Source organism: Alosa pseudoharengus, unplaced genomic scaffold (assembly GCF_046254945.1).
Source record: "Alosa pseudoharengus isolate Yale_2024_CS ecotype anadromous, Long Island Sound unplaced genomic scaffold, YU_APseudo_1.1 YU_APseudo_1.1_scf_9, whole genome shotgun sequence".
NCBI lineage: Eukaryota > Metazoa > Chordata > Actinopteri > Clupeiformes > Clupeidae > Alosa > Alosa pseudoharengus.
Genome location: NW_027468881.1, coordinates 21,948,764 through 22,020,852, shown reverse-complemented (window position 1 = coordinate 22,020,852; position 72,089 = coordinate 21,948,764). Strand labels below are relative to the sequence as shown.

The 72,089-nt window shown below is 42.9% G+C and overlaps 2 protein-coding genes across 3 annotated transcripts in view; one reads left to right on the top strand and one right to left on the bottom strand.

Annotated features, from left to right (window-relative positions):
* Positions 1–37,113: 37,113 nt before the first annotated feature.
* LOC143114754 (solute carrier family 2, facilitated glucose transporter member 1-like) lies at positions 37,114–52,326 on the bottom strand. Its single transcript, XM_076276496.1, has 10 exons — positions 52,079–52,326; positions 46,416–46,511; positions 44,302–44,462; positions 43,336–43,576; positions 42,838–43,000; positions 42,180–42,367; positions 39,970–40,074; positions 38,948–39,049; positions 38,221–38,424; positions 37,114–37,387 (listed from the first exon to the last, which is right to left on the bottom strand). The coding sequence occupies exons 1-10, from the start codon at positions 52,091–52,093 to the stop codon at positions 37,193–37,195; spliced, it is 1,470 nt and encodes a 489-aa protein (XP_076132611.1). The 5' UTR covers positions 52,094–52,326; the 3' UTR covers positions 37,114–37,192.
* A 17,241-nt stretch (positions 52,327–69,567) lies between these two features.
* Positions 69,568–72,089, top strand: part of phc2a (polyhomeotic homolog 2a (Drosophila)) — a 43,672-nt gene continuing 41,150 nt past the window's right edge. Inside the window, exon 1 of one of the 2 annotated variants that reach the window (XM_076275922.1) lies at positions 69,568–69,640. The gene's annotated coding sequence lies outside the window, so the exon portion shown is untranslated. The remainder of the gene's footprint in view (positions 69,641–72,089) is intronic. The other variant, XM_076275923.1, reaches the window with a different exon arrangement.

Here is a 72,089-nt window from a genome sequence, read left to right as displayed (position 1 = left end):
TGTGAGGGTAAGATAATAACAAAGCAGCAGCAGACAGCAATTCTGCAAAAGAAAAGTAAAAGAGCCTAGAGACACCGCAGACCGCAGTGAAACGGACGCTGGAGTCTTCTTACTGTCTCCACTGAGCACCGGGGAACAGACACTGGAGGTTTCTTACTGTCTCCACTGAGCACCGGGGAACAGACACTGGAGGTTTCTTACTGTCTCCACTGAGCACCGGGGAACAGACACTGGAGGTTTCTTACTGTCTCCACTGAGCACCGGGGAACAGACACTGGAGGTTTCCTACTGTCTCCACTGAGCACCGGGGAACAGACACTGGAGGTTTCCTACTGTCTCCACTGAGCACCGGGGAACAGACACTGGAGGTTTCTTACTGTCTCCACTCAGCACCGGGAAAGCACTTAGGAATTATGTTGCAGTAAGTCAGCTGGTAAAACTAGAAGGGGGAAGTTGCACTTTTGCTTCCCTCTTCCTGTCAATCAGCTGAAGAAACAAGAGTTATCTTCAACCTTCCTCTCTAGGGAGATTGGCAGGAGGCTGCACCAATCAAATCAGGGACATGATCTCATGGGGCGCGGACTGGCAGAGATCCTTGTCCTCTGGCCGTCCCATTTACTGGCCCAGCTCTGCCCAAGTCACTCAGGCTGTCAAGGAGGGGGGCTCTGTGATTGGCCGCCATCCAGACAAAGCCTTTGAGTCAAATCAAAGCTACAAGTAGACTTCCTTCCCCTCTTTCCCCCTCTCATCTCTTTCCTCTCTCTCTCTCTCTCTCTCTCTCTCTCTCTCTCTCTCTCTCTCTCTCTTTTACTCTCTCTCTCTCTCTCTCTCCCCTCTTCTTTGTGTGTTATCAGTGAGAGATATCAGCCAGGCGTCCAGCCGGATAATGAGTTCTCAGATAACTCTCAGATTCCACATTCTCTTATCGCTGTTCCATCTGCTCCTCATCTCAACAGCACTGCCAAGGTCAGGGGGAAAAGGAATGAACCGGTGTCAGGGCAAACACATTTGCACAATAGAATTGTGATAGTGAAGTCGTGTGATACAGAGGACAGCTATCAGACTGTACGTACCACTGAAAGAGCTTATCGTTCAACGACTAGGGCACACTGTCCAGTAGCCCTGGCAACAGATTTGTTGTGCTGTTTGGTATAGTGTGGCCAAGTGTGTGGGGCGTAATAAAACCCACGTCTGCAGGACACAGGATCTTTCATATGCAAAGGGCCCCTCGTTTCTTCTTTATGCATTTGGTGATGTATTGCCAATCAGCGACGCGTGTGGAGAGGCAAGCCTCACTCAGCACAGTGTTCCGTTTCACCGGCAGGAAATTTCCTCTTCAGGAATAAATTACCACTGGGCCCCGCCACAGAGAGAGAGAGACAGAGAGAGAGAGAGAGAGTGAGAGTGAGAGAGAGAGAGAGAGAGAGTGAGAGAGAGAAACTAATTAAATGTGCAGTTTTGTTTGCAAAGCTTTTGCCAAAGCTCCAGCCACTGTGATTCATCATGCTATAGTGTTATAACCCAATACTGATTTGCACTGTGTGAATGCTCATTGTTCAACCCTGACAGACTTGCACATATCAATCAATCAATGAGCAAACTTCTCACTTGTCCAATTCACCGACGGACACTCTGGACTTTACGCAGCTCCTCCAAGTAAATTCCAGCCGAGTCCAGCGAGACAAACTAATGAGGGTGCTGATGTACGGACGCATTTTTTTCCAGAACATTCTATTCATTGGCGAAATGTCACGCTTGGTTAGGCTGCCCATTAGAAGACCGAGAGGCACAACGCATTCCACGGCCAATCACAGATCCTTCCCCCGAGCAAAAAAAAAAAACTGCCGACACAAAGACACAGTTGTTTATGCCCTGTTTTTTCTACATTATAAAAAAGTGTGCTGCTCAACTCTGCCCTGTTTGCTATGGCTCTTTGGCAAAACAGGGTTAATTATACAAAAATATTTGTGCTCTATCATGAGATAAACACATTGCCTGTGACTGCAGTGTATGTATGTAAAGGGCCTGATTGAACCATGAGGCTTTCATTGAGTTATATTTAGTTAAGATAAGGTGGCGGAGGTAGGTGGGTGGATAAAATGGCTGGTAAAGGAGTGGGGTGAGTGTGTGTGTGTGGAGGGTGTAAATATGTGTGTGTGTGTGTGTGTGTGTGTGTTTGGGGTTGAGGCCCTGAAAATGTGAGGTAAATATGGTCAGAAAGATGTGTATCTGACCAGTCATTTTAATGTCATCCCCCGCGCGCAGAGCCAGAAGGAGGACAGTGGCAGACACCCAAACAGCCAGACAGCCGGCAAGGGCAACTACAAGCCCAATCCTCTCTATCAAACTGAGCTTCACACACTCATGGCCCCCACCCCGACGCCTCTGAAGCAAGCCACCCATGCGGCTTCAAAGGAGGCTGCCAGTACTGAGGGCTCAAGACTGTTAGCACCCAAGTGATGTTAACTTTTCAACTGGGGGTGAAGGGGTAGGCTACTGAGGATGTGTTTGTGTGTGTGTGTGTGTGTGTGTGTGTGTGTGTGTGTGTGTGTGTGTGTGTGTGTGTGTGTGTGTGTGTGTGTGTGTGTGCGTGCATGCATGCGTGCGCGGCTTCACAATCACAACCTGTTATACACAATGCTCCGTCTTCTTTCACGTCGAAAGTGTAGGTATATATCGGTTTTCAACAAAGAGTGAATAGTAAGGACCTTGGCATGCACAATGCCATGACAAAGTACTAAGTTTTTGCACTTTGGTTAAAGTGTAGAAAGTAATGTTCACTCAAAATGTCTTATTTTCCATATTTTTTGTAATGCTTTTAAATAATATGTGAGACATGAATCACAGTCAATCACTGAGGCTACTGAGGTGTGTGCGTGCGTGTGTGTGTGTGTTTGTGTGTGTGTGTGTGTATGCGTGTGTGTGTGTGTGTGTGTGTGCGTGCGCGCGTGTGTGTGTGTATGTGTGTGTGTGTGTGTGTGTGTGTATGTGTGTGTGTGTGTCCATTCCACTCCTGTCAATTTCTCCATGCCTCAGTCCCATGGGAGGGAGGCTACAGCACCTCAGACACACACAGTGTCTTTTCATGGAACCCTTTTCCAGAAGGTGGCCATCACACATTACAGAGCAAGAGAGAGAGAGAGAAAGAGAGAAAGAGAGAGAAAAAGAGCTAGTCCTAGAACAGGCCCAGCGTTCAGGGAGGCAGGAAGGAGGTTGCTCTCTCTCCTACACACACAAACACGCACACTGACTCAGAGTCACGAACCATACACCAGAGAAAGAGAGGGGGAGAGAGAGAAGGAAGGAGAGAGAGAAAGAGAGAAGACAGGAAAGAGAGAAAAAAGAGAGGGAGGTAGAGAGAGAAAGAGAGAAGACGGGAGAGAGAGAGGGAGGTAAAGAGAGACAGTGAGGCAGTCACTTATTTGCAAGCACTCACCCAGAGATGTACTCCCACAAACCAACGCACTGCATCAAAGTCACACAGTAGGCCATAAAAGAGTTATATTCATGTGTACATGCACTGATGATTACACACGAATACACACACACACACACACAAACATGACCACACTCACATATATCAACAGTGATGGCAGAATACAGCCATGCATACTATTAACACAGTCTTGCATGTGTAGGCTTGTATGAAAAGAATTAGCAGAAGACACAATAAACAGCTTATTACTGTATATCTGAACTAACTGCTGGCCATCATCAAAGGATCAATGTAAATACACTTACCCCAGTCTATAGACGAGGTGCCAAATGAATGACTTTATCAGTGAGCACACAATCAAGATCAAGTTTTTTTCTCTCTCTGTACTCAACGCGCCGTGTTGAATTCCTTCGGATCAATGCCACTACTGGCCTGGCAGTTTATGGGCAGCCGTGATAGGAAGTGGCCTCCTCGGCCATCGATCGGTGTGCCAGTGCAGGCCAGATCTATTCTGCTCTAATGGATCCTCAGCAGTGCTACACCCCACCACACACACCAACACACACACACACACACACACACACACACACACACACACACACACACACACACACACACACACCAACACACACACACACCAACACACACATACATAGATACATAGACACGACACACACAAAAACAGAAATACACACACACATATACGACACACAAACACACTTGTACACCGTCCCTCATCTAATGGATCCTCGGCAGTGCTACACACACACACACACACTTGTACACCATCCCCCATCAACCCCTGGTCAGTAATGGCCAGGTCCTTTGGGCACTGGAGGCTGCCTGCACATGTCTCCACACAATCAATACACAACCTGCCACCATAAAGATACGAGTGGATACTGACTACTGAGACACTATATGTGTGTGTGTCTGTGTGTGCAAACACTCGCTAACACACAAACCCCAAACACACATAGGCACACAGGGCCAACAGCCCGCAGCAGTAACACATTGGCTGTGACGTTGGCCTATTTCTTGCTCTTTCTTCACAAATAATAAGGTGAGAGACATAGTGCTTTTTGGTGTGGACAACAGATGAGTGTGTGTGTGTGTTCTTTTCATGATGTCCACAGTGTGTGACAGACTTGCCCAGCTCTCTCCACTGAGGCCTGGATGGCGGAACAGCACCAAAGGCTATCTGAGGCAACAGTGACCCCTGCTGCGCATCACGACTCTATTTCAGAGAGGTCTCTGCTTCTCTGCCCAGCCGTCACAACACCCCAACCCGCCCACCCTTGCCTTCACTGCAGTCAAAAATCCTCAGATCTAAGAAGAACTTGTGTAGAATTTGGAGATGTGTATGTGTGTGTGTGTGTGTGTGTGTGTGTGTGTGTGTGTGTGTGTGTTTGAGGATGGGAGGCACTTAAGGACTCCCACTTTTTATCCCACAAAGGCGCGTCTTTCTCCTCCTCCTCGGGCTTGATTAAGTCAGCTCCGATTTTTACTCGGGCCCGCGAGTCTGAGTATGACTGGATTACCTCACATACACTCGCCCTCACTTTCCCTTTCTCTTTTTTTCTCTCTCCCTCTTTCTCTCGCTTGGCAGCTGAGACGCCTCCTGTTCTAACACTTCTGCTTTCCTCAGCCCACCACTCCTCCCCATTCTTCCACCTCCTCGCATCTACACTCCTTCCTCCTCCCCTCCTCTCCGTCTCCTCTCCTTTCACCTACTCTCCTCCCCGTCTCCTCTCCTTTCACCTAGGCAGGAAGAGGAGTCGGGAGCAGAGTGGAGAGGAGGAACAGAGAGGAGAGGAGTAGAGGAGAGGAAGAGAGAGAGTGAAGCAGTGAGGAGTGTAAGAGGAGGAAATGGGGCAGTGGAGACGACAGTGAGGGAGAGAGGGGGTGTTAGTGGCTCAGACGGCATGGATTCTCTCTCTCTTCTTTCTTTCCTCTCATTCTCATTCTCCTTCTCTCAGTCTCTGACATTCTGTCTGTCCCTCTCTCTTGCTCTCTCTTCCCGTCTCTCTCTCTCACACACACACACACACACACACACACACACACACACACACACACACACAAACACATCTCTATAAAGCAGCCCAGCAGCACCGGTCTCATTCGGACTTGTCGCCTGCCTCTGTTTCCAGGGCTCCCCTTCACACAGGGACACCCTTGGGGTGATAAAGATGCTTTTTCAGAGTGTGTGTGTGTCGGAGAAAGTGTGTGTGTGAGTGTGTGTGTCGGAGAGTGTGTGTGCGTGTCAGAGTGTGTGTGAGTGTGTGTGGGTGTCACTGAGGCACCGGCACTTGCTCACAGCCTACATGCACATTACACATCAGGGGCCCGGCCACCCCACCACACACAGCCTGATGGACTCCACACATCCACACTCCTCCAGCATCTCCAGAGTGTCCCAGGGAAAATGTCATGGCCGGCCATGGCTTACTTATTTATAGATACTGACAGACTCCCGCATGTCCAAACATGTAAGCCTCAGTGGGTCGTTCGTTATGGTCAGAATAGGGATCAGCGGGCTATTGGTTGAGGACAGATCTAAATGCGTGCATGCGTGGTGGTGATGGTGATGGTGGTTGGGGACGGTGGGTTCTGCAAGATGCTATGAGTATGAATAAAATGCCTTAGAGGAGGTTTGTCAGGGAGATAATATTCTGCTCTGGCTTAAGGAAGGAAGAAGGATGGAGGGAAGAGACATAGGGAGAGGGGGGATGAGAGAGACAGAGGAAGAGAGAGAGAAGTGAGAGACAGAGGGAGAGAGAGAGATACAAAAGGATAGATTTGATTTTCGTAGTGTAACAACAGTGTTTTTTAAACTGCTGATTGCGTTATTGTATTCAGCACTGTTATTTTCTACTGCAGTTCACGGCTGTGTTCACTGTCATTACAATACTTTATCAACATGTTGTGGTTCACAAACCGCAACACCAATCACAGCAAGTGACTGCATTTAAAGAGTAAGAAAGAGACAGAGAATAAATATAAGATTAAAGGTACAGTCGGTGATTGTACGCGATTTCAAGCCCATAACATTTTTTGTTACATTCAGCAATCATCTCCTCACAACCCGCGAGCTGCCCATTCCGTGAGTACACTGTAAAAAACCCAGTCTCTGTAGGCAGCCCAGGCTCTGAAAACTGGAAACAAAAAGTGGGGGCAGCCTGTCCCCCAAATTAAAAATTAAAGCCTGTGTGGAGAGTTTCTCTGGGAGTAATGAAGGGAGGGGGGAGCTACCTGGGGTGTTTTGTTTGGTCCTTGGTTAAAGTATAGTGTGTTGCTTTGGAAAACAGCGTCTGCTAACACACTTAAATATAAACATCAACATAAACAAACACAACTTCCTGCGCAATCACTGACTGCGCCTTTAAACCCTTAAAGGAGTACCGGAATGTTGAGAAATGAACGTTCTAAAGAATATCTGGGTTCATTGAATTCAACATAGAATTTTAGAACCTTCAATTGTTGCGGAACTTAGAATGTTCAAAAACCTACACCTTTAAGGGTTAAAGAAGAGACTGAAAAGTGAGTGAAAACGAGCTTGGCCATCTTCAGCTGTCATGCGTGAGCAACATCACCCTACTACATGACAAGCAAATGACAACAGGAAAAAAACGAGAGGCTCATCTGTCTCGAGACACATGCAGTGACAAGGCGACAGAGAAGTGAAGGCCCTGTGGGTGAGATTTCTGCGCTCTACGGAGGAGACAAGCAGACCGTGAGTAGGAGGCCACTTTAGCTCTCGACATGCTGGGAACATAAAAACCAATGCATCATGGGTAACATTCAAGGTGTGAAATAACACCACAACTGTGATCTGGTTGTGCTCGGATAGCAGGTGAAAACTAGAGCGGATCAGCTAATATACGCAATGCAGAACAGAAAAACACAATGCATCTCTAAAATACATTCAGATCGGACTCAACCCCATGTGTATTAGTACTCAGTCTCACACAAATAATAATGAAGCAACAGTTGAATATATTTATATCTGGCTCAATAACCATAACTACATAGTTAATACTGTAACAATAACAATATCTATAACACTGGTGTGTACATTTACTGTACATCAGGGTCAATAACATAAGTACATAGATAATGCTCAGTCCCACTATACTAATGATATTTATGTAGAACTGGTGTCTATCTACATTCAGATCTGTCTCAAGAACATAAGTACATAGATAACACCCGGGCAGTCACACAGTAATTATGATGACATAGTTGGGGCTGGTGTCTCCTGGGAGAGTCCAGTGGTGACACACGCCATAGCACTTGTTCTCCTGTAGCACATCGGCAGGAGCATACGTCTCATAATGAGCTACAGCTAAAGGTCATGCTCTCAGGGGACACCATGCTAATCAGACACACACACACAAAGATATACAGACACACACACACACACACAGATATACACACACAGGGACACACACACACACACACATACAGACATACACACACACACGCACGCGTGCGCGCACACACACACACACACACACACACCATCTACTCTCTGCAGGGCTGGGTCTAGCCTGACAACACATTGTGTAATTCTGATACAAGGTCTTCTCACTAATCTGTTTGTCCAGCTGCGGGCCTCACTCTTGAGGGGTTCAACACGGCGTAACTATGGAGCCAACAGTGGCTCGTCGCACTCAAACCATCCATATTTTGTGCTTTTGTCTCTGGACTTTGAAGAATGCACATTTCCTATCTGAGGAAACGGATGTTCGAAACTGGCTTGCAAGGCCAAGGCCATAGTGACCACTATTCAAACTATGCCGTCTCATTACATTGAGGTACTGTTGATAAAACAAATAGCAACATGTCTAGTCGAACAGACTAAATTATATATCTAATTAAAATTCCAACCTGACAGCTAAATAAGACATCCAATGTATTGTTAAAGACATTACTATAATATCATGTTAATTACTTGTTGATGATACATAGTTTTTAATGACAACATCCTTGCCATTCCTACATTTCTTTTCTAGGTGTTTTTGGTTTTGAACTAATTGTAAATGTAATAATTATTAAAAAAAATACAATTATGTACCGATAATAAATGTTCCATACATTAAAGGTAAAAATCCAGTTTGACTGATTTTTTTACACACCACCTGTATTTCACCTGCCTTCTTTGAGTCCTCTGAGGTTGTTTTCTTTAAACAGTCTGGGGTAAAATGGGATTGTTACATTAATTTCTCTCTTATTGCACTTATATTGCCATAATATCTTTGGCATAACTTTCCTGTAGATACAATTACACAATCCATCAGAAGCTAAATTTAGCCACTGAAAGTACAGCCCTCTCTTCTCCAAGCTAAGCTAATGAGACACTTGTCTTCAATTAGACTCACACCAAACCTTTATTCACAGAGAAAGTAAATCTACCGGGAATTGACCTAAATAGTAGGCCTTCAATTGGCACTGACATTATGAATAAGCTGTTGAAGAGGCTTGCTACAGCCAGCAATACTGTGATTAACTATTAAAAAAGAGTACTTAAATCACACAAAAACATGGAAAACTGCTTTCAATAAAAATACAATGGCACCACACATACCACAAAGACAACATTTTTCATAAGCTGAGAAGCAAAGGTGACTAATAAGTGTAGTTTGTTAGCTTTAGAACTGTGGACAGCTTGAGAGTATGGCTAAATTACTAGCCGATGTCATAAAACAGGACTAGCAGGCCATAGCCTATAATGGATAGGAGCTGTGCGGTCCACATGAGCACAAACCATCTCTGTGGATTAGTGTTGTCACGATACCAAAATTATGACTTCGATACGATACCTGCCATAAATATCACGATGCTCGATACTAAAACGATACTACGGCGAAATCCTAAGATATCTGGAGAAGAAAGGACTCATACCTCCTCCAAGTGTATTGAGTCATTTGTGTTGAATTTGGTGCACTTTTGTAGTGTGTAGGTCAATTCTGGGTTCTAAACTTCCTACATAATTATTATTTTTTTATAGTCAGTAAAATAGTAGGCCTACTTTGTGTGATTAAGTCCTTTATTGTTTGTTATAGTTCATTTACATTGTGTTGTGTCAATAAAGTAGCTTTAAATAGCCAAACTAGGCTAGATCAAGGTCAGTGTTAAAATTACTGCATGCAAATCACTGAATGCTATGCAGAGGGGCCTAATCTTTAGGCCATCTGATGTACAGTATAGGCTACCCTAGGCCTTCCCGTGTTCATGGGATTTCTTTGACAGTTGCAAAGGGGAAAATGTGAGGATAGTCTTCTTTGTGCCCAGTGTACAAGTACGACGTTCCAACCACTCAGGTCTTCGTCAGATAGGCCTACACCATTACCTGTTGCAATATATCTGTGTGCATTCCTACATTACGTCTATTTCTTTGATAACATGATTTGCTACCACGTACTGTAACAATAAGCCGCTATTATTATTAGGACTCAACACGCTTTGGTGGTGTTATGCTGTGGGCTTTAATTAGCGCATTTCGGGTAGCCTATCCTACATCTGGGCAATAATTATTGAACAAATTGCAGTCTACATGCCATGACAAATATTACCAGTAGTAGGCTGCTACTGACCGAACATGAAATAGATCGTTTACAAGTTATGGTAATGTTATTCTGGCGTGAACATTGCGCTTTCATCGCGTTAGCACCCTTGATTACAGCTCGTTATGTCTCGTCAAAATGATTACAGCTCTGTCTCGTCAAAATTCATTGATGAAGGAAGGTTATTCGCTTTATCCCAGAGAACCATACTCGTTTCACTTAGGCTAGACTAAAACATAAGAGAAGAACTTGGCACTAACCATGTAGTCGTGTTTTCTATAGCATATTCGTTAACCTGTCGTTCTTTGAACTCTTTAAAAATGTTGGGATATATCTGCGAGGTGTTTAGCCAAGTTCCATGCGTAGCCTACTGCTTTTAAATGACTTTGTGTACCTGATGGCTTGCCTTCACGCGATGTATCCGAAATAGAAATAGCACACCTTTTGTTTTATCCACAAGGCCTAGAACTGTCGGCAAAGAACTATGTTGACGTTGGCTGCGCACTCACTCACTCAGAGCTGCCTGCTTGACACGCCCACTTGCCTAGATGCGTGCAAGGAGCAGTGGGAGCAGCAGTTGACACAGACACAGAACGTTATTATTTTAATAAAGTATCGATTCTAAAAACGTCTGAAATCATATCGTTTTTTGCGTGAAGGCATCGCGATACCTTTTTAGTATCGATACACCGTGCAACACTACTGTGGATGAATATAACAGTAATGCTTTCCCCTGAGTCACTTTCTGCGAAGAATACAGTAAACAACGACCATTTCTATAGGCATCCTTTAAGAACATTATACTCTGTAAGGTAAGACTATACAAACTTGAGGAGAACATGCACTTCACAACTGTTTGGCTGTACTGATCTTCAGCATCATGGTAACAACATACAGTCCCCTGATAGTTATTTATCAAGGCTGGAGAGTGCTTCTCAGAAACGCTATTTCATCTCTTCAGCAGCAACGAGACCCTTCTCTGAAGATGAGGCAACAGCGATCCTCTGAGGGGGTCTGTGTGGAGCGGAATCTCCTAAATTGTTTTCTTATCCGATAGGCCCCAGCAGCGGCACCCTTGAGCCCAGTAGCTGCAGCATCCTAGATGCATCTGCTGAAACTCACTGCAGGGACCCGTTGGGATAATAGCTTCCTCCACACTGCAAGCTGGAGGAAGGAGATGGGGAATCTCACAGGAAATTCAGGGTGGTGAATTGCTTCAATAACTCACCAGTGGAAACAAAGATGGAGGATCCTGATCTGTTTGGAAACCACTACAGACTTGGGCTACACATCTTGGGCACCCTGTTTTATTTTTAGATTTTTTTTATTTGATTTGTAGATAAAAAAGGGAGACTTTTTATTACATTTATAGTTATACCACTGCTTGGCTGAATTTCCTATTGAGATGCACATTTTAGAAGGTCAATTATTTTTAGCAGACGCTTTTATCCAAAACAGCAAGGACATGGACAACATCAGGAATCAAACCTGGGTCACCATGGCATGAATATAATGACTTTACATCACTACACCAATACAATAGAGTTACAGCATTAGCATTAGCATTAGCGTACCTTATACGGTATACAACCCATCGTACACAGGGGTGTTGTCACTTTTAAAGAGGATATTTGTATAGTAATACTGCAGAAATGATTCAGCGATAACAACCCATAGGTTTAAGGGGTTTGTGTAGCTGTGGGTGTGTCTGTGTACATGTTCCTCTGAAACAGACTGCTCTCTCCACCACCTCTCCTTCCCTCCCTCTCTCTCCCTCCCTTTCTCTCTCCCTCACACCCAGCCATGGAAACCCAATCAAAGCAAGCGCTCCTTGTTTTCCTGTCAGTTCCTGTGGGAAATGGCCTCGTTAGTGTTGATTCCACAAGATGCCCAGATGTTTTAGGAAAATCCTTATCTCGACTGAGACGCAAGCCTTCATCATGAAAAACACTCTCATTCTCCCTGCCATTTCAGCACACTAATGGGAGATTTTTTTTGGGGGGGGAGTTTGGATTTTCCATTTTGTTGTTCACTCTATCTATCTCTCTATCTATTATCTATCTATCTATCTATCTATCTATCTATCTATCTATCTATAATAGCAGGCAGACAACAAACAACAAGGTGAACCAGCTGCATAACATTTCGGGCATGATACTACCTCTGTGCTCCCATCATAGCAACTGACATCCAGACTACCAGTTACTGTCTCCACTAGTGTCTAGCCTGTGCGGTGGTTTGGTTTTTCCATTTTGTTGTTCACTCTATCTATAACAGCAGGCAGACAACTGAAGACATCGAATGAATGCCATACAAGGTGAACCAGCTGCGAATAACATACAGTAAAATAGCAGCTAAGTGAAGTTGGCCTCATGCAATGAGCACCAAGAAGAGGAATATTATGGGGCTGATTTGAGGCAGAAAATTAGTTCACTTGGGTCTCAGCGCACTCTACAAGCAGCTAATTTACAAAAGTTCCTAGCGACAAACCCGTAATGAAGGTTCCGGCAGAGAATGAGAATCCACTTTGCTGGAGATGTAGCAGATCCGCACGTAGCCGTACACAGAGCCTTATAGATAGAGAGTTGTGACCATGGGTGTTAAAAATTCGTTACGGTCACGTGGTTCATGTAAACTTCAAAAAGTTCCCGGAAGTGATTGACAATGGATTAGAATGCATTAAATAGGCTACAATGATAGACAGAGCCACGATTTGGGGTAATTGACAGTCAATAAATGCATTGATATACAATATTTATGACACAGTGTAATTATTGAGTAAACTATGTAGTTATCCTACCATTACAACAATATTAAATTAAATTCCAGACCTTATATCGTAGCCTGCTAAATAAGGTGACCTTTTTTTCGCCCTTTTACGTATGTGCCACTTAATATTAATTTCTGTACAAAACCAAGACGGGAGATTCTTTAGAAAACGCAAGTGCACCCACCCTATACATGGATTTCTATACAACGTCACGAAAACATGCGTGCGCAACTAAGAGGCAGAAAGCACCATAGAACAGCATAGAGCAATGCTCTCCATGAAAAAGAATAAAATTAGTTTTTGTGCTGAAAACTGCACCAATTCGAAATCACGATGGTTAGAGAATGTTAAATATGTTCAATATCCCTAACGAAATGCATGTCTTCGGCAAAAATGACAAAATACGATGTTATATTAATAATGCAAATGAACGGCAAACTTTGAAATATAGTCTGAAATGAGATGTTATTATCATTGAGACAACAGGGGTATACAAAAAAATCTGATTGTAGCTTACAGCAGCCGACTATTTAGGTTAAGTTTATTACGTTGTGGACGGCCACAAAGCGTCTTCTGCCCCACCGCTGCGCGCGCATCTAGTTTTGTTGGTAAACGGGAAACCCGTGTATAAGTGTATCTAAATTATCGTTATATAAAACAATTACCTTGTACAGTGACTCGAAAAGCTGTAAACAGTGTTTTTGAGACTGTGTGTAGCCTACAAAAGCGCATAGAGCTCCAGTGAAATTTTGATTTTGCAACTAGAAACTGTAACACAGCTAGTCTAACATTAACTTGTTTGAACAAGATGATTTTCACTTATAACAAGATAAAAATTCGATTGTACCGTTTTCAGTCACACAACTCGTAGCCTGGAAGTGAGCAGGGCATTTCAATTTCGCCGCTACAAAACGCTATTTTTATACCTCTTCTACAGTTCCAAACAACATAACACTTACGTGGTAGTGAGTAGAGTGTCCCTAAAGCCAAACCGAAGTATCCCGAGGTCTTTATGTGGTCGAATAGAGAGTCCAGAATGAATCAATTTTCCCAGCAATAAGACTCCTACAGCAAAGATGGCAACATTTCCGGAAAGGTACTGGCTTGATGAAATTCATTCTGGACTCTCTATTCGACCACATAAAGACCTCGGGATACTTCGGTTGTTTGGAACTGTAGAAGAGGTATAAAAATAGCGTTTTGTAGCGGCAAAATTGAAATGCCCTGCTCACTTCCAGGCTACGAGTTGTGTGACTGAAAACGGTACAATCGAACTTTCTCAAAACACATCCGAATGACATGATTTTGATGTCAACTCAACGTATGTACCCCCAATCATCCGTAAATCGATCTAAAGTGCATTTTACTCCAAAAAATTCCTTTAAATTAAGGGAATATATGCTTATTTTTCTATTATTTGCTTATAACAAGACATTTTTACACTTGATTTAAGTTTTTTTTACCTTGTTATAAGTGAAAATCATCTTGTTCTATTGGCAAATCTTGCCAGATAATTTAGCTTATTGTAAGTAGTATTTCCACAAAACAAGAAACTTTCACTTGCAGGATTTGCCAATAGAACAAGAAGATTTTTACATATAACAAGTCATTGTTATAAGCAAATAATAGAAAAATACATATATTCCCTTGATTTAAGGTTATTTATTACTTAGATTCTAAAATTCTGGGATTTTTTACAGTGTATAACCCTAATAATAGAGTGGGGGAAGGACAGAAGGAGAGAAAAGAAGAAGAGGCCAAGAGGATTAAATATGATAGAATGAAAGATAGTGAGAGTCAACACTTTATCAAAGAAAAGAGACAGTTTGCTAAAAAAAACAATCACAACATAAAATGCAAAGAGGAAAATATTGCAATGAAGAAAAGATAGAACATCAAAAAGATTTAGAGAGAGCAGGTAAGAAAGACAGAGAAAGAGAGAACTTGTGATAAAGCGAGACAGATAGAGAGCCAGGTGAGACATTACTTAGAGAGTGAGAGAGAAAAAGCAGGCAAGAGAGAGAGAGAATTTGGCCCACCAGGGCAGGCTGTCCATCAGTATCCCCGTGATGGCTGCCAGTTGGCTTTGGCAGCAGGCGCGCTGTACGAGTCACCTTAATGAATCGCACTCAGACAGCTTGCTTTTCTGTGGGAGCTGAGGACTGCAGTTTAACGGGGAGGTATCAGTCAGCCCCATACAGCTGTCACACAGGAACTGCAATTAGTTTAATCCGTTTCTCACAGCGCCACTTTTCAGCAGGGATACAACTTTGTGTGTTGAGGGCCAGTTAAGACCCTGTTAAAAGTACTGTTGCACTTTAAACACTCTGCACTTAAACGAAGTGCAATCAGGTCTGTGTGTGTTTGTGAGTTTTTGTTTTGTTGTTGTTTTTGTTGTGTAATTTCTATTTGTGTGCATGAGTGTGATCTGTAAGTTAATTGGTGCTTTCATTTGCTAGCTAACGGACCGTTTTAAATGTGCATGGGTGCTTATTGCACAGTGTGACACCAAATTGACCTTTTAAATAATAAATGGCATTAGACACTTTCCTGTAAGACGGTGTTTTGTTTACCACAAGATGGTTTATTAAACATCATAGAGCTTAATGAAGTTGTCTGCATTATGCAGATGTAATTAACTCTGGGCTAAATGTCATCTTCAGTGCCCCCCCCCCCCCTCTTCTGCAGTTTCCACACACGCCACCATTACCTCCACCACCCCACCTGCTGAGCACTGAGTCCAGGGGATGATTCACACGTCCAGGCTAATTTGATGAGATGGAACCTTCGCAGAAGCAGATGTCTGCTCCCATGCTGAGCATCTACCAGCCCATCCACCCACCTACACACACATGCTCTCTCTCTCTCAGCGTGATGGGGCTGGTCGCGTGTTCAGTACTCATGTTTCCATATAATGGACAGGCGCAATTAACTCAAACAATTGAGGGAATGTCATTCTCTCTCTCTTTTCTCTTTTTCTCTCTCTCGCTCGGTCTTTTATCTTTCCCCCTCTCTCTTTCCCCCTCTCTTTATCTATCTCTTTCTCTCTCTCTCTCAACTTCACCCTATTCCCAGAACCCCACATCACAAAATGATTACTCACACTGTCAGCTGCCCCATATAAACGTTCAGGGGGATTCCACCATGGCTTTCCGGGTGCTGATGACTGAAATGCCAAATGAATAGAAATGCCAAAAAACAGATAATTGTAAAAGGTGCTTCGGTCCGTAAAATCGACTGCTAAGGGAGTCTATTATCAATGTTTAAAACACCTCTCTTTTCTTCAACAGCAAAGACTTTTACTTCTTTTGTTGGAAAATGTATACCACAACTGTGCTCGCGCGCGCACACACACACACACACACAAACACACACAAACATACACACATATACATACACACCACACACAAAAAGAGAAGAATGCTAAAGCGGACATAATAGCTCTGGCTCCTCTTTAAAACATTGATAGGCTAGGTAAAAAATAGATCTTCCTTCAGATTGCCTTCACTCATTCCCTGGTCAAAATTGAACAAACAAACTGCTGTGCCCCCCCCCCCCCCCATCACCACCACACAAATCACTATTTAAATGATGTATGTGTGAGCTTCTCTGACTGCAGGCCTATATTTAACATGAGCGGACTGCAGGCCTATATTTAACATGAGCGGGCCGGGCACAGGTTCACAGGGTTTGTTTTGTTCTCGTTCGGTTACTGACTAATGGCTCTCTGCGGCCATCCCCTAACATTAAAAAATAAATAAATAAATAAACAGCGCATATGGATGACTAACAATGAGCCCGACGCTAAAGTTTAAATAGGGGCTCTTCAGGCAAAAATTGTGCTCATACATCATAACCAAAAGTCATTTTTATTATGCATTGGGTAACAGTCTGCCTGCCACTCTTGTGAAGACAGTTGACATTTGGCCAGCTGCCTGTCAAAAACTCTGTTGGAGTGCTGGCACTGTGAGCTGCAGTTAATAAAAACAGCATGTTATTATTCATAATATTTAGTCAGACCTTAACCTCTGATAATATATTTTCAAACTCAGGGAGAAAAGATTGGAAAACACCATTTAGGCATGCAAATTTGTTGCTGTAATTTGAACGACAATGAGAGTGTGTATCCATCTTACAGTAAATCAATTGTGTAGGACAATAGCACTGCAGCACTGATCCACTGAAACAAAATTGAATCAATCTGAATGTGAAATATTCCTGGTGACACAAACCTGTAGTTATCTGACCAACTCTTTCACAGCATTTTGAAAAATGTGTATCAAGTGTTACGACGATATTACCTCTCAACTCACAAAGTGTATGTGTCATGCAAAACAGCTGTTACAGTTGCTGTTTGTATGTCTTTACCTACAGTATGTATGTGTGTGTGTGTGTGTGTGTGTGTGTGTGTGTGTGTGTGTGTGTGTGTGTGTGTGTGTGAGTGTGTGTGTGTGTGTGTGTGTGTTTGTGCTGTTCCATATTCTGTTCCATATCAGCTGTGATAGGCAGTCTTGCTGTGTGGCGTAGGAAATGTTTTATGTACCCTTGTGTGTGTCAAAGCTGTATCATCTCTGAAAATATTTAAATTATTTCTGTAAAAGAGAAAAATTTGATTGGTTGAAATAAAGAATTTAAATATGTGTGTAATGCTGCCTAGTGAGGTCCTGTTGTCCAAAATACTCAATTCCTTTTCACTATTGTGTACTGCATCTTAGATACGCTAACATTCTGCTTGGCCTTCATTCTGACTGCGCCACATTTGATCTTTCAAATACACCAACTCAGCAGGCTACCTGGTCGGAGTCAATGCCACAGCACAATCTGACTGACTAGGCAGCTCGGAGAGGTTGCCTCGATCTTCTGTCCCATGTACTTGAACTTCTGCTATGAACTCCTGCCTGCTATTGACGTGGAGCTGATTAGTGAGTAGCCTGCAACAAAGTCCTATCAATCACAGGCATTGGTTCTGTCGCCAGCCTGACACCAAGCGCAAGATCCCCAGTTATTGCTTCACCTTTTGTCTGTGGAATGTATACGGCATTCATCAAGTTTCAAAGGGCCATCTCTGATGTTAAAATATAGAGCGCCATTTTGGGTTTTTCTCTTTATTCTTTAATCAGCCTAACAATACATCTGAAATGCTTGCTTCAAAGGCACAGATAACAACTTCAATGTCATGTCGCTTCAGGGTGATGAAAAATCCTGGGGGCTCTAATTTCACACTGGCAAATGTGGAATGATACAACTCAGCCAACGCCTGGAATAATTGCGTTGTGCTGAGTGTCACATCCCCCGTCAAGTGCAAAGGGCATTTTTAAATGAAATCAGAAAGATTTACAAATTAATTTCACAGAGTTCCCCCTTTTTTAAAGCAGTCCAAATAAACTGCTGTCACGCAGGGAAGAAAAGTATTCCTGAATCCTTCAGCCCAGGATGCTTTTTACGGAGTGCAATGGCTAACAGCATGCCAAGGCAATTTCAAAAAGCCTGCGGGCACTTCTTGGACGTGAGGCAACAGACAGTGCTGGTTAGAACAACAGGGCATCCAGCCCATAGTCCTTTAGGCAATTTAATTTCTCACACTGTCAACCTTTTTAAAAACTGTTGGTTTCAAAAGTTATTCAGCTTGTAACTCTGAAGGAGGCCAAAGGAGGACAAATAACGTTTTCTGCAGCCTCCTTAGACTGGTTGCTATGCGTGTGAACGTGTTCAAAAAGACACAGAAGCTGAGGCAGTTCAGCCTTGCTGCAAGGCACAGAAGGACTCCAGCAAAAGATTCTCAGTGAAAACTCAGTGAGACTTATCTGAAATGATAGCATTTCAACCACTCGGCCTGACTGCCTTATTCAGGCGCAGATGAATTTCAATGAAATCCAAATGGCAGAATACAGAATACAAATGAATAAAGAGCTAAATGCGAAAGGTTGGGGGGTTGGGGGGGGGGGGGTTCATGCTGAATCAAGAAGGAATATGAATATAAATTGTCCTTTAAAACGGACTGTGAATGCAAATAAATGAGCAAACAGAAATATGGTTGAAATAACGTTTCATCAAATTGCCTGCGATGAGAACGAGCCACAAACACAGGTGATCCATCACGCCGGCTCCTCATTACCATATGAAAGACTCATTCTTTGATGCACAATATCACAAAATATACTAGAGTGATTTAGAGCCCCCATAACTAAACGCAATGGTGTGACAACACCAATTGTCAACATATTATCCTCTCAAGGTTGTCAATCACATTTTCAACACTGCAAGTCTGAAATTGCTCAGCATAAAAACACTGTAAGCTAAGTAAATACTGTTGACTAGCCTGTTGATATGCTGATATGAGTTGAGTAGCCTGCTGGTATGCTTTCTGTTGAGTTGAGTAGCCTGTTGGTACATATGCTTTCTGTTGAGTTGAGTAGCCTGTTGGTATGCAGAGTGCACACGCTGATTTGTCTCTAAATGGCTCTGTGAATGGAAGAGACATACAGGCTAGAGAAATGAAAACTGACAGCATATACTGAAGAAGAGAAATGAGAGCTTAAGATCCCATTAAAGCAAACTGAACAAAACAATTAGATCTCATCCAAGCTTACAAAAACAAATCATGATGGTCTAAATGATGCCCATGAGCGAACACGTACACAGAAGAATGTGTTTTAATCCAAAATCCATCGTTACTTTTGAGGTTAACCAACCTCATCTAGCTCAAACAAGACAAACAACATTGGAATGATGAAAAACATCTACAGTATATCAGTGGCGGAAAGCGAAACTACTTAAAAGCCTATGAACAGCAGGACTGAAGCCAGACAGGCCTTTCAGACAAAATCAGCACTATTTGTATCACACATTTCACTATTAAAAACAGCCTCAAAGCACAGTACACTGTCACACATTTTGGTCATCAGGATTTGAAGCACGCGTTATATCTTCCAATTGGGCCCATTTCCAGCCCCTCCATCACCCTTAAAGAGACCCTGAGAAATCGATGGACAACTACGGGAAGAAAAGCAATATATGTGTGGTATAAGTAAGTATAAGTATATATACTCTTTTGATCGCGCGAGGGAAATTTGGTCTCTGCATTTATCCCAATCTGTGAATTAGTGAAACTCTCACACTCAGCACACAGTGAACACACAGTGAGGTGAAGCACACACTAATCCCGGCGCAGTGAGCTGCCTGCAACAACAGTGCCGCTCGGGGAGCAGTGAGGGGTCAGGAGCCTTGCTCAGGGGCACTTGAGCCGTGCCTACTGGTCGGGGTTCAAACCGGCAACCCTCCGGTTACAAGTCCGAAGCGCTAACCAGTAGGCCACGGCTGCCCAAAAAACTACTCATTGTCCCAGTGATGGAACTGCAGTCCGCTAAGAGCACAGAAGTTGTATCATTTTGTTTGTTTGCTTGTTTGTTTATTATTATTATTATTATTATTATTATTAAGTATACTGTTTATCTTCCTTTTCATCCTCACCTTCTTTTCTGTTGCTTTTATCCTTTTAACGAAACTGAGCAGCAGGTTTTTATGCCAGGAGTTAAACTATCCACAAACTTGGTCAAATTCCTTGGTCATAAAACACACTTTTATCACCTGGAGTGTGTGTGTGTGTGTGTGTGTGTGTGTGTGTGTGTGTGCGCATGATGGGGAGATAAAGCACAAAGCAAGCTCTTTATGGACACCATCCATCAGAAGGCAAACTAATTCCAGGGTGCCACTAAATCAGGCTATAGCGAACGGTGTTAACCACAGATCCCACATGCTACACACGACGACACGTCACAATATCCACACTAACACACACACAAGGCAAGGCAAGGTAAGTTTATTTATATAGCACATTTCATACACAGGGGTAATTCAATGTGCTTTACATAAACAAAAGCAAAGAATAATAGTACATAAAACAATAAAAGCCTAAAAGGGCAATAGTTTAAAAGTGTTTAAAATGTAAAGTACATAGAATAATGAAAAGATATACAAATCAACACAGAATGATTAAAAGACAAAACAACAAATTTCACACACAAACACACACACACACACACACACGCCTGAACGCATGCCAGTTCTACTCATGTCTGTCGCGTCATGTCATGTTCCATCACATCAGCATTTATCCATAATTCAACGGCAGAAATGATGATTCCTCCCTCGTGGCCCCTCTGGCTGCGACGCCAGGTGACTCATGAGGGCCCAGCGCTCAAAGCACGATGCTGGCTCTCAGTGTCGTACTGTCTACGGTCTGCATTTATCAAGGCTATCTGACAGTCCATCAAAGCAACCTGACCAGAGACATTTCTCTTTTTGTTTGAAGTGGTACAAAGTGGACCTGAAGCCATGTACAGTACAATAAAGAATACAGCCAGAATGGACCATCTTTAAAAGGTGTACTGTAACATTTCATCTGTCACTGGAAATGCATAAATGCACAACGGACCAAAAGGAGTCACATTAATTCCGTAACGCTGCCTGGATGAGAGCTGGCAGTGCCTTCTGTGTCCCCTCGGGCTGATAAGAACTCTGTGCCCCCCACCGTCCTGAATGCAACATGCCCCTTTTCTTCTAGAGACTTCTTCCAGTCTCACTGGACACGGACAGGCAACCAATTAGCATGAACACCCCATGGGGGGAGAGTGTGTGTGTGTGTGTGTGTGTTGGGGGGTGGGTGTAGACTGCCTCAGTCCATAAGTCTTCATCCAAGAGGTCCACAGAGAGCACCCCCAACCCCATGTCACCTCCACCTTACTTGTGGATGTCTGCATAATGGGACTGTCCCACTAACTTCTCTCACAGCATCCTGTGGGGAACTGAGATGACCACGACCTCAGATAAAAAAAATCAGACATTATGAAAAAAATCTAAGTTTAAAAAAACTCATTGAATGATTTTCCCGAGCACTGTCACCCACAAAAAAGTATTTTAAAAATCCAATTTGAAAGACAAGTGTTGACATTAACACCCAGGCCATTTCAATCTCTTTTACCTCTCGGGCACCGCTAGAGAGGGAAGCACTAGACTGCCGTCGCATTTCCTCCTGTGCACTTCCGATATTCATCACAAAGGACAGTGCCTGTTTGCTTCAGGATCTAATAAAAATGCCCTGATGGCTTATCCGTTCCTCCTTGACCTTGAAATCCTCTGTTTTTCGGGTCCCTTGGCAGTCGGGGGGCGTGGATGTTCTACTGACAAATGCTCCTGAATACCCAGGGCTTTATTTGCCGTTTCCCAGCGTACTGAGCGTGGTGGTAAAAATACACCACCTGCCTCAAAACAGGCGAAGCAAAGGGGGACAATATTTAGCCTAGAGGAAACCCTGTGAAACCCGACACCTTACTAAAAACCAGACCTGTTTTCATTTGCAAACAGTGCTATGCAAATGACACCAATCCATGTCCCAGTGAATCAAAGGCAATGAAAAAAAAAATCAACAACCACCACAAAGCGTAGGTGTTACCCACATGTAAATAACGCTCTATTAGTCCTTTCTGTGAAAGCACTGGCATAAAAGAGAAGGGAAGAACTGAATGTTTACATTATTGATCACTGTGCAACAAATGCAACATCAAGAGGTATTGAGTGTTAATGACACATTAACAGTGGGATGGATAGTCAATCTAATCAATTGTCCTCAAATTTGATCCTGGTCCTTCTACATCCTTGTGAGTAAATACATTGAACTGAACATTGAACTGTGGGACAGTGGAACACTGGGAGAGGATGTGACAACACATGAGAGACATAAGGGAGAGACAAGAACAAGAGGAGGAGGGAAAGAAAGAAAGAGAGAGAGAGGACAAAAGAGAGAGAAAGGGAACATGAGCAACAAAGGAAAGGGGAGCATTCTTCCAAATCAAAACACAAACGATTTCGTCCACACTGGAAAGCCCCCCAAGGGCCAGTGGACACCTGCACAGGCATGGAGGTATCACTGGCCATCAATAACGCAGCATGCTCCAGCACCAGTCCAGCAGCCAGTGGACACAAACATGGGACCCCCTGCCGTGTCCATTTCACCAGCACACGCCAGAGGAGGAGGCACAGGCAGCAGATGCTATTAGATGCTAAGATTAGGTCATGGAGCACAGCAGGGACCACTGGCTCGGTCACCAGCAAGGACACACACACACACACATAAAACATGTGTGATCTGGGCATGCACACAGACACACACACACACACACACACACACACATACACACAAGCACGCACACTTGTACGCAGGCACGCACACAGAAACACAGACACACAGACACACACACTGAAACACACATACATACACACACACACACATGGTCAGCACAAATCTATTGAAATGCATACAAAGCAGTCAGGTCGGGTCTTTATATTCATGTTCAGCTGCAGCATTGAATATGCAAGAGTATGACATGGCATAGGCAGGAGCACCTTTAAGGTCATGACACTGATCGGACTGCGAGTGAATGGATAGACGATTGCGCCTTTTCTGTCTTAATCTGTTTAAGTCAGCGGAAAGTCGTGTCTCCGTCAGGGAGATCTCTCCTGCAGACTGTCGGAAGCCATTATGTTTAATAATAGAGGATATAGCTGTTTAGAATCTCTGTGCCTCCTGAGAGCCCGTAGCCTTCACAACTGATGGAGAGAGGGAGGGGGCAGGAGAGGAGAGCATGGTCATTCAAACCGAAACATCATCTGTGATGTCCAGGTAAGAGGCATCCATTTATTGTAGAAACATGACTGTAGTAGTCTATTTTTGACTGGACTGTATTTAAATGTGTGATTTTGTATGGCATATTGTAATGTGTAATTATACATATACTATACTGCAATATATAATTGTCACTGTGTAATTGTGTATATGATTTCAATATCATAGGATTCTATAAAATATGCTGCATGAAATCTTTTTTTTATTGTGTGAACATTGTTCAATGGTTGTGGCACACTGAAAAAAAGCACATCTCTCCCAACCACCCCTAAACATAGATGACCAAGTCAAATGGACAGAATTGCTATGACAGACGGTCACAACCTTTTAATGATTTTTTTTATTCTTCCATTAATCACAGATCCCAAGAGATTGCCGTTACATGAAATCCCTCATCGAAGCAATGGAGGATCTGTTCTCTGGATGGCGCAGTCAAGTGTCTTTGACTATTTTCATTCACAAAGACAGACTTCCATCCGGACGTTTCTTCATTAGGAAAATATGGCTCATGAATCATTTATTACAGACAGCCTGCTTAGAATTCTCTCTCATTAAGGTTTTATTGGCTTGCATGCGTTGTCTCGACAGATGTGGTCTTAATGAATGGTCTGGATTTGAGTGTTGCTTTCTTCAAAGAGCTGGCGAAAGAGAATGAAGATTGCTTTTCGAGGATGAGAGCATTTTCAGCGGTTCACCTGTTATCATCCTTATTTTCCCAACGTTTCCCGTCAATAATTCAGAGGTACACACGCCCATGAAGTCTATGATTGCAGTCAATATTGAGGCCGCAGGCTCAGGTGCAGACAGTGAAAATGGTGCATGTAAACCCAAGCAATGACCCGACCATTTCGACAAGCCCAGGGGCAACACTGACATCTGCAATTCCCTAAAGACTTGCAAGTTCAGCCCATTTCTTTATTTGCAAACCAAACATGATCGCAGACATCAAAAAGAAGCATGGGGAAGTGTGCTCTAGTCAGAATTTGACTTTCAAAGTAAAAAAAAAAAACATAGGTTTTCTACAGACTCTGTTTTCATGTACACAGACATCGCTCAACATGACATTCAGTTTTATAAAGGGCAGCCAGAACTGAAGTGATATCAACATCTGCCAACCATGTAATTACCTTACAGAACAGAGCAAGATGGTATCAGTGCCCTTGGACTATTTAAAAAACACATGGCATTTTATTTAGATTATTATACATAAAGTAGCTTTTCCTCCTAAATGTTATTTTAATCAACAGTCTTTCAGAATCATCAGAAGAATCTCTCTCAAGAAGAGGCAAGGTTTTTTTATGCATGTAAGACGAAGAGGGAAGAAAATAGCACACTCAATTAAAAGAACCAGTGAGTCATGTAAGGAAAATAGCTGAAAATAGTCTGCCCTGCTCTCTACCTCTGACCTATAACAAATTGCCCCAACGCAAGACAATAATACTGGGGAAAACGTGTTCTGGGGTGGGGTCTGGCCATAGTAAAAGGAAAGGCGTATTTCTGCAGGCTACTTTTCCAGCAGAAGCTGCGCGCGGGTAAAACCTCCTGTGATCGGGTGCACGAGTGCACCGGAGGAAAGAAATATTAATCAGTATTTCAAACAGACGGCACACAAAGGCCACGGCCACTTGAAAAACCACTGTGACCTGACCGATGCTGCGATTCACGGGAGGGAAGGCAGATAAAACAAGCTATCTTCAAACACCAAGCCGGCGCATCAGAACGGTGGCAATTTTCAAAGCAACTTGCTTGAATGACACACTGCCAACATGAATCTACATGAATAGGGATTTTAACATGTCACCCGCCAATCAAGAGACAAAAATGCATGATCATTGTTATCAATTACAACATTTGCAACAAATGCGAACAGTTCAATACTACGCGTTGGATATATGTATCATTAGTGATCCATCTGGAAACCAGTCTCGTCAATACTGGATGAGGTCCGTATTAACGTTAAGGTTAAACTTGGAGATTTGGAGAGTGTGGACCGGAGATGTGTAAATGTGTGGCGCAACTTCCAAACAAAACGATGGCATGCCGCGTTTTCGGTTTCAGAGAGTTCACTGGAGATTTCCAGTGAGTAAACTCTGAAAATTGCACTTCAATATTACAAAGTAAGATTGCGGCATATGTAGCCTACTTGAAAATTCCTAGCAAACGTGTAATGTAGCTATGCACGGGATACTCAAATAAACGTGCCAGAATGTCTTACCTTAAATTCACCGAAGATGTTGATCTTCTATGTATACACTCGAGAATGGACGAATACACAAGAATTAACTATAACCACATGCAAATTACCTACGAGAAGTCAAAATGCAAAAAATCTTGCACTCTGTTGAGGACAAAAGGCGCAGAGGAGCACGCGTATCGTTGCGTATCGCTCTTTACTAGTACATGGACCACACCACTCCTCAGCCACGACTAGATGAGGAGGGAGCACCTCCTCCTCTTATCTAAGCGCGAGTTAGCGGATTGACATCAGTAAGGATCGTACTTTATCATGGGCAAAGACGACCGTTGGACGGGTTGACTGCTAGTACTTTGGGACACACGTGGTGTGCAAAAGGTATCGAACACTGAAGACTTACATTATATGAAATAGGTTACATATTTGCAGAGCTGGAATTCTGCACGGATTTACTAAATATTTACCACCACCCTGATACCTGAGTAGTTATGAACTGTAATTTATGTACATTATCTCAGAATTAGACATTAGATATGTTCTCTACATGTTAGTCAGTGTTAGGGTTTGTGCATTAAGTTTAAGTGGAACATGGCAATATGATTCAAACAGAGCTGACTAAACATGCAGAGGAATGGGAATTTTGCTAGGATGCAGCTTGGAACAGCTATATGATACATGTTTCCCATTCTCTCTCTCTCTCTCTCTCTCTGCCTCTTTCTGTGTAGTAACCCCAGGCTTGTTTCTTCCCTGTCATTTCACAAATAAATGACTAGTGAATGTTTCATTTCCACACTGGCAGGTTATTACAGTGGTGCCTCTGATTGCAGACATCATTACATTATCTCTTCTATGAGCCCTTCCCATATGGTAATGTGACTGGTGGTAGCCATCGAGGAGTGGAGGCGGTGGACGCACCCACTACACTGAGGTACTCTTGTTGCCCAGCCAAATTGCGCAGCACTGACAATTAAATATTGTAGCCATTACGCTAGGGTGGTGATTGCCGAGTCAGTGAGCATGGTTAACACTATTACTTCATAAACCAGAGTTACGTAGTCTGTACATTATTAAAAACATGAAACAAACATGAAACAACACAAAGTCAGTTTTGTGCACAAGGCATCTATTATTTCTCTCTCATCTCCTAATCATGTCCTGTACCACAGTAAGCAGTATTTGCTGAGCACATCCTTGATTGCTTATGTAAAATGTAACCACTTGTCTCTGCATATGAATAGAACATGCCCTAATCATACTCACAATGGTTCTTTCAGAAGTGAGCATGCAGATCAATGACACCAGCAGGCAACTGTATTCATTAGTGCAGTCTCAAGGCAGCATCTCTGTAATTTTGTCTCCTTGTTTGCAAGCCAGCAAGGCTCATACAGTACATTGCTCTTTATGCATTTACAAAGACACAGCTCCTAACAAAAACAGCTTTCATCACAGGCAAGCATGGTGTATTTCAAGCCCATGCCTACACAGTCTTTTCTATGAACACATTCCCTTTGCTCTTGACATAAACATCCCTTCCATCAATGCTATTCTGTATTTTAAGTTAATGTCTACACACTGAGACACGATTCTTAACAGTACACTTCCATCAATGCTAGTATTGTGTGACAAGCCCATGCTCATACTCTACGCTGTATGAACAACATACACTTCGTGAGACACCAGTTTTGACACCCCTGAGCACTTATGTTTCAAGCCCACGCCATGCTCAGCCTGTCCCTGCAGTCAGTGTGCAACCCATGGGAAGCTCTATATGGCAATCGGCAGGCAGGCAGACATCTGACACACTGTACCGCATTCCAATGCTCGAAAGAGAGAGAGGGAGAGCGAGAGAAAGAGAGAGAGAGAGACTGGAAAGAGATGCTCGTGGGCTGAAGTGAGCTCAGTAGCCTACACTGTACCATAATTACATGCTCTTCCCCAACCCTAATTTCCCTGGAAAATAGAAAACATGGCAGTGAGAGTTTCTGACTGCATTTTGTGGTGGTGTGGCATATTATTTTCATTAATGAAAGACTCCAGAAAGGGGCTGATTGCTCGGTTAGGCTCCAAGGCCAAGTATTAGGCCCCCTGTTTGATTGCTGAGACATGGTCATGAGTTTTGCTGGGAAACTGGGTGCAGAACAATCGGCAGACTTGATAAAACCCAAATTTGGTGAAGATGAATGAGGATAGTCATATCAGGGCTATTTTCCTCTTCTGCTTGAAGCCACTCTTACGTAAGGCTCTCTTAGCCAGCGTCTCTCTGCGTCCTGAGCATTAATTGCCTTTGAATCATGCTTTTCGTCCGACTTCAGCATGCCAAGCAAAACCACACTCTTAAATTGCATCCTTCATGGCACGTCCTGCATGAAAAAGTTTAAAAATGCATTATTTAAACTTTTAAAACCCCACGATAAAACCACATGATGTTAGCAGCTACTCTCAGACACTGGAGAGATTCGTTTTGATTTACAGAGTGCAATGCATGTAAATCTGAGAAAAATCACTTCCATAGTTTTTCTTCTTGGCTTCATGATAGGGATATGGATATGGGAAATACTAAGCAAAGCCAAGATAAAATGTAAATGGCATAAAAAAGGTTGATTACTGTAGGCCCTCTGTGTCATAATTTAAACCTGCTCCAGAAGCAGTCTGTGTTTCAGGAAGGGGTTGATGGAGCGAAAAAAAAAGCCAAGAGGCTTCATTCTCCAAGGCTGCAGCGGCCCTTTTCCCTGCCAGCGCCTTGGCTAGGAAAGAAAGGATTGCCGCTGCTGCACTTATGCATATTTCATTGTGGGGAGCGTCTTTTATGTCCCAAGTTAACCTAGTTGAAGGTCTGTACTACCAGAGGTGGCAAAGGGATGTCAGTGGCTGGTGTTCCTCAGAAACAAGCTTAAATATTCATTCACTTCAGATATCCTTTTTTGAACAACAAAAAACACTTCACCTTCCCTCACCGAAAACAAAAAAGGAAATCCATGAAACACCTTTGACGTGAAAAATACAAACCACTAAGGGACCGATTGTACACTGATGCTCCACCATCAGTCCCACACAACACACTGAAGAAAAAACCCTAGCAGTGGATCTGCTGCTGGGCTATGTACCGCCTGCTGCACACTATGCGTTATTCAAAGCCAGAGAGATATAATGCATGAAATGGTTTCTGCAGCACCAAATGGTCTTTTCAGCTCTGTCTGAATGTATTTGCCGTATTTGTGTGGCGTTCAGTGGCTCTCCACTAGCCTAATGGGTCAGGCCTATCTTGTTCCGCTCACGGATGTCCTGTGAATCCTCTAACAGCACCACGCCTGGCCTTGTCAGAAGCCATCAGCCCGTCACCATGCGACAGCAAAAAGAAATAGGCCAATGTTACACAGACTTGAGGCTGTGAAGGACTTCACCAACACATAGTGGTAAGTCGGGGCACAAAAGAAGAAAACGAACACTTGTTTGGCTTTGGCTTCTGCTCCTGATGGAACAGAATCGGATTTGCGCATGTCGACAGTGGATCTGGCAGATGCGGTGGCCGGATCAATGAAACCCCGAGGACTGACTGCCGCCTGCCCGCCCGCCAGCGGTAGAAAGAACCAGTAGGTGGACGTGACTGAGCCTGACTGTAGGGAAGACAGAGAGGAGGAAATCCATTACATCTCTCCTGAGCACACGCCAGCAGTGCTCCACGCCAGGAGCATCCATTAGCCTGATGAGCAGGCGTGGGAGTGTGTGAGGGCCAAGGGGTGGACACGACCCACTGGTCTCCATCACGAGGGAATGCAGTATGTGGAGCACTTGATGATGTCCTTTTAGTCCATAACAGCCTTCATGAGATGATACAGTAGACCCAGTGAGGAAGTGGAACAAACCTATTTCTATTCCACGTCTCTAATTGCAGTTTCTCTGTTCCTGAAAACAGAGTTATGCACGTCAGCAAAGAAAGCAAAAATAGTAAAAGCAAAAAGATAAAATAGTATTTGGGTCCTTCTTTAAAAATAATTGCAAACTTAACTTCCCCCCCCCCCCCATATTTCCACCACGAAAGCCATGTCACTCCCCAGGACCCACAAGCTCAGTGAGCATCATCTCAACACCTCAGCATTATGCACTCGATGAGGAGTTGTGGCAATCATGCCAAATATTAGCTTCCTGGTGATGAAATCAGATAAACATAATGCAATCCAGTGGCCCAGTTGATAAGCACCAGGCACTAGGCCTACCTATTAAAATGGTTTACTATAGCAGGGCAGTGGAGCTGGATATTGGCTGATCCAGACGCTTGCTCTCTGTGCCCAGTTGTGGTTGCAGTGAATGTGTGCATGGCTTGTGGCGGGTCAATAAAGACCAAACTCATGCCCTGGTCAGGCGAATGTGTGTCGGGTCGGGAGTTCCCCTTGTGCAGATCGGCTCCACTTTACCCAAACACACCACTGATTGGCACTAATGTCCTTCAGCTGACGGTGCCTCCCTAACTGCTGCTCTGCTGCTCCGAAAGTGTGTGTGTGTGCGTGTGTGTGTGTGTGTGTGTGTGCGTGCGTGCGTGTGTGTGTATGTATGTGGGTGAGTGTGTGTGTGTGTGTGTGTGCATGCATGCGTGTGTGTGTGTGTGTGCTCACAATGTATGCTAAACCCGTATCCACACTTTTCTCCTTTCTCATGCTGTTCTTCTCCTAATCAGATGAATAATGCATACACTCCCTCACAGCATTCTCAGCATATCCAGAATGCGTTTAGTGGGGTGATTATGATAAAAAAGAGTGCTTACCTTACCTTAAATGTATCCCTGTCTATATTTAAACAGATAGTGGACTTTAATATGGATGAGAGACCGTAGCCTAGGGCATAGGAAGATATTTAGGTTGTCGTGTTCATAGTCAGAATAATTTCTTTTCTGGCAATACTCATTTAGTCCTACTAATAATAGTAATTAGACTGTGAATAGCCTTAGAGGGGATGGGACCATTGTATAGTCACTGTGCTGTGATGATGGACAGCCAAAGTCGGTAGGACCTCAAGTCTTGCCCCCTGCGGCCACTCCAGCCCAGAAAAAAATCACAGTAAATCCCCCACTCTTATTGATTGTCAGGGGCTCAGTGGGGAACATGAAAGAAATACCACCACCACCACCACCACCCTCTCATATCCCCCCCAGAGGGGTATGCTCAGGCTGGAGAAACCCTCTTGAATATCAACTGTGTTTCAATGAGAAGGAGGCATCTTCTGCTTATCCCCCCACACACACACAGCCTCTTTAACCTAGTGCAGCCAGCCCACTGAGAGAGGAAGAGAGAGAGAGAGAGAAAGAAATAGACAGAGAGAGAGAAAGAAACAGGGCAAGAGAGAGAGAGGGGGTAGAAAGAGTGGCACAGTGTGCATTCATGGTGACTCACAGGCCTTAATGATGGTCTTAAACACACATGATGTTTTTTCTCTCTCGCCCCATGACTCAGTAGTGAAATGGCTCTAAAGGAGGAGAGGAAGTCAAAGCCAGAGCCGAAGGTTGGACGCACAAATACACCCAAAAAGGCACAACCTTCCATTGATGCTCTAAATCGGTTCTGGAGTCGAGGACTGCGGATCGCGGATCGTCACCTTGCTCCGCCGCAGCATCCTGTGATTACCAGGAAATAATCACACGTTTGGGGAAAGAGGTGGAGAGCAGCCTGTCATTGGACCTTCATTTTACCCTGCCTAAAAACACAGCCCAGGCACTTAGCGGTGCATCCCACTAATGCCACAGAAAACGAGGAAAGGAGGAATGGAATGACAAAGAAAACAGGGAAAATATTCCCCTTCTGGTCAACGGGTTTCTTCCAGGCAGTTCCCACATATGCTCTCCATCCACGTGACCCAAGCTACTGTATTCTGGAGCCGAGGTGTAAACATAGCCACATGTATTTTTCATGAGACGATTCTATGACCCCTGAATGGTTAATGCATTAACAAATGTCGTGGTTCTTTCCTCCTCACAGTTGGGAATCGGAATTGGGAGTTGTGTCTGTGCCACCGTTCAATCAAAAGATCGTAACAACTGGACAGGCAGCAAGTCACAGATTGAGCCAGGCCATGAGATATCAAAGCCACAAGGATGGAGGAAGGTCGCTGGTTCCCTCTCCATAAGTTTGCAGCCACAGACTGATTGCACAGGGCCCAAAGTGACAGTGGTAGAACAGGAAACTGTCGGCCCATTTGTGCCTCATGGTTAACATAAATAGATTCTGATTCTCATCTCATTTAAAGACCTGGTAGATAAAATGCAAAAAAGGTTTCTTAGATGAATTAATTAGTCTGACAGCATGTTAATTATTTAGATGTGCAGCTGAGTCTTGTGTGTCTACACTGTATTGTATCAAGGGCTGTGCTGTTAAGTCATGCTGTATCTGAGAGGATCAATCCACTAAGACTTGAGTAAACATGGAAATCCAGAAATTAAGAGAGGATAGGAGAGGATGTTCTGTACACGTTGTGTGAATTAGATACGATTCTACTCGCTGTGGCTTTGAATGGTGAGGACACACTGTCCCCCATAAATGTTAAAATAACATAAATTATTTACACACACGAGAGAGATAGAGAGAGAGATAGAGAGGGATAAAAAAAGAATGAAAGATGCGTGTCCAGAGACAAGGAATACCACTGCATAATATGACATTAACAAATAAGTAGCCTAATGGCAAAGTTCCCAAAACCCTCAACCAAAGCAAATCATTACAGTAATTTCATGCCCACTGGCTTGCACATGTTCAGATCCATCATCCCTCTGGCTAAAATGCTGATTATGCTAACATGTACAGTATATCAAACTGCATGGGTTTGACTGTGTGTATACAAAGAGGAGTTGTGTTACAGGGCAGTTTTCAACTCAACCTAAACGTAGCCTAGTAGAAATGTAGCATTTTATGAGCTGTACTGTATTTAACCCATCGTGGATTTATGACTGAACAAACCAAATGAAACAAACAAAGTGCTTTTAAGGCTGTTGAGGGCCGTAGGCTTATTTATGTCGACTCTTTACCAAAGTCTGTGTGAGACTGAGCTATGGGTGATTACACTTGCAGCACAATTTGTTTATGCAAGTTTTTTTTTTTATACCGTGTGTGACTGCAACAGCTTGCACGGTTTTCATTTTGCAATTAATTACGCTGCAGGCGTTGAGAGTACTATTGTGCAAAAAATAAAGTAATAACAGTCTCATTCTGGAATGGAGTGTGGAGATATAATGTTTCTGAGACTGGCCGTAACCAAAGAGCAAATATAATTTCATTCCTCTGTGTGCTTGCCATGTTTTGAAATGATGATGCTGGCCGCAGGCGTGTTTTTTATTTTATTTAAAGCCAGTCTGTCTGTCTGAGATGAAGCCATAGAGGGGCCAGTGGATAGGGCCATAGCCGGCGCAGTGCTGCTTTGCTTATGTTAATCTGGGCCAAGCTGTGTGCAGACCCGCACCCACTCTCCCGTAAACACTCTGAGTAAGCAGGGAGGAAATTTAATTAGGAGCGCACTATGGAGATAAGGCTTTGCCACAAGTTTTTCTTTATGCCCATGTCATTATGGGCACAACAAAACTCGTTTTGTGGTCTGAGGATGGCTCTGAGTGGGGGGCTTACAGTTATATGAAGCCAATTAAAATATTTCTGTCTGCTGACTTTCATCACCAGTTTGCAGAGGACACATTTTCACAGTATGCAAATTAAATTGGGCAACAAGCAGTTTGTCAAGAGGAGGTATGAAGTACTCTCTGTCTCTTTCTGTATGTGTGTGTGTGTGTGTGTGTGTGTGTGTGTGTATGTGTGTGTATCTGTCTATATTTGTCTATATAATTGCCAGCTCCTCCACAAATGGGTACTCAACAACCCATGCATAACCTTTTTCATGTTGATTAAACAAATCAATACCAGTCACAAATGTCTATGTCAACATTCTGCAGAATCATTACCTGAAACACTCTCTCTTTCTGTCAATCGCACACACAAACACACACACACACACACACACACACATACACAAATGCACAGACTCTCATTATGTCAGCCTACACCACAACACCTGTCATCCACCAAGTTATATTTGGTCAATTCTATTTTTTCCACCATGTGTTCCTCATCAACACTGTCCAAATCCAGTCCTGTAATTTCTTTCTTAATGTCAGATGCACAAGGTATCTTTGTAAGTAAGTAATTGACATTCATCAGGGCCATCTGTCTCCTCTCTGAGACAATGTTACAAATAATGCAATAGTCATTAGTTCCAGCAGATTTTCAGAGGAGACCAGCTCCGGAAACACAAAGGTCTGCCATGGTGATGATTCTAAAACACTTCGCCAAGATCCCACCACAACATAAACACATGTCCTGTTTTACAGACTACTTTAGGCATCTAAATATGAAACTCCTTTTATTTTCCCTTATAGCTCTTTCTCATAACACTTATGCCACATGTAGGCCATGCATCATGCGGCACAGAGGGCAAAGGTCAGAGGGGAAGGGTGAGAGGGCATGTGCCAGACTTCGTCACAGCATGGACTCCTTCTCCAGAGATGACAGGAGCCTGGCTGTGGGCCCAGACTCCGCGGCAGAGGGCAGAGGTATACAGTACATCATCTTTACTAGGTGATGCAAAACAGGATGGGGAAAATGAAATGTGCGCTGTTTATTTTTAAACACACAATAATAAGACACATTTGTGGTGCAGATTCTCTTCTGGCAGGCATTAGTGCACAGCATTTTCTTTTTTTATGCTATATAAAATACAAAATAATTGTCAATCATGGATACCATTTGTAAATATTTGTAAATATTATGGGAATGTGTTCATATTGTTTTGGGAGCACACGCATTATTGCATCATGGTAAAAATATTAAGTTGCTGAATGCACAGGTGCACAGAATCCTAACATTACAGTACATGTTAATGTTTGTCTTATCTCAGAGCATCTATTTTGTGACAGCTACTGTATGTGAGGATGCAGCAGTAGTACAGTATCCCTGTACTATAAACAGTATCCCTTACAATAACTCTTCACAACGTTGCCAAACAGAGCTACATATCTACTATCTGGCGTGTTTGAGGTCAGATTACTATGTACAATACGGTATTAGAGACTTTTGAAGAGCTTGAAAAATCTATTGTCAGTGGCAAAGGGTAGGTCTTCTTCCCTATCCTCATGGGGTTGATACTACACAAAGACAAAAGTGCACACAAATAAACTCCAGTTCAAAGTCAAATGCTGCACTCTCTTGGTGGTAAATATTATTGCCTTAGACAAACAAACATCCAAACACTTACTCAAATATTTTGAATAAACTATCAATCAATAAATAAATACATAAAAATAGATGATTTCATAAAAGCCCTTCTAGGGATAAGTGTTGCAATTTTGCTTTGGCTATAAGCACAATGATACTTGCTTCAGATAGCTGTTTGTCTATGTACAATGTATCTGTCCATATCAAATTAACCATGAATAAATAATAAATAAGGATAAAAAAGAATAAGCTGAAGGTCACAAATCCACATGCCAACATCCACATTTGTACATACTTGTTTTTATTTAATGTTATTACTATGTATATTACATTTACTTACAAAATAATGATAACTGTCAGGACAGTAACATGTCTTGGCACATTTGTTTTACAGGATCAAAAAATAATTTCCTCCCACAACCCTTTTTCAAATACAACCCCCCAACTTCATTTTCATGTCTCCATTCAATTCTTCTCAATACTTCATACACAGTAATGTATTCATGATTTCTTCTTGCAATGATGAATCAGATGCAATGATCAGGCAGCAAGGGCAACACTACTTGGATCTTCATGTAATAACAGCCAGAGATGTCTAGCAGCATTTCAACAGTATTTCTTTCACAGTGCTTGGAGTGGGGGCTGCTATACTATACTCTTTCTCAGTGATAGATCCACCACATTAACAGTTCTAGAAGCAGATGGAGATCACAGAGGGACAAACAACAAAAATACACACACACACATACATTCACGCACACACACAAACACACACACACACGCGCACACACACACACACACAGACACTCACACAAATACAGACATACACAATCGCTCAGCACACGTACATGCCCAAATTGGTTAGTGACGGAATTGTAAAAATGTTCAAGTCAATAAATAAATCATTAATATTTTAAATATGAGCTTTACATATAGTTGGAAAGGATATGACCATATGACCAATATATTAGGCTTTGTATACAGTATTGAGAGTAAATGTGTGAAATGACTAGGACAGGGGAAAAGAGACACAATAAAGTTTACAGTCATCTTGGTCCGTTTCTGGTGATACACCTGACAATTGCTACACACAAAAGGGCTGTGTGCAAAAGATGATGATTACCTCTATTATTTGCAGAGTTCATTGTTTCCTCTTTGACAACTTTGCTGTTTTCATATTCATTAGTCAGTATTGTTGATTTATTTGCATCTATACTAATTAGTATGTATCACTGCTTATCATTGCACAAGTTACGGCGCATTAGATGTGTATGAGAATAAATGCTAACATGTGCCATTTCTGTCCAGTGTTTAGGGGAGGTGACATATCAGTTAGCTTATCAGCAATCCCCAAAATGATGAATTCATACTATCATTCATTTTATCTCTCATTCTCTCTCAGCTGGGGATAAAGTAAACATAATGATTTCTGAAACAAAAAATAAAAATAAAACACAAATTGTTCATGATTAATAACATGTAAATATCTTCCTGGAAAAAACAGCATGTAAGTATGTGTCAAATAAACAAGTATTAACCCTCAAAATGTTACAAAATATAATGAAGACTGTGGGTCTGGAGATTTCTCTACAGACTTGATATAAATAAAACATTAATATAATTTCTAATATGGACACCGTTATGACTGATATGTAACAACACCATTGAAATATTTTTCAAATAAAATAAAATACCCTGATACTTATCACTACCTGCACTGGTAGTCACTTATAACATGAGTATAAATATATCAGTAGCTATTTTCAGCACGGTTACCTCTTATAAAAAACACTGCTGAGTGAAATATATTGGACCAGAGAATAGACTACACTAGTGCATAAATACAATGTCGGTACAGACACTCCTGTGCTGAAAGAGTTCAGACAGACAAAAATACACAACCCAAAAAAACGAAAAAAAAAAAAAAACAAGCCATCCCTTCATGAAAGGAAGACACTGAGACCTCCCCCCACAGTTCCCTTAGCCTGAAGCATGTGCTACGTGTTGTGTCTGCATCCTCTCTCTGAAGTCCCTCGCCTCCGCATCAGAGAGATACACACTGCTTCAGTCCAGCCGGCGAGGCTAGATAGTGTCCTCTACATGTTTTAAAATACTGTAGTCTCTATTCATCGTGGTTATGTGAGCAGTGGTCTGGTCGGTGGGGGTGGGGGGTGGGGGGGGGGGCAGAGGGCTGTGGGGTGTAGTGGGGTGGATCAGGTCAGGTGTTTAGCGATGGCAGCAGAAATACCACCGACCAGCCACCCACCCTAAACACCTCCCAAACCCCACCTTGAGGTGCGCCCTCAGAACTGGGAGTCAGCGCCCAGGCTGTTGAAGTCTTCGGCGCCGTACTTGTCGCGGCCGGACGACTGGCGGAAGCCGGCGGCGATCTCGTCGAACGTGCGGCCCTTGGTCTCAGGCACCTTGAAGTAGGTGAAGACGAAGAAGCCGAGGAGCAGCACAGTGAAGATGATGAAGACGTACGGCCCACAAAGGTTCTACAGAGACACGGAGAAATGTAAATATTTACAAAATAAATACTATGTATAAAAAGAGATATACATACATACATTATCCAAATATTAGCCGAGGTTTATACATTGATTTTGCAAAATTTCTTCAGCTATGAGGTTAATACAAGGGGGCAGTTAATATGGTATTAATATGGTTTTGTTTTTTTAACTTGCAATAAAACACTGACCTGCGGTTTATACACAATGCGGCTAATACACAGGAAACTACTGTACAGTACAGTATATGCAGTACATTACATTACTTTGTGTTTTATCCAAACAGATTTATAGACCCTTTCAATCTGTTCCTAGAGGGTTTCCGGTTGAAACATTCAAAACCAACGCAGATACTTTGAAGTTAAAATGAATCGGACTTTAGCATAATGCTCTACAAAATGTTTTCTCATTTATTTTCATTTTGTTTGTTCCCAAGTTACCATTAGCTTAATGTTGTTTTCTGTGCCACCGGAAATGCCTTAGGAACGCACCTGTTTGTTTATGCAGTTGAAAGGGTCTATAAAATAGACACTAACCTCTGACCAGTGTACATCTATGCACATCATCTGCATTTAGTGACCCAGATGGGGCTTTTAAACACAATTTCAATACAAAAGGGAATCCATTTTATCAGTACTTGAGCTTAGTGGAAATGTAATGCATGACCTTGCCACTGCCATTACAGTCCATTAAGGCCACGCAATCATCAGTACTTGTACTTTGCTTGTTCAGATTCAGATAGTTGACCTCGCCACTGTTCCATTTTGAGTTTTTTTAGTTTTAAGGTAACAGAGAAATTAAAGTATCTGAAATCCACTTACCGCTACATACTGGAAGCACATGCCCACAATGAAGTTAGCTGACCAGTTGGAGAAGCCGGCCACAGCGAAGGCTGACGGGCGGGGGCCCTGGCTGAAGAGCTCGGCCACGATGAACCAGGGGATGGGACCGGGCCCGATCTCAAAGAACGCCACGAAGGCAAAGATGGCGATGATACTGACATACGACATCCACTTTAGTTTCTCCTGTGGACAGCAGACAAGAGAATCAGTCCTAGAATCACTATAACAGATTAATGACAATTATTTTCAGAATATTGTATAATTTTTTGCCGTTAACATGGATTTAGTTCTTTACACATTGAGATGAAATGCACTGTGTAACAACACAGTAAGCATTGCCAAATGTTAACAATATCAGATAAAAAAAAAAATAGAATATTGAAAAATATAAAGCTTTTGTTGTATGGTAAGCTCAATACTGTTCAGGGACCAACAACACTCACTCTATGTGTGAGGCCTCGGCCTACTATAACACACTCAATTAAACAGTTAGGCAATCAAAAAATGCTCGACCCAGTGCTGCCAACCTAATTGAGATCAGAGAGGCATGCACAGCACAACAGTTTCTGTGTAGATCACTGGGAAAACACCAACTCTGTGCTTGACTAATCATCACAAGTGGCCCTTCATGAGCCGTAATGGCTGCCGCCGTGGGATGGGATGAGGGGAGCGTAAACAAGCCTAGCACACAGCACAGCACACCCACCAGCAGCGCCATGGCGACGGTCATGAGCACGGCGGACACGGCCATCCCCATCAGGCCGGTCAGGTGCAGCGTCCTGCGGCCGGCACGCTCCACCACAAACAGCTGCAGGAGAGAGGAGGAGAGGGAAGAACAGGGAGCACGGAGAGGAGGAGGAGGAGGACAAACAAGAGAGAGGTGAGGAGAAAGAAGGAGAGAAGAGGAGGAGGAGGAGGAAAAAACAAAAGAGAGGTGAGGAGAAAGAAGGAGAGAAGAGGAGGAGGAGGAGGAAAAAACAAGAGAGAGGTGAGGAGAAAGAAGGAGAGAAGAGGAGGAGGAGGAGGAAAAAACAAGAGAGAGGAGAAGAGGTGAGGAGAAAGAAGGAGAGAAGAGGAGGAGGAGGAGGAAAAAACAAGAGAGAGGAGAAGAGGAGAGGAGAAAGGAGGAGGAGTAGGAAAAAACAAGAGAGAGGAGAAGAGGAGAGGAGAAAGGAGGAGGAGTAGGAAAAAACAAGAGAGGAGAGAGAAGGAGAGAAGAGAGGAGGAGGAGTAGGAAAAAAAACATGAGGAGAGGAGAAAGTGGAGGAGGAGTAGGAAAAAACAAGAGAGAGGAGGAGAGGAGGAGGAAGAGTAGGAGGTGAAAAAAACAAGAGAAAGGTGAGGAGAGAGGAGAGTAGTACACAAAAAAAGAAGAGGAGATGAGTTAAAAGTACAAGGGAGAAAGAACAACACATGAAGAAAGGAGGAGGAGAGAGGACAATAGAAGGACAAGAAAAAGTACAGGAGAGGACCACCGAGGGAGAGGCAGAGATGAAAAGAATGTATATGAGTGGAGAACAGAAGGATTGATGATGGAGGAGAAGAAATCAAAGGAGGGAAAAATGGCAGAGGTGACAACAAGATCAGACAATACAGATCAGACATGAATGCAACTCAGTACAGTCTGTCAAACAATAGGAAATCAGCATTCATACAGTTCACCACACTTTTCCTACACAAAACCTTCTGCATTCTGAGGTTGCACATCCGAGTCTGAGAGACACGTACCGAAACCACAGTAAAGGCTGTGTTCACCACCCCGGCACCGATGGTGGCATAGACTGGCTGCTTCACTCCTGCCTTCTCAAAGATGGCTGTGGAGTAGTAGAACACCTGGCAAACAGACAAGGAGAAATGAACGGCATATTTGCATGTGTGTTATTACATGTCTGTACGTATATGCTTGTGGGCATGTGTAAGAGTATGATTGTCAGTGAATGTGTTTATGTTCAAAACTGTCTGTAGACTGGATGTGTATCCTTGAGCTGAATGTGTTCTGTGAGTGTATTTGCACAGTTACTGATTGACCATTCAAGGCACTGATGCCTGCAAGCCCTTGGTAGTGCTGAAGCATGATGATGCTTGGAAAATTCATGCATGTATGTGTGATTGTGTGCGTGTGCATGTGTGTGTGTGTGTGTGTGTGTGTGTGTGTGTGTGTTTCTGTGTGTGCATGCACATGTGTGAGTGTGTGTGTGTGTACAAACTTTGTGAATGTGTGTATGCATGTGCTTATACAGTATATGTGCATGTCAGTATGTGTCTATGCATATGTGTGTGTGTGTGAGAAAGAGAGAGAGAGAGAGAGAGAGAGTATGCATCCTTATGTAAGTATGCATGTGTGTGAGGATATGTGTGTGTATATGCGTGTGTGTGTGTGTGTGCAGGGGTCCAGACTAACATTTTGCATTGGTTGCACTCGTGCGCCTAACTTTTTTATTTAGGTGCACCAGCACAACATTTATGTGCACCCAAATTTTTCAAGGTCCCCTTTTTATTGCTCTCCATATACATTCCGTGTCTGAGCTGTTGTCAGAGCATGGACCAGGAATGAAAGTATTCATTTGATTTGGAGCCTCCACCACTTTGACGACATCAGTAATATTGAATACTGTGATCATTCACATCAGTGGCGATCCTAGTCTCTGCTCGACCCTCCACACACACATGGAAAATGATGGCTTGTCATATGTTTCTATTTCATATTTTGGAATTCATAAACGTTATATATTTTGTTAATAATGTATAGTATTGTATGATCTGCATAATTACTAAAAGCTAAAAATATTTAGTAATTTGAATACTTCATATTGATTTTTTTAAACTATTACAGTTGTCTTCAATGTTATTATAGTGGTGGTGTAGGTCTAATTGAGTGCCTGTCACTTTAAAAAGAACGTCAAAGTAATTAGATTTCATTCTCATGGTTTTAGGCTAGAGGAAAATAGTCGCACATCGTCCAAGGATAAATGGATGCAATTCATTATGTTTTCTATGTCATTTGATAAAATAAATGTTCAAAAAAACTAAAGTCAAAGAAAATATTTATGGGATCATAAAAGAGATAAGTGTCTTGCAATGTTAATATCTATGATTTTGTTGAAATCATCACTACATTAATGATGACATGACGCGTGAGCTAACAGTTACCTAGAAGGAACTCTCTCAAGATGTAAAAGTTTGCCAATAGGTTGCGTAGCTTATTTCGGAAAACTCTGACAGTAGGCCTAAATGAAAATTCCATAGCCTAGGTAGGTTAGCAACACAAACTTGAGAGGTGCAAGTCAGCAAATCAACATCGCTACTCGCTCGGATCACGACAGCTGCATAGCTGCGTGCGTGTGAGGAGAAAAGACACATAGGCTACGGGAAGCACACGACTGTCATTCTTAAAAGTAGGCTATATCGATATAATACAATTAGGTATTGTGAGGTTTCTAATTTCAGGGTATTGTGATACCTTTGCCGTATTGGTACACCACTAGTCAAAGGAGAACAAACGCTTAGTTCGTGGAGAGACAGCAGATGCGAGGAAAGTCTATGCGCTCAACCTTATGACATTAGGTGCACCAGTGCGACCCAGGAAAAATTTTAGTCGCACCCTTAACAATTTTGGTCGCATTTGCGACCAAATTGGTCGCACTCTGGAGCCCTGGTGTGTGTGTGTGTGTGCGTGTGTATGCGCGTGTGTGTGTGCGTGTGTATGCGCGTGTGTGTGTGTGTGTGTGTGTGTGTGTGTGTGTGTGTGTGTATGTATGTGTGTGTGTGTGTGTGTGTATGTGTATGTGTATGTGTATGTGTATGTGTATGTGTATGTGTATGTGTATGTGTGTGTGTGTGTGTGTGTGTGTGTGCGTGTGTATGTGTGTGTGTGTGTGTGTGTGTGTGTGTCTGTGTGTGTGTGTGTGTGTGTGTGTAGGTGTGAAGGCGCCACTCACAGCGTTGATCCCGGACAGCTGCTGTGAGAGCTGGAGCATGACGGCGATGAGGAGCGGCTGGCGGTAGAGCGGCGAGCGAAACAGCTCCAGGATGGTCACCTTCTTCTCCCGCATCATCTGCCTGCTTTCCTCACGCATCTCCTGCATGTCTGTGTTCACATCGTCCGTCCCTCGCAGCTTACGCAGAACTGTGTGTGTGTGTGTGTGTGTGTGTGTGTGTGTGTGTTTATGTGTGTGTATGGGGGGGGGTGTCATAACATACAATCAGTCTTCATAACAATTCAATAAAAACTAAACAGGACAAATTCTCAAAGGTAATAAATAATGCAAACACTGAATGGTTTATATTACACAATTATTTAAGAATAATGGCTAATAATGTCCAAAATGTAAATGAAGGTTGATATTTGTAATGAAATGCAATATTCATATTCATAATGAAATATTAATATCATAGTGACATGAAAAATGAGAAATATGTAAGTAACTGCCATTTTGTTGCTTACACTGAGCACTGGACAGGTTATATCATTAGGACATTTCTGCATCTCCCTATGTCTTAAAACAAGACATTATAATAGTAACAAATATATGATATTTGAAATAAAAAAAACACTGTGTTTTCAGTTGAGTCTGCGTGTGGGTGTGTGTCCCTCACCGTCCTGGGCCTTGCCCTCCTCGTTCTGGTTGATGAGCAGGAAGCGCGGGCTCTCGGGGCAGAAGGGCAGCAGAATGCACTGCAGCAGGGCGGGGATGAAGGTGAAGCTCAGCAGGAAGGGCCACAGCGTGGCATTGCCCAGGATGGACTCAATCCCAAAGATCTGCGTTCAGCACAGCGCCAACACACATGTGGTGAGAGAGGGGATATGAGCTACACCATCGGCCTTATACTGTACGGGTTCTGGTCAGAGCAGAGAATAGATGTTGTTTGTGTGTATATTTGTGCAGTGAATGCTTCTGTGCATGCGTGTGTGTGTGTGTGTGTGTGTGTGTGTGTGTGTGTGTGTGTGTGCACTGAATGCTCATTCATGCATCATTATTTGTATTTGTGCGTCTGTTATTACCCATGAGGTCTCTCATTGAAAAGTAAACAAATAAAACTGAAATAAATACAAAAGAAAAAAAAAAACACTAACTAATCCTTTAACACACACACCTGTGCCACGAGGATGCCAATGACAACGCCGAGCTGATGCAGCGTGCCCAGTGCCCCCCGGAGGTCAGTGGGGGCGATCTCGCCCACGTACATGGGCACGAAGCCCGTGGAGAGGCCAGAGTAGAGCCCCACGATGAAGCGGCCGATGATGAGCATCTCCCACGAGGCGGCCAGCTTGGAGAAGCCCATGAAGGCAGCGGAGACGAAGGCCAGGATGTTGGCAATGAGCATGGAGTTCCTCCTGCGGTCAGAAAACGGGGGGAGTTAGAACACTCTCTCTTCATGTGAATAGTCTCTGAACTTGGTAAAGTCCCATGGTGCTAAGTGCACAAGCACATGTGATGCGATCTAGGAAAACCCTTCACATGGTGATGGTGCACTCAAAAATCCTTGATTTTGGCTCCATTTCAACCCTCTCTGGTGAAATTTCTGATACCTGAATTTCTGAAGATTCTGATACCATCCTGGCAACATTCTGGACACGTTCCCCTAGCAAACTCCTGGATACCATCCTCCCAAAATCTGGGATGTTGCTAGGATGGTAAAATTGCACCATGTGAAGGGTTTTCCCAGATCGCATCACATATTACACAACGAATCAAATGAGCTTTAATTAAGATATTAGTATGGCCACTACACATTATTACCTATTACCGAATGAGCTATTCACTTATTCACTTATTAACTTTGCTTAGAAACTGAAGGAAATTATTTGGCTGACATGCTACTGTAGGTATTAGATATGCCACAGTTCTAACAGGAAATTTGAGAGATAAAATTAGACAATAGGCCAGAATAGGTGTTAAGCAATGCTAGGTAAACAGATAATGGGCACGGATACTGGCACATATATACAGATATAGACACAGGCTTAGTAGAGAACCACAGGTCACTGGCAGAGGTAGCACTCTTATTTTGGAAAGTCTTTCATAACATGGCAATCGTGTGGAGCCTTTGTTTGCCTACCTGCCCAGGCGGTTGACGAACAGTCCCACGGAGAAGGAACCCACGATGCCGCCGACGGAGAAGATGGCCACCGATACGGACCAGAGGGTGGTGAGGGTGGTTGTGGGGATGGCCACTGTGTACCTGCCGACGTACGTGTCATTGAGGAAACTCTCAATGATCTACGAGGAGATGTGGAGAGACAGAGGTGGAAATGGGTCAGACAATCAATCAATCTTCACAGGCTTATTGAGTTAAGGTGAGGTGTTGTGAAAAAGCAAAAAAAGCATAGTAAATGTAATAATTTTAAGTTAAAAGAAACACTGACTATTGCAAGTAAATGCATTAAAGCTTTTTTTCTCTATTTAACATGTTGTTGTTAAATGTTTTTATGTTTTTTTCACCAACAGTATCCCTCAAATGACTTCAGGAGCCCCTTTATCAACGACACTGCCATGTCAAAAACATCCAGCAGAGGGCGTCTGACACCACAAGAGCCAACTGTATCCATGTGGCCTGCCTGCAGTGTTGACAAACAAACACTGACGTATGACAGTAAGCCCAAACACTGACGTATGACAGTAAGCCCATTTCCAACAGGACACACTTGGTCCCAATGCTCACTCTTCACCTAATCTTGTTATTGTTATCATACACATGTATGCAGCTATACATTAAAATGTAAAGCTTTAAAATATATGCACTAAACAAGTGGTTGTGATTGCATTTAGAGGGTTCTAATTTTCCCACAGCATTAATTTATGAAAGCTATGCTCTCTAGACAAGACATTCACAGAGCTTAAAATCCAATGTGGACAAAAAAAAGTGCTCACTCATAATTTTGCTACATGACCTGCTTTGGCACTCTCCTGACCTTGCCACCTCTCTCAGTTCTCTCATTTCAAAAGTTAGTCTTTCACAGTCCACTTGTCAGTACATGGTGGCGACTGCCAAGAGAGCACCCTGTTTAGAGCACCTTGAGCCAACATTAGCCCTAATCTGCATGTCCCTATTTGCAGCGGAGCTCTGGGTTGGGCTGGGTCGGGTTGTGTTGTGTTGGTCGTCCTCACCGGCGCCTTATCTTACAGCACCTTCTCATCTCCTCTCCTTATCCCCTTACAGAACGGCCAACCTCCAGGCCGCTAGTTCCCCGTGCGCCACACTGTGCCACCCCGCCCTGCACCACACTGCACCACGCCACACCACGCCACACCACGCCGCTGGGTTTCACCTCTAACCAGCTGAGTCATGCGGCTCCAAATGCTGAGTCACGTCAAGGAGACAGACGCTCAAAGCATAACAAACACCAGACCGTCCTACAGTAGCCGTCCAGCTGCAGTGTACTCTACTAATCACAGAGAGTGTGTGTTCTATGTTCTATTAGGGACCAGCACACGTCCTGATCATATTTACGGTGCTGCGTCCTGGCTCTTCATCAGACTAAAAACCCTATAAAAGTGATGCAGTGCATGATGAGTAGTGAATACAGGGGCTTGTGATGTCGGCTGAGTGCTTGGCAGCAAGGATTCCGAACTGGCCTTTTATGGGGTGGAAAAAAAGGACGCTTTGTGGTGGACAGGCAGCTCAGGACCTTCTAGTAGGTGGTGTGTGTGACAGACGTGCGTCTCTATTCTTAGTCATGGAGTGGCTCTTGAGCTGATAACTACGCCACTGGGCTGCTACTAGACAGGAGGCTGCTGCTGTTTGGATGGAGTCCAGCATCTGCACAATAAATATAGACCCCTCCACACACACACACACACACACACACACACACACACACACACACACACACACCTCCACTTCCTAGTTGCAGCATCTCACCGCTGGATGTGTGTGTGAGTGTATGAGTGTGTATGTATGTGTGTGGGTATGTGTGTGTGTGTGTGTGTGTGTGTGTGTGTGTGTGTGTGTGTGTGTGTGTGTGTGTGCATGTGTGTGTGTGTGTGTGTTTGTCTGTATGTGTGTGTGTGTGTTTGAGAGTGTATGATGTGTGTGTGTGTGTGTGTGTGTGTGTGTGTGTGTGTGTGTGTGTGTGTGTGTGTGTGAGTGAGTGTGTCTCTGTCTCTGTGTGTGTACGTATTTGAGGGTTTGGGAGACAGAGTGTGTGTGTGTGTGTGTGTGTGCTTACTCACCTTCTGAGGGGCATTGATGACTCCAGTGTTGTAACCAAACTGCAAGGAGCCAATGACAGCCGTCCCCACGGCCAGCATCAGCTGGAACGTCACCTGCTGCAATGCAAAACAACAACAGAACCAACATAAATAAAAACACACTGAAAAAGCACTTCCACAACAAACTCCAGCTGATTAGTAATCGGTAGGATGTCATCCACAGTGAAAGTGTTGTGAATCAGAATCATTTCTGTAAAGGTACATACTGTGTACTTCTTATGGTCATTTGTGATTTTTGTACCCATGTGTACCCTGTGTGTGTCTGGTCTGTATGCAGTGTATCCATTGTTTATCCTTGAATGATTAGAATTCAGTAGGCACTGTCTAGGGACCTTTTGGCTTATCCTCAGGTGTGACTCTCTATTGTATAGACTATAGCCAATAAACATGTCACAGACTGTTTTTTCTTACATATCTTGTTATTGATTACATCTTGACATAGATTGCAACTGCATTTGACATCTGTTTGTCTTACTTATCAAGTCATAGATTACAATGACTTCACCACTGCACGAGTGCATTCCACTGATATGGCTAACCTTGATTTACATCTATCTAAAGCTGTGTTCTATGTTCTATGCAAAGTCTTGATGCATACACAGTACAAGAATAGGACTGGTTATGCAGAAAAAGCTTTGGTAATACTACACCAGACCATACTGGCAACAAGGTAAGAATGCCTTTCTCTTCAAGAGCTACAAGTAAGCTACTTTGCACATTAGAAAAACAAAAACAACTAGATGTACCGCAGAGCGGGACAAAATATGACCGCCGCCCAGTCCAGCACATGTTTTCCATAAAAATAAGTCACGTTGAAAGGCATATATGATTCTAACTGTCTCACTGAATTACATTATGCACACTCAATTCTCACTGGTATCTGCTAGACAACAAGTACCAAAACATGATTAGTTCATAGATTTCACATGTACTGTAATATACATTTTATACAACCCCACCCCCATCTTGCCTGTTCATAATTCTGAGAAATTCTTGAATTGTGTGCATGTGTGCTTGTACATGTTTATGTTTATGTGGGTGTGGGTGTGTGGGTGGGTGTGTGTGCATGCATGTGTGTGTTTGCCTGTTTATGTGCCTGTGTGTGTGCATGTGCATGCATGCATATATATGTCTACTGTGTGAGTATGTGTCATACGTAGGATTACTGTGAATGTATGTGTGTGCGTGTGTATCTGTTTATGCACATGTGTGCATATGGAATGGGTTTATATGACCCCTGGAGGCAAACATATGCAAAACATTGGTCATCCTAGGCCCTACGGTTCTCAAGATATTCACAGAAAACTGTGTCTGCTCTACCCTCCTTTCGGGGGGTCCAGTCCAGCGGGGGGGCTACAGATCAAAACGAAAAGCGATGGTTCCATGCTATCCATGTGGGGTTACATGCCCACCAAGTTTCGTGTACCCCGGTCTTTCAGTGTCCCGGGAATCCTTGTTGGTGTACGGTCACTAAATGTACACATAAATTATTTTATTGTAAGGCCCCCCATGAACGAAAGTTCACGAAACTTGGCATGCATTCGGAGGGTGTCATAATGATCCTACACTTTCAATTTTGTGCAGTTTTGACCATGTCAGCCAGAGATATTGTGATGAAAACACCTAATGTTTTGCTTTTTAATTTTTAACTAGGTGGCGCTATACATGAAATAAGTGGTAATGGGATAGGTTGACATGCCCCCTTAAGACCAACATACAAAAAAAAGGTGGACCTCCTAGGCCCTACGGTTCTCGAGATATTCACAGAAAACTGTCTCCGGCCACCTACAGGCCAGTTGGTGTATAGTAACATAAATTAATTTATTGTGTGGCCCCCCATGAACGGAATTCCACGAAACTTGGCGTGCATTCAGAGGGTGTCATAATGATCCTACACTTCCAATGTCGTGCAGTTTTGACTATGTCACAGATACCTGCGATTACAACACCTCATTTTTACTTTTTTGTGTTTAACTAGGTGGCGCTATACATGAAATGAGTGGTTATGGAATGGGTTGACATGGCCCTTTGAGATCAACATAGAAAAAAAATGGTCCTCTAAACCCTACGGTTCTCGAGATATTCACAGAAAACTGTGTCTGCCCTACCCTCCTTTCGAGGGGTCCAGTCCAGCGGGGGGACTACAGATCAAAACGAAAACAGGAGGTTCCATGCTATCCAAAGTGCAGGAACGCATGCTCTCAACTGCAACACATGGGCCAACATGCCTCTCTCTCTCTCTCTCCCTCTCTCTCTCTTTCTCTCCCTCTCTTTTTCTCTCCGACTCTCTCTCTCTCTCTCTCATGAAAAAGACAAAGCCAGCTGAAGCACTGCCATTAAGAGAGAGTGTAGGAACCCTGGAGTGCAGCGAGCGTAATCTTGTTAAAGGTAAATGGGAGCATCTGTACCTGTACATGTACTGTACACTGACTTTAAGGCTAAGATGCCATTAGTTATTCCCACTCCAATCCACTCGCCTGCAAACACTAAGCCTTTACATAACAGGTTGGAGAGTTTCTCAATGACTATGTTTTGATGTGCAATGTGGAAAAGAGATGCCATGGGATAGTAGTAACTTGGAAAGTGTTGGTGGCTGGTAATGTCAGACACTGTGATGGGATAAAAACTACTGACTTTACTTCAACAGTACGATATGACACAGCCTTCCTAGAACCTATTGGTTTGTACGTTTGAACATAACCTCTCTAAAAACAATAAATGACATCAACGATTAACATCAACACCAGTCCAAGCAAATCACTAACTCCTGTAATTTGTCAACACCAAATGGAATGAACTCAGCAATCAATCTGCAAGATAAATGTAAACACGAGACATCCACGAGACATCATCTTATCTCTAAAGCCGTTACATCTGTTACATCATTGGCCTTTTAATAGTGCTTTAATCTTGTTCCAACCTGCTTGATGATACTTTTCAGGCCTATACCACCCCAACACACACACACACACACACACACGCACGCACACACGCACGCACACACAGAGACACATGCACATGCAATGCACATATACATACATTGTACACATATTGTAAAATCGGGCTGAAAGACTAATCGAAAGTGAAGTGAAATCGCAATTTCAACTAATGCAAATAGCAAATCACAAATGCTGCAATTAATTGTGTAACTAGCGACTAGTGTCACATATGTATTTGTTTAATTAATGTCATCCTTATGTAGCCTGGGTGTTCCCATGCTGCCTTGCGCGCGATTTGATTCACGCTGCTAAGGCAGCCTGGAGACCATGGAGCAAATTTTCGCCTGAGATAGGAGACCAATTACAGAACAAGGGGGAAAGCAAGACGATGATGAGCTATGCACAGACGCATTTGATAGACATCCGTGGCACCCAATAAACGGATCTGAGCATTTTTCTCAAATACGAGAAAATGAACGTTTGGTTCCCAGACCACGTCTCATTGAGAAGTGGTGGCGCTAGCCAGGCTAATCCTTATGTGACATGCTCATCAATCAGAGGTACTGCATTACACATGCAAACTTATCAGGTGTGGCCCTTGATATATCACAAATCAAATCACAATCGGCTGAAAAATCACAATTAGATATTTTCACCAATACGTTAAGCTCTACTGTAAACCAAGAAACACACACACACACACACACACACACACACACACACACACGCAGCTCTATAGGTCATGTGAACACCCGGCTGAGATGAATGATCTATGATTCCATGAGTCATACTTATGATTTGGTCTCATTGTTAACATTTTCTCACAGGACAGCTCAGGTGAGTCCAGGTGCATGTACTCTGGAGCAATGACAGTGGTCTGCAGAGGTCAGGGAGTGCATGGCCACCTCACTACGGGCACAGCAAGACATGAAACTCTGAGGCCACAGAAACCAAATCACATCCCTTGGCTAAGGGACGGCTACTTAGACCTTACTGCCCTGTAACTACCCTAGGCAGATGGGTCAGGCCCTTGAGTCGTGGATCTGCTCGAAGTTTCTTCCTATATGTATCTCCAATTCTAGGAGTTTTTCATCGCCCCTGTTACTCATGGGCTCTCTCTGAATGTTTTAACACTCGTAAGCGCCATGAGACATGTGTCATGTTTTGGCGCTTTTTAAGTGAAATTAAATTGAAATTGAAAATGTATTAAATTATCCCTCTTATCTTTTGCCACAATCAATATCAGTGAGCCATTGCTTTGTATGCTTGTTATATCATAACCATATGGTATACATTAACCTGTAATAAATACATGCTGTTATGAATATTTTTGTTTGTTTTAGTCTATATTTTGTTGTCTTTCTGTATAACATTCATGGACTGTTGCTGAATATTGTAAAACAAAGGTTATAGCAAAGCAAAGTTTAAGCAAAGGGGGAAAAATAAACCAAAAGCTCAGTTTGCAAGTCCTCAAAGAGCTCAGTTTGCAAGTCCTGAAATGTAAACAATAATTCATAAAGGCAGCTTTATAGGTGAAACTACAGCTGAGACATATCAATGGGTATAACCGAGCATCTTAGACAGGGACAGATGTGTTCACTCTCCACATGGACAACTTCAGACCAACTCCACACCTTTTACTTTTTTTAAAAGGGAACATGGGTCACCAAAAGAATGTCTGGATTAGGTGCAAAAATACAGTTTTTGTTTTTAGAACTCGTACTTTTAGTAGTTTTAGGCTTGTGGATATTTTTTTTTATGTGAGTAAGACTGTGTGAGTGAGTATTAATAGCATGCCTTGACAGTGTGATCATTCAGGTTTGGTGAGACTAATCTGTTGTCCTTCCCGAGTAATTTAGCCTAACCATCATGAAAACAACTTGTGTTTTTCTGTTTATATAGGCTACATAGAATGGCTGAAATCTAAAAATGTTGCATGTATACATGTAGAGTAGGCCTAGTACGCCTACATAAATGAAAATCTTAGGAACCCCGATGATTTGCTCGTGATCAGACAGCTGTCAATCTATCTGATGACTTATAGTGCCAGGACTTGTGGATTCGAGTTATAAAGGGTTTGGGCTTTGAAAGAACAGATATATAATTGTTGTGTTGTTGACATGTCATTATATCACTAGGCTAGACTACTTGAGAAACTACACTGAAAAGATGGCAACAAACTGAAACTATCTGATAGGGCTACCCATTTCCGACAGAAACCGAAAAACACTTCTCATCATTTCCACGTTTTACCTACACTGCCTGAGACCACATGTCGCCAATACAAAAACAAGTTCCTTATAATTTAAAGTAGCCTCCTCGTAAGACACTCTTTCAAAACGTAACCAAATGACTATCAAAGTCTCGTATTAGTTAAAAAGTATTTAAAAAAGTATAACAAAGTAACGTAAATTGTGTTGAGAGTCTGAGAGACAGACCCCATGGTTCTGATAAAGGTTAAGTGTTAGGCTAAAGCAGGCTACGACTTCACATTTGTTTTACAGATAATGTTAGCCATACAGTAGCAATATTTGTAACTCTCCAGCAAAACCCTTGTGGCACTACAGAATTACTGAGTGAACGGGACGACGACACTTCGCTATAACGACCCACATGGTCTGCCGGCAACGCACAGAGACGTCAGAAACCCAAATATTTCCTTCATGCTAGTGAGTTAACCCTTACCTTGTCAGAATTCATGGTAGCGGTAAAAAAAAAGTTCGAGAAGTACAGTGATGCGCGGAGATATTCTTCTTGTTCACCAGTAGCACAACAAAGACAAAAGCGGCTTTCTTTTAAACAAATCCACCAAACTGATTACAGCACCTTGCCATAGGATATATGTTCAAACTTCAGGGATAGGAAGTATTTGATATCAATAAATCAACGTTTCATTGTCATTAAAAAAAAGTTACTCTATCTTATGGTCTTTGCCATCAAGGCTACGGGACAGGTCCTTCTTCTCATTTAGCCTACTCCACGTACATACTCCCTGTGCAGCTAAACCTGTAAATATATTAATCTGCGAGGACTGTGATGCGATTGGTTGGCTGGCTGTGCTACTTGCAGGGATGTGCAGGCGGGCGCGTAAGCACATGCGCTGCGATTGGTTGTTAATGCCACCAACGCCCGGGTAATGCGCGCGTCAACGACATAGTAAAAAATCATGTGCTCTTGCACTTAATCATTAGACCTGTACATTAGAATATTACATCTTCACAACACTGATTACCATAAAGGTAGCATCATTATTAATATAACAGATTGGAATTGGAATCGAAATAGAATAGAATAGAATAGAATAGAATAGAATAAAACAGAATAGAATAGAATAAAAAAAAACATTGTTGGTGATGTGTCATATAGACAATTTTATTTATCACAGATGAATACACACAAGTAGACTAGCAGCACACACTCAGTAACACAGCCTACATAACGTTCAGTTTACTTTAACTAAGGCTATAGCATCAAAGGTTGTGAAGTAAAAACTTGTGAAACTGAGGAAAACCCTTGAGAAATACTTCAGCCATCAGCACATGACCAAACAATGCAAAGATGTAAAAATCAGCAGAGTGCATGTATTTACTGCATGTCTGTCTTAATCATAAGATAATGAAGAAGTGTCATAATGGATGCTATTTCCAACTATGCTGCGTCTCTAAGATAGTGTCATTATTGTAGCCTTCTCGCTTTTCACCGTTGTACAGTTTGAATCTAGTTTCCTTTAAGTCAGACAATAATAAATGCTGCAGGAGTAAGAGCGATACAAGGATGGCATGAATATCAGAATGTGTAGGTATCAAAGGAGGAACAATGCATTTGTACTCCTTCTTTATTAAAAAACTAATTTATTACATAGCCTATGTGAGGAGGTGTTCCAAAATGGTATCTGGGGGTTTTGATTCTGTTGCCACTGTGTTTGTCGCTTTTTGTTTTGGGCAGCAGGGAAGAGTCCGGTGTGGTTGCATGTAAAATAAACTTTGGTGAGGTGCAGGAAAAAGCCTTGTGCGTGGCAAGGCCTGACATGAGAGAAAAGAAAATATGTGCGATTGCAGCCGAGCTGGGCCCTTTCAGATAAAAATCGACGCTCTTTGAAATGGCCACCACCAACAAAAACAGACAAATGGCGAGACAAAGCCTGGGAGGATGCTTGGTGGGGTTCACATTGTTCAGAGGTTCTAAAAAAATGTGTTCATACATACGTCAACAGGAGTTTGAGGAACAACCAGGTGGCTAGATTTATGGAAAATAAGAAAATGAAGAAAACTGATTCTCATAGATTTTTGGGAAGGTAATCATGCTCCCTTCAAAACGGAACTCGTGTGTGTGTGTGTGTGTGTGTGTGTGTGTGTGTGTGTGTGTGTGTTAAGCTATGCCATATTTTGTGAGGGTGAGGGATATTTGAGGGTGAATCTAACTTGACATTGAGTGATGTAAGCACTGCTAAAAGTTGGAATTGACATATCTGGTAAAATGTTGCAATATGAAACTAAGTTCACGTCTCTGATGTCTGCTTTCTTTGTTATTTTAGATCGGGTGGTGTTAACATACAATTTGATGGAATATGCAACCACCCTACCTTGGACTTTTAACTTAAATGACACTTAATTTCTCCAGTACAGTTGCTCTTGATTGATCTACTATTTTTTTCCTGTAAGGGAGATACTATTTTTCCACCCCACACTTCAGGGTGACACACACACACACACCAGATGTGGATTTATTATAAATGGCTCCTAGTAAACGAGAATGATAGGCACAAGAGCATAACTGCTGAGGTGGCGATGTACACTTGTTTCCTCCTCAGCAGAGGAGCTGTCCCACATTACACATGGCAACAGTCAAGGTGATAATGGCCACTGCAGGGTGGGAAGGTCAGCAGTCTGAGATACACGTCACTGGTATAAAGCTATTTCCAAACATCACTGACATAAAGATGCAGTAAACAAACGTGAACCAAGCCTCCTATTCAAAGCATTTCAGTTGAGGTTAGTTGAGATAGGGCAAGAAACAGCTATCCTGGCATTGTGTGTATGAGATATAGATAGCAGTGGCATGCCTGATGCAAGGTCATGGCGTTATGATAATTGGCCTAAGAGATTGTCTGTCATGACCTAAGCAGGCTGTTACAGATGACCCTGATCTGTGTGGTCGTCCTTAAAAAATGTTAGAAGTAAAATGGTCAATATTTGGTCAATACAACAAGATTAACCTAAGACCATTCCCAGGGGTGGACAGTAACTAAGTACATTTATTTTACTGTACTTAAGTATGATTTTTAAGGATCTGTACTTTACTTCAACTTAAGTAAAAATCTGATTTAGTAACTGTCACTTGTACGGGCTCTGTGCACTAGTTTACTTGAAGTTGGTAAATCAGCTTCCTGTTCGTTGACGTTGCTGTTAACAAGCACCTGAAGAGAAGTAATTCAGTTGTACCAAAACGTGTGCTCACCAAAAATCATTCCCTTTTTATTTTGTGCAGCCACACAAGTACTTGTGAACATGAAAAGGTGGAAGCTAAAATTGACTTGAAGCCTTAGAGCTGCCCATGGACATTCAGACTTTTGTACATTGTTTCTTACATTTTGGTACAACTAAAGCACTTATCTTCAGGTGCTTGTTGACAGCCATGTCAACAAACAGGAAACTGGTTTGCCGACTTAAAAGTAAGCTTGCGCACAGAGTAATATTTGACAAGGTGTACTTTCACTTAAATAAAGGAATAGTTTGTCCACCTCTGACCATTCCAAATTGGCTTACACAACATCAATCCTGTGTATGGCCTGCCTATAATGGCCTGACAACTTCTTGGTGAAGAATAACTCCATCTTATACTGATGAGTTCTAAGAAATAACTTGGTAAAGGAATAGGTACTTATTTACGTTCATGCCCAGCAATGTTGCTGCACTCCAAGGACTGTTTTCTCATTGAATCCCAGAATATTTTGTTGGAGAGGGTAGGAAAAATGTAGGGCACTCGGCATTGGGGTGGTGCTCCAGTTGCACTGAGTCTCACAGAAGGAATTTTATAGGACATAACTGGAAACATGATCGTGCTGAGGTCGACAGGTAGTGACAAAGCAATTCTTCAGTGACCTCAGTCGAAAGGTCCTTTGGACAAAATGATTGATCACAGCAACTTTCCTTCACGCCAAGAGATACAAAAATTATATATTTTTAAAAATGTACAAAATATGAGATTATGAGAATAATACTTTTGTGTGTTGTGAAAATTATTATAAATCTCTCAGTTCATTCAGTTGAATGCCACTGAAAAGAAAATAATTTATCGTTGTATCACTGTGAACATTAACTTTTCTATGATTATGCTTTCCTTTTAATAAAGCTCTAGTGTCCAAATATTTGTTTTGCACACACCTTTATGTGTTTCAACAATGTGCTAAGGATGTGGTCATTTTGCTGTTACACAAACTATCCTCAAAGAAACATACACAGCCTACCCTATTCCTACTATCCTCTCTCTCTCTATACAGTATATACTGTAAGCTGCCCACTTGAGTCTCATGAACTCGAGTGTTTCCCCACATGACGGCACAGGTGAGATGTCCTCTTAATCTGAGCCATTCGCTGCCTACAGTACAGCGTCCACGTACTGTATCTGTCTGAGAGGACCTGCTATTTATAAATGGGCCCTCAGCAAAGAGCACAGATGCTGTTGCTGGGGCTACTGTGCCAACACACGTTCTTCGTTCAGATGACGATTGCTTAATTCATGAACACTTTCATTATTCAGATATAGTAGAATGCAATAGGGCAGTGGCAAAGCCCTATTGTAACATGGGCTAGGCACACACTTTATTTCTTACAGTATTTCCCATGTCTAAAAGCTAGAGAATAACATCTGCCACTCTGGCAGAAGACGCCAGAGAGCCCAACTCAATTCCTGTAACACAACTGGATCATGTTTCACATATCAAAGTATGTCAGCCTTGATGTGTCCTCGTCACATCTCCCTTTAGCAGTCACTTCAGCAATATCTTAACACGTGTCTGCTGTCATGTGATTTGACTGTAATGCAAATCGTGATATACTGCCTGTGACTGATGCCTGACAGGACTCTCCTCTCCTTCCCCCTCTGTCTCTCTCTCCTCTCCTCCCCTCTCTTGAGTACAGACAAGGACAGGGGAGAGGGTAATCCTGAGGATCACGTGAGCTGTGCAGCAGTGTCTAACTGAACGTAGGCAGCTTCCAGAGCCCTACCACCCCCCCTCCCCTACCCTCCCACACACACACACACGCCCACATGACTCACCTTCACACGAGAAGAGCACAAATCCTCTTTCATCTCACTCTTCCTCCCTAGCTATTGGCCTCCTGTTCACTCTTCCGTTCTCTCTCTCTTTTTTTCTGTCTCTCTCCCCCTCTCTTTCTCTTACTCTCCCTCCTCAGGACTCGGGCAGGACAGACACAGGTTTTATCTTCAATCTCCATGACACATACAGTATTGCATGGTGCAATCTAAGATCCATCTGCTGTGGAGGGCCAGTGTAATTTGGCTTCCTCCTCTATATATAATATTCAGTGGTTAACTCAAATGTCGGGGTCTAGATCTTTGCAAGAGAATCTACTACAGATTGTGAAGCATAGATGCCCAGTACTGTATGCAGGGGCATAGCACAAGATCCTGGGCCCTATGGCAGTCCTGATGAGCCCCCATAATAAATATAATAAAATATATCCCAGACTTTTCAAGGGCCCTCCCTCCCCTTGGGGCCCTAGTAATCAGTACTGGTTTTACCCCCAGTCCGACGCCCCTGACTGTATGAACTATCTCAGTCTTTGTTCTGATTGGATGAATGGTGTACTTTTCTCTTCCTCTTCCATACTAAAGCTTTCTTTAGCTTTTGCACCTAATCTGACGGAAAGCCTAGAAGGAACTGAACATGTCATAGTGTGTGCTATGACAACATGGAGGAAGTAAGGAATAGACCAGCACCTCAAATGGACTTTTTTTACTTTTGAATGTTCTTCAGTGTGCACTGGTGGTTTTCAGCATGCACTTGCTATATGATCAAATGCAAACGGGATATTGTGGGTATTTCAATTGAAGAGTAGAAAATAGAATGTATTTGTTTATCATTTGTCAACAGGGGATACTCCTGTCTGAGATAGAGAGGATTTCAAAGCCGTCTAATGCAGTCTCGGTGCAATCTCTTCTCGACCTGCGTTGGGTCACACAGTTCAGAGAACTCGCTTGGCCTCCGGAAAGAGCTGTGTAGAACGCCAGCATGTAGCAAGAACACACCCACACACCACTTCTCTCTCTCTCTCTCTCTCTCTTATTCTTTCAATCGCTCACTGAACTCTCTCTCTCTCTGTCACCACAGGGCCTGGTCATCAGTCCATCAGAGCCCTTACTTCATTGTCAATTAGGCTCATGGACCGCCATGAAAAGAGACGTTCTTGTGGTCCGATAGAGACGTTCTTGTGGTCTGATAGAGACTTTCACACCAACAAAGAGGCTGACATCAGCACATCCCTTGTTCCGGGGCATCGGGCAGAAACTTGGAAGGAGGTCGACGGCCATGGCCAAGGGTCCCTCCCTGCACTGCCCGATTCCCCCGCACCAATTAGAGCTTCTGCCCCTTTGAAGAAGAGAAGCGAGAGATCGGGAGAGCGAAGATAGAGAAAGTGTAGAACACAAACATGGTCAATAAAGAGGCCCATTACCGCTCGATGCCTGAGAGGGCTGGAACAATAGACGCAGTGGTGCAGGAGGGGGTGGGAGGTTTTGGACGCAGAACACCGCAGCCCCTTTGTGTGCGTGTCCCCGCAGTGATCATCACCGGCCGCCCCAGTGACATAATAGTGGCATGACAGTCTGTGCCGGTCAGCGTTCGCATGGCCACACTATAGACCCTTTCAACGGTAGAAATAATCGTGCGTTTCCGGTGGGACAGAAAACAATGTTGAGCTGATGATAACAAACAAAAAAGTTTTTTTAAAAAAAACTTTAATGTCGACGTTTTGTAGAGCATTATGCTAAGGTCCGGAAATTCTCTAGTAACAGATTGAAAGGGTCTATAATGGTCAGAATGCATGTGCACATGAGAGTGAGGACCTGGTCAGCCTGTGTCCAGAGGATCGGTACCCTGTATGATACACTATCTGATGCACACTTTCCGCTCTCTATAATTAGTGGTACTTTCAGCAGCTTTCGCCATCTGCTAATGATGAGAATCAGCTTTTTAAGCATTTGGCCAGATAGTATTGTGCTGTGACTGGTGGAAACCAACCATAACATTCTCCCAGAAAGCACTTGGGATAATGTAGCAATGCTCAGCATTTATGTCTTTGCATGCTACCAATATTATGCATAACTGTACTTAAGTGTACTGAAATCATAAAAAAAAAACACTATCTGATACATGCTCTGTAGGTGGATAGTCATTATCTCCGTGGCATTCAACTTTTGCTCTATATCTCTACGTCCGTAGTTTATTCACCCCTACTGCCTTATTAAGTCCACTCCCCTGATTTCAATATTTAATGTCCAGTCTCCTAAACCAATTCCACTACTTCAATCCTGAAGCTAATAATGTTTTTTTTGCTGGCCCAGTCATATAATATGTGCCAGTGTCTATCCCAGCTGATGCCCTTTAGAATATCCACTTCAAAGATGGAACCAGAGAAAAATTCATGTCACCTGTGTAACACTTTTGGCTGTTCCACCTTTTATAATAAAGTCACTCATGTCCAGCAGTTAGAGGTCTATGGGCCGGTTAACATTTGCTTTTAGAATGTATTTTGGGTCAGTTGACGGCTGGTCAGAGACATCACTGTTTACATATGTCTCCAAGGAGACCAGAGACGTTGCTGACTATTTTTGTTAAGATTCAGTTGCTATCTAAGTCACATTCATTAGAACTCCCATTATTTTGGACGCATCAGAATGCATTAGCTTGTACAGTACAAAATATATGCGGTCAAATGCATCCCAGACCATCTCGTCATGTGGTCTGAGTGATCGGATCAGGATGCATCTGGGTGGCCATTTACAATTGTATTTAGAACTGACCATTCGTGACATGATCAGCCAAGACACATTTATCAGACAGTGTCACCTAATGTTATCTAAGAATTTTTCCAGTGCACAAACAACCACATAAAATAACTGCTCTGACCTTTGTCTGATAGTATTGCTCTATTGGCATCATTGGGATTCCAACAGCAGCCACACAAACTCTCTATCAATAATATATGGCCACGTCTTTCTTTTTCTGTTCAGTCAGGATGATAGGACATTTTTTTTTAAAAAAAACCCGTCATCTCGTAGTCCTATTTTAAGCAGTTACATTTTACCCCAATGAATTATTGAGATTGGAAAACGTGACCTACATTTAATCCAGCATTTGGCCTATATGTGTGCTTTAGTCGTCACTTGCCTGGACTCATGACAAAAAGCTACTTGGGAGAAAACATTTCCATTCTTTGATGGTCTTTCCTTGGTAAATGGCAAATAAATAGATTTTCTGCCAAGTCAAACCAGTCCAAGGAAGCATCGCTACTCTAGGGAGAAGCTCCTCCCAGACCCACCATTGTTCCCAGGTAGGGAGCAAGACTCTCTCATCTGGCTTTGGTCTCGGGAAAGAGCTGAGCGAAAAAAAAACAGCTAGTGCAATATGGGGACCATCAGGATTAAAAGGTCCAGGAAATTCAGAAGAGGAACCTAGAGGCCAGTGTTCAAGAGTGCTGGGCCATTAGATAGGCCTGCTGTATTACTGCCACAAGCAGGACACTTTATTAAGCTCCTCTGCAGTGCTTCAAATGGGTTGTCCAGTCTCTGTTTCCAGACAAATGCCCAAAATACAATCCATATTTGTGGCAAACATAAGCAAGGCTTCCTCAGACTGCAAATGCTGTGTGGAGAGAGGTCCACAGGAGAGGTAGAATGCTACCGCCCTCTAGTGGATGACATTGAGTATTACATCAAGTATTACCACACACTTGGGTTATTTTTTCAACCCAAACGCTGGGTTGAGGCTGTTGGGTCGTTTTGTTTGGTTGTTTTTACTCATATTGGGTCATTTCTGTAACCCAGCTTGCTGGGTTGATAGTTTATCACTGCTGGGTTGATAGTTTAGGGCTGTGCTCCCCCCTGTCCCCCACCTGACGTGGAGTACACTACCCAGCACCAGGGTGACTTCAACACAGCTGCATAGTTATTTGAAGGTTGAGAGAAAAAAATCGGCAGGCAGGCATATTCTTTCAACCGTCCAGTCCAGCAGCTGTCAACATGCAATGGAAATCAGGTGATTTCGGAAGGTATGTATCTGCTTTTATTTATTTATTTTTATCCAGACGGATTTTAAAAGTCCACCCAGAGACATACCCTTCGTGATATCAAGGAATATTCTGCCTGCCATTTCGTTCAGCTTCAAGCAGGTTAGCAGGTGTCATTCATTCCAGCTAATATTAGCTACTGTTAATGTTAAATCTACACAAAGACAGACTCATAAAACATATTTCTGTATTCACTGGGTAGGAACTGCTGAACAGAAACAAAACAAACTTTTACAACAAACTACAATTAGCATACCAGCAGCTGGTAGGTAAAGTTAGCAGACTTGGAAACTTTATGCTAATTAAATATGCTTCGTGGCTAACGTTTGTCAACTAGCTAACACAGTCAATGTAGTCTCTTCACAACACACGTAACTTACGATAATAATCATGCCAAACAACATCTTATTAAATCATTCAGGGTAGCCTCATATTATAGCCATGTAACTTACTGGGTGGTTCTTGGTGGTAACATTAACTTGGATTCACTAAGAATGTGTTAACATAGCTAGCTAACGTTAGCACTGCTGACTGTCAGCCTAATGTTAGGCTAACGTTAATGGTAATGTTACCTGCTAGTGTTATCAAGCTCATCTGACATAAACGCACGTTTTGTATTACCGGTATTATGTTTAAAACAACTCTATAATATAAGGTGGTCATGGTTTCCGAGTGTGTTGCACTAATAATTTGTCTCCTGGTGGATTTTTATGTCTGTCAACATCATTCACTGGTAATGGTTCATGCACGTCTTGATATAAAGTTTTGTAGGCTAACCGTGATTAAAATGCACTCTTTTTTTCTTTGATTGACAGGACTGACCCCCAAAACGGACTTTGGAATCTGCCTGCCTTCATGGAAGTATCACATGCATTTTATACTAGGCTATCTATTCAAAAATAAAGAAAACTATCAAATAAATAATTATGTTTAACTGTTTTATTTCATTGCATGGCTTTTGATGGACATTTAATATAGACTGTCTATATCAGGCCTAAAGCTGTTAACAGAAGGTGTGAGTAAATACAAACTTTGAGTTATTACAAGTTTGTACAAGCAGAGTATTTTAAAAATCAACCAGTAGTTTTGGGGGGATTTGGTTACATAATCCAAACGTTACGTAACTTTAACTAAACAGTTGTGTCAACATAACCCAACATATTGGTTAAATGTCAACCCAGTTGTTGGGTTAAATTTAGTAACCCAATTTGCTTGGTTAAGATAACCCAATGCTGTGTTGGACCACATTTTACTCAGCGGCTGGGTTGAAAACAACCTAGTTTGGGTTGTTTTCAACCCAGCATTTTTTAGAGTGCATGGCCCAGGCTTTTTCCATTTATCCCCCAACAGCCAACCATTCTGACACTATAGATAAGTGAAACTATAAGCAACACTGGAAACAGACAACAAAAAGCACGGTCCACTGACTGGTCATTGTGGCAGAACTGACAACTTGAAGTGAACATGGGTGACTAGCTCTTTCCTAAGAGCGTGCCTCCCTCAGGTTTGTATAGGTAAATCTATAAGCCAGTTCAATAACAGCCGAGGGCCTGAGCTGTCAGCATTATAGGCAGACCCAAAGTATCCAACCATGCTGGACCCCGCCGAGACTGTCGCATATTTGTGACTTTCCCAGGGCCAGAGAGCTGACCTTTGACACTACGACACAACCCTGTGAAAACATGGACTAATCACACCGTAATCTCCCTCCAACCTATAATGAGTCAGTTAGCAAACTTCTTGCTTGGAAACAGCTGATACATTTAAGGTTGGTTTGTTAACTTTGGTTGGGGGGGGGTTATCATCAGGGTTAACATCACAGTTCCTGAGAGACATCTCTACCTTTTAATACAAGTAATCTGTTTCAGTAGATGTTGCACTAATACACTGCATACTACAGATTCTGCAGCTGTTGACTGTAAGGCAACTGAGGTTACACAAGACAGGTATTCATGTTCCTGGTACTTTAGATGATACTATCATACTGTATCTTATCATATCAAAATCCACCTGAGAAACAGGAAACATACTGTAACATTCACAAATGAATGTGTCTTCAGACATCCCAAGTCTCCCGGAAGTTCCGGGAGTCTACCGCATATTGACAGAAGCTCCCTGATTCCCGCAAATTAGATAAAATTTCCCGGAATCTAGAGCGAGCGAGCAAGAGCGCGCACGCTAGACCGAGACTTCTAATCGCGTGTGCACCACGCGAATCATGACGGAGAGGGAGAGAGAGGTGGTGCGTGAGTGTCTGTTCATGAAGCATATAAGACAGAGACAGAGAGCATCTTGGTTGGCCTGTTTTGCCAAATCAACCAATCAGTTTTTAATGTAGGCGGGCTTTTATCATGTTTTTCTATTTCCCCCCGATGTAAATTCAGTGTATCAGGGACAGGAGCGTCATGGCAGAGGCAGAGTGCCCCCAAAAAGGAACATTTAAGACCCATAACATTTAAGACCCATATTAACATCAGACTACACGAAAGTGTACCCTTGTCTCATAAGAGTAGAACATAATGATAAGTCTTGCAAACCGCACTGTTTGTAGACTTTAGCATTGCCCATTAATGCAAGACATGTTGAGGTGAGTTTTCATGTGCATATTATTCAGGTCTATACGAAATGGCTAGTTGCCAAGGCTACATGAAAAGAGCAAATGTATTTGGTGTGCTGACTAGAGACAATTAATGAAAAAACAAGTCCCCCCTCCCCTTTGCCCTTTTCGAAATGCACAGAGACGTGTACTGACATACAGTCAAGGCTAGGTAGGCTGTAGCATTCAGACATAACTCCTATACACTTACTGCATGCTAAATAAATTGTTATACAGTATAATATTATTTCATTATACTGTACATAGTCTGTCTGTAAGATTTCAAAGATTCTTACTTTTTATGGTGATTAGGCCATTCTGACATACTTTCTTTATTGTGATTTAATATAACTTTTATTAAGTTATAACTTTATAGACTTCAAACATAATTATTCCTTCTGGAGTTAACAATGAACTTAGATAGGAATTGAATAGTGATTGTGTTGCCAATGAGGGAACACCCAGTGATGCCCTTAGTACCATTAAATGGTAGCCTATAGCGATGTGGTCAGGATACATACTGGTATACCGTGGTCCACTTATCGGTGACCATTGTGGTCCGCCAGATAGACAGGATTTGTTTAATTTACCTTTTTTTAACACTACACCCCTGCTGAGTACTAATGCAGCACACATGCGCGCACGCACGCACACACACACACACACACACACACACACACACACACACTCAAGGGCTACAGAACAGAAGAAACAAGTCAGATATCCTATCCATGAGTTAACCCATAGCTCATTCTCTTTTCCCAAGTATTGCAATGTCATCACACCTTAAACTCATAAATGTTCACCACATCATTAGCATGTGCATACAGTACTGTGATCAGGTTCTGTAAATCTAAACTAGCGAGCCCAGGGGGTCCTAAGCCAACCCCAGAGTGGAAAGTGAACCACAAGAGGGATTATTGTTTCCATGTGAAAGTGCTCAGCTAGCCTCCTGTGAATTAGCACAAGTGCAACCACTTAACAGCCAACAGGAAGTGGCTCCTCTGGGTCATCAGCTCCTGTACTACCGCTTGTGCATGCAAAAACAGCAAAGCGACACAGTTCGAAAAATAACAGTTTTATAAAAATCAAACTACTGGTGATAACATGACGAAAGTGAGTTTGAATTAAGTTCTCATTGAAATGTAGACTGTTTCATTAGTGCTGAACCATTTTCAGCAACTGTAAGGCTTGATATGAACTACTACAAAATGCAAGGCAACCGGTTTTCATTCCAGCCAGAGGCCATGTATCAGCAGGATGGGGCATTTCAACCCACTGCACATAGATACTGTTTATGCTGAGACAACATTTGATTTATCCTTGTACTGACCTGGGCTACCTTGTTGTTTACTGATAAACAAAATACAAAACTCTCCTTCATCTCATTTTCACAACATTATACAGCAAATGGTCTCTAATTACTGCAGTTTCAAACCAGCACGCAATATTCAACAACATCTCTAATTGTTGTTCCCTAAGGTCACAGTGCATGTGACATGGCCATAGCATTTCATCATGAAATGAGAATCTTTCCCAAACTGGTGAGTTAACTTTAGATGAAAAGTATAATGGGGAAGGGATTTGATGATCATTAGACAAATATCCACAGAGAGTCACTTGCATTGGCAGGATAGAGTGACAATAACAAGATTGTCATGCTCTCATTTATGAAGTAGCCCTGTAGCCTATTACTGTAAGTTGTAAGAGTGGAGACAAAAGTCCAGACATAGAGATATGGGCACCAAATGTCTGCTAACAGGATTATAGAGCACATATTAAGCACAATTTTAGCCATCAGCTGCATGTAGCCTACGTGCAGAGCTATACAGTAATCAGATTAGATCTAGAGCCCAGCATCAAGATAACGTGCAAAGCATCAACTCTGATGGTACCTCAGTTCCCACCAGATGGGAAGGACAATGGGTTTGTGTTTTGAATGAATAACACAATGCAAACTTTTTAACTTGTAGGAGTAAACTAGCAACTCTTTCAGTTACTTTGTGTCTGTGAAAGAGTGAAAGAGTGGTAAAACTTGTATCAGATAACTGTTCCAAAACCCCAAAAGTGCTATATCATTGTCCTTCCCCCTCTAGTTTCTCTCTTTCTCCATCTATGCCCCCCCCCCCCCCTCTCTCTCTGACTCTCTTCCTACTCTTCCCTATACATTAAACGCATAAAATGATATACATGCTTTGGATTTGTCTATACATCAGTAACCACAGCCATCATAAGGGCTAGAGATTCTGTAGGTCATTTCCTCTTCCAAAGCCTCCTCCTATGCAGTTCCTCCTGAGTCATCCAGAGATGAGAGTGCAGGCAGGTGAAACAGAGGTGAAGGAGAAAGACTCCTGCCCCCCCCCACCACCCCCACCCCCACTTACCTTTCCTCCCGTCGGCGCCCTCACCAGGCTGGTGGTCTCCGAGGGGGCGTCCTGTTTGGGAGGGGAGTTCCCTGGGGGTGCCGTATCTGTACTGCTCATGTTCCTGCTGCTGCTGCTACTGCTGCTAGTGCTAGTGGTGCTGCTGTGTTGTAGCAGGACTCAGGGACACAGTGTGTGCGAGAGAGAGGACAGCTGCCTGATTCAGATTATTTGGAGCCTGTGGCAACCCCCCTCCCCCTACACACACACACACACACACACACACACACACACACACACACACACACACACACACTCAGACTCATACAAAGGGCCGTCCCTCCCCACCTACTTAGTCTATCAGCGGCTCTGCCTCCCTCCCTCCCCTGTGCTACCTGCCTCCTGTCCTCATCCCATTCGCCCAGAGCAGCTCCACACCTGCCTCTTGTTACCTCTCATCACCTGGCTAAAGCCAATGATGCAGGACCTGTCAACACAAACTGGTAACATCTGGGAAACTGGCGATTTGCGGAAACAGTAACTAAACAAAACCCCAAAACAAGTGTAAGAAGACCACATGAAGTGTATTTCCGCACTACAGTTGCGCATTAACATATTTTCATTGGTCCAATGTCATGAAGTCTTCAGTTTGAGGTCACATTTTTTAAACTGATGTTTTCTGTTTAACCAGCAGGTGGCAGCCACGTTTCTCTGATTTAGACGCAGATATTTCTTGCACAAAATAAGGATTTATTTTACATAGACTCCCTGTGGGAAAGGGGAAAGGACATTTCATAAAATATGAAATATGAAAATCTTGATACAGCAGAAAAGGTTGTCCATGTTGTCCCTCAATCATTTGGAATGGCTGCACTATATGCTATACTATACTATATGCTGCACTATAGGCTATACTGAAGACAGAACCCTGCACAGTTGTCAGACGCACATACATTAACCTGGGCACCCCTTGGCAAATGACATCATAACATTAGCTTATTCTGAACTAAGTACCAAATACGAAGACAACTATAATTGTAATGCAATATTATCTTCCTATTATATGTGATGGACGAAATGATAGCAGTGTTTGCATTGCTACACATGAAAATCTCAAGTTGCAGTCACTGATTAGACTGCAGCTCCAAACACCCTGCCCTGCTCATGCCCATGAATGGTCTGTGTGTGTGTGTGTGTGTGTGTGTGTTGGGAGGGTGGGGGGGCAACAGTGTGGCCCTGGCCCCCCATTGTGTGAGGTGTGAGTGATTTACTGCCCCGCGCTGTAGACCTGGCCGGGGTAGGGCAGGGCCTCTCGTATACACAGGGGGCAATTACAGTGACACCCAAGCGTTTACAGCTGATCAGAAACAGTGTCGGGGAAGAGGCTTTTCTCCGGCCCTGACAGGGCGGCTCATAAAGAGTGATGGACGTTCCGGGCCCCAAGCCAGCGCCTTTCATCCCACACACTCAAATGAGACGTCAGTAAATGGAAAGGGCCGGTAAATGGGATGAGCGGTGAAGAGAGATGAGCGCAGGGGGCAGAGCCCTCCCATTCTCTGTGCTGCTCTTTTCTCTCTCTCTCTTTCTCCCTCTCTCCCTCACTCTCTCTCTCACAATCTTTCTCTTTCTCTCTCTTCCTCTCTCTCTCTATTTGTCTCTTTCCCTCCTTTTTCTGCACCATATGCTACATGTGTAGCACAGATTTCCCTGCCTGACAGGATCTGACATTTGTCCCCATTTGGCATGTGGCACTGTGTGCATCTGGGAAGAGTGTGTCTGTTTTCCAGGATCTTACTAAATGTCTTTTGTCAGTTGATGCGCTGGGAATGACTAGAATATCTTTTACGAACATGGAAAGCCAAAATTACCCATTTAACAGTGCTCATGTAGAGCGATGCCTTCTCTCTGAAGGTCTGCCAAAAAATATGATGCTCTTGGTTTGATATGTTTGATAAGTTGAAACAGCAACCTAACAATTCTCAAAAATAACTTTTTAAATGACAGCAAATTAGATCTTAATCTCTTTCAGCTGAGTGTTTCAGGTTGTTTTTGGCTTTCTTCTGTGTTTCTCTGAGACGTGGGGCCACAGGGGTTATTGTAACTCTGGGGATTAATGTCAACAGGGCCGTGCTGACAACAGGAAGTTGTAAATTATACACCAGGAAGCAGAGGTGGGGCACCGTTTGAGAGCACCGGGTGTGTTTCTGATCAAGACCCTTTACTCTCTCTCTCAGCCGTGACACACACACACAGACACACACACACACACACACACACACACACACATACACACACATTTATACAGACACACACACACACACACACAATAATATCATCTGTGGTCCAGATAATATGACATAATCTTCCAGACAACATGCATAACGGATGCCTATGTTTGTGTAAAATAATGGCACGAACTTGTCTGAGATACCAAAGCTCTCAACTTCTAACACCTGCTCGGGGCAATTCGTCAACCAGGGTCAACCAGATCGAGGTCCAGTAGTTCACATGTTCCCAGGTGTGGAAGAACAACAAAATATACAATTGGTCCAAAATCCACAAGATGTACTTTGGTGAGGGTCTTTTGAGAACATTACCTTTTTTCTTTATTCCATACTTTCTTTCTTTCTTTCTTTCTTTCTTTTGTTCTTCCTATTTCTCTCTTGCTGTTCTGTTGTTTTTTCTTCTTTCCGTAACATATTGCTCAAAAGGAGCATGAGGAATGCATTATCTGAGAGGGAAAAAAGCACAATCACTTCCTTCAGAGCCCTCGCCATTCTCTGACCTGTTTAATTACCTCATCATTACTACCAATGCACCTGCGTGCCCCAGACTATTACACACACAATCACTTAGCCTCTCCTGCCCCCCACAGAATCCAGTTTCATTTCCGGACTTGGAGCACAACTGCCTAGTGCCACTGCTGCAGACAAACCCATCAATATCTGAGACACTCTAAAACACCCCAGACAGTTTGGCAAGTCTTGTTCCGTTAGGTACAGAATAGCCTAAGTCACAGCTTATACGCTCTGAAATACAAAAATGATGACAAAGACCAGAAGCACTATCAAAATGAGGGTTTTAGGCTTTAGAAGTGTTTCCCAAGATTTCAGTCTATTTAAGCCAACACCCCCAGCACTAATGAAACACAGAGGCAACACCACAGACTCACAGACTTCATTCACACCCTCAGTCACATATGCGCACACTCACATAACATCAATACATAATGCAGACACATGCACACATAAAAACTTAACTGCACATACATTTCTGTATATAGGCAGACATATTTATGCACATGGGTAATTGGTGTTCATGATATTTTCAAAATGAGTTGCCTCTCACAAACTAAACCTCAATAGTGTTTTTGACGTTTTATATTAAATTATTTAAACTACATTGTGTTCAACTGGCATTGCAGTATCACACTGCATTACAAGTGTGAGAATGTATGTTTGTATGTTTTGATTATGTTATGTTTTATTTGTTTATATGTATTTATTATCTTTAAATCTCATCAATGTCTGTGCTTTTGCAAATATAACTTTTATCTCAATGTTTCTACAAAAATAAATGTATTTAATCTATGACCATCAATAATCACCAATCAACATCAGTTAACAAAAAAAATCCTGATATGCTACTATGGAAACCATGACATGAGTATTAGTAGTCCCGCCCCTTTCAGAGCTACTCACTGAGAACAAGAGAGGAGGGGGGAGGGGGAGGGAGGGGAAGGGGGAGTGTCTGTCTGATGAAAGGCCTCCTCTCATTGGTCAAAATGTAGTCATGTGGTTCCTTTCAGATTGCTTATTCATGTCAGGGTAGATTTTTTTCCACCTTCCAGCTCCTCCTCCTGAGTGCTCGGTGTACTGTGTGAACTGCTGGGCAGAGAGCACAGCCCAGAAGTGGTACAGGATAACAGGAAGGACACGAGAAACTCACGCCAAGGAGGGACACTCTGGACAATCTGAAGGTATGGAAGAGTGGCTTTGTTGCTTTACGGCTTCGGATCTGTGGTCTGTATTCTCCTCCTAGTGAGGACAACCAAACAAGCAGTCAAACTTAGTTTGTGGGAATGTGTGTATGGGCTTTTTTATGTCTGTATGGGTTTGTGTGTGAGTGAGTGAGTGAGTGTGTGTGTGTGTGTGTGTGTGTGTGTGTGTGTGTGTGTGTGTGTGTGTGAGTGTGAGTGAGTGAGTGAGTGAGTGAGTAAGTGAGTGAGCGAGTGTGTGAGTGAGTGTGTAAGTGAGTGAGTGAGTGTGTAAGTAGTTAATGTGCACATGTGGGAGCATGCTTGTATCAGTGTGCAATCAGTGCAGTGCAGACAAGAGATGAAATAATGCTGTGACAGTATCCCACAGCAATGGCAGTGACATGCTATTAAACTACCTTAAAACGTCTATGCCTTGACCTCTCCACCTTGTGTCTAGATCTGATTTTGTGGTCATGGCACATGGCTGAATACTCTTTTAACAGTTAGAGTTGACAGTTTTTTTTTTCTCTGTATGGAAACACCAGCAGTTTGGGAACTCTGTCGCTGAGAACATTCCAGAACATACTACTTTGCCGGTGGGCTGTGTGTGTGTGTGTGTGTGTGTGTGTGTGTGTGTGTGTGTGTGCGTGTGTATGACTGACAGGACAGTCAGTCAGAGTGCTGATACAATATGTTTTAGGGAGGAGGGGGGTTGGTGGGTGATGGTCAAATAACATGACCATCTGCACTCCTCCTCCGCAGACACTTGTTTGACCCCCCTACTGTGTCAACAATGCCAGGGGAGAGGAGACACCATGCCGGGCTTACACTTGTCTCCGCCTGGGCATTTACACAGCGTACATCCATAATCTGTCACGTTTAGTGAAGACACAGAGAACTGGACACAAAGACACAGTCCATTTTTTACACTTGTCTTATTCACAGTAGTTCAGTTCATCAGTAGAGGTTTGGTCCAAGTGATCTGTCATGCTCACAGAATACACTGAAAATGACACTAAATTACAAAAGGCATGCGGGTTTCTTGCACTAATCTTACTTAAAGTATAGTTTAGTTCCCACATCAGAAACTGCCCGGTCATGGTGGCTGTCAGACTCTGATCCAAATTCAGTCTTCGAAAGATTTTAGCGAGATTGACCCAAGCAGCTTAGCGCTCTTTGTTTTTAAAGCCGAAAACGGTTAGTGGCTCAAAACCATGGCCTGTTTATGCACTGTGACGACGAGCCAGTTGCATATTTCTCCTCCAAAGCCAGAGAAAACAGCCTCTAGGCCTAACTGCATATATGTGCAAACTCATCCTGCACAGTATGCATTTTTTACATAAGCTCACTCTGTGCATGTGTGTGATCTCTCCTTAGAGATTTTAGGACCCCTCTAAGTAGGGCATTACTTTGCGATTTTTAAGAGCTCTCTGTAAAGTGTATGGTTGTCCCCCATGTCTGTGTAATATTTTTAAGGGCTCTCTGCATGGTGTATAATGCGTCCCATGGCTGTACAGTGAGTGGGGAGACCTGTAGAGGAGCCAGTGCTTGTCTGATGGTTCACACCCCGCTCAGAGTGTTTTGTGAGGGGGGAACCACACACTTGACACTCGTTCGTCTGGTGGCATGTGGACCACAATGAGCTCGAGTGACTCACCTTTGGCCCCCATGGGTCAGCCAGGGAATCAATCAAGCTAGAGCCCCCCATGTATGTGTGTGTGTATGTGTGTGTATGTGTGTGTGTGTCAGTGAGTAAGGTCATGTCGGGTTGTGTTAAATTGGTCCACAGGTGCGTGTGAAGGTTTGAACATGTGTCACACGGTACTGGAAAACTATGTGTATCCTAAATTTGGGTGTGTAATATGACTGCCGCACGGTGATGCCATATTCTAGCCAAAGAAAATAATGCACGCTTCTAAAATCTTCTCCATCACTTACTCCTGCAACTCCTTGTAAACCTGAAGTTTTACACGCTCTCCCCTTGGTTGCTCAATGATTGATGAAACTAGAAAATTCTTGCTTAATTATCATCAAACGTTCAAATTTTGTACAAAAGTAAGGCATTCAGGGTGAGGGCTATCTCTATTGCAATTGCAATATCTGTCAGAAAAATCGCAATTAGATATTTTCCCCAAATCGTGCAGCCCTACTTTGTGGAGGTTTTCAGGGTCTCTGGCCTTAATCCAGGTCTGCATGTGCCTGTGTGTATACTTATGTGTATGTAAGCACTTATGTGCATGTGTGTATGCATGTGTGCTTGTGAGTGTGTGTGTAAGTGGGTGTGTGTGTGTGTGTGTGTGTGCGCGTGCGTGCGTGTGTGTGTGCGTGGGTGTTTGTGAGTGTGTGTGTGAGTGGGTGTGTGTGTGTGTGTTTGTGTGTGCGTGCGTGCGTGTGTGTGTGCGTGGGTGGGTGTTTGTATGAATGTCTGCAGAGACTTGTGCAATAAGAC

Bases quoted from the DNA above. Each gene is read 5' to 3' on its own strand.
- LOC143114754 (XM_076276496.1), bottom strand. The intron at 40,075-42,179 runs GTGAGTGGCGCC...TCTGTTTGCCAG, and splicing joins AGCTGTCCGGGATCAACGCT to GTGTTCTACTACTCCACAGC. The intron at 39,050-39,969 runs GTACGTGTCTCT...TCTCTCCTGCAG, and splicing joins CAGCCTTTACTGTGGTTTCG to CTGTTTGTGGTGGAGCGTGC.